This window comes from Protopterus annectens, chromosome 3.part1, assembly GCF_019279795.1.
Source record: "Protopterus annectens isolate FY-2018-M chromosome 3.part1, PAN1.0, whole genome shotgun sequence".
Taxonomy (NCBI): Eukaryota; Metazoa; Chordata; order Ceratodontiformes; family Protopteridae; genus Protopterus; species Protopterus annectens.
In genome coordinates, this window is record NC_056732.1 from 956,735,292 (window position 1) to 956,807,380 (window position 72,089).

Genomic DNA, 72,089 nt, shown 5'->3' on the forward strand with positions numbered 1-72,089 from the left:
GTAATTTTCACATCATTTTGAACTAATTCTGAGCATATCTGGGAGTTTCCTCCTAGGTTTCTAACATAGCTAAAGAAGGCCTTATGATTGTCTTTAGAGTCCTTGGCGATTTTTCTCTCAAAATTTGCCTTGGATGATTTTATGAGAGCTCTTAGTTTTTTTACTTATAATGATCAAAGGTGTCTTACCTTTCAAGGATTTTGCTCTATCTTGTAGTAGCTTCCTCCTTTTGTTGTAGAGCTTGTTTATGGCTGGGGTCCACCAGACTGGACACTTGCCTTTGGTACAGAGAGTCTTAGTTTTGTTTGGGATTGCCTGATCCATGCAGTCCTGTAGGTGCTGGTAGAAGGCATTTGTAAGTGATTCAGCGGTTTGAGTAATGTTTACCACTGGCTCAGGGGCCTTAAAGGAGACCACACTAGTTTTTAGAAGTGTGAAATCGGCTTTTCACTGTGGTCTTTTTTGTTTCAGGTGGGGGCGGGATGAGGACCTCCAGCGAGATTAGTTTATGATCTGATCTCACCAGTGAGGGGTATACTTCTGGTGTTGAACATTTTGATCCCATGTTCGTGATGATGAGATCAAGTATGTTTTCTCCTCTTGTGGGGATGGTGACTAGTTGTTCCATGGCATTTGAGTTTATGAACTCCAGGAATCTTTGGGTTAGAGTGTTTGGGCTTGAGTAGTGTTCCCAGTCTATATTAGGGTAGTTGAAGTCACCTAGTATGATGGTGTTTGGAGATACATTTATCCTCCAATGTTTTCAGGAAGGCCATGTGAGGTTCCTGAGTTTGAGAGGGTGGCCTGTAACATGCTACAAATTGCAGAGCAGTCTTGCCTATGGTTAATTGCACCTGGATAGTCTCCGATGCATCGCGGCGTTGCCACCAACCTTGAGGTGTGGGTGTCCTTTATGAATATGGACACCCCTCCTTTCTTGGTGTTGTCCGGATTTTGGGGCCGGAACGCATGATATGAGGTGAAACCTGTTAGTGCTGGGGTGCTCTCAGGAGCCTTGAACCAGGTTTCTGTCACAGCACAGACATCGATGTTCTCCATATTGAGAAGGGCCTTGAGCGTGCATCTTGAGAGTGAGACTTCTAGCACTGAGCAGCATTACCCTTAGTTTTTTCCTTTTGGTGTTCTAGGGTGGTAGGTTTAGAATTTGAGCCTTGCCTAAAAAGGCACTATGGGGGTGGCAAGAGCCTTTGCCAATATCCGGAAGCCCAGGGTGACAGGTGCAAGCCGTCCCTTGCGAAGCAGCGTGGCTTGTCCAGCATGTCATCCCAGGCAGACAGACATTGGATCCCTTTGAATGACACCATAATTTAAGCCAATTATTAAAGCTGATCATCTTATCACTGTATTGTGGCATCATTCTAGGTGAAGGTAGGATACTGCTCAAGGTCAGGGTCATACCTGCCTGGGCTACATAATCAGAGAGCTCCTCCATGTCCCTTTTCATGTAGTCCAAGGAGGTACGTCTCAGGTCATTGACACCAGCATGGACAATGACTGAGTCGTGCTTGTACCTGCTGTTGAGAGACCTGAGTGCTTGCGTTATGTGGCGGATTCTAGCGCCCGACAGGCAGCTTACTGTGACCTTCTCCTTACTCAGTCTGGTGAGCGGGACGTCAGTGTGTCTGACTATGGAATCACCAATGACAAGTGTGTCTGGCATTTTGTTTGGCCTTAAGGGCTGTGACTGTTTGACACTCTGACTGTGTGGTCTATGTGTTGCATGTGTTGGGTCATGAGGTGGTAGTTGTTTGGGTGTCTGCTTTGGTGGCCTCTGCTGTTTTGGTAAATTTTTGATCAGAGCCTCCGAGTATGTCTTTGTGTGAGTATGTGTATGATTTGAAGTTGTGATGGTACCATTTGTGACTGGGTATGTATTGTGTGTGGTTACCTTCTCCTCCTGTCTGGTCTTGCCAGTCCTATGTTGAGAGAGCTCAGCCTCCAGTTTGGCCGTATAGTTGCATCTCGCATGTATTTGTGTTTTGTGGGAGAAGGAGAGGATTGTCTGTGTACATGAGGCAATTGTAACATTGCCTCAATATTCCCAGGTTCACCAGTTGAGCTGGAGAGGACACTAGCAACTGATCCTCGACATACTAGAAGTAGTAGATAAAGAGACTTTCAAAGGACTCCGGGAAGTGGGTTTTAGGCTGGTGGGGTACTATCTATAATAAGAGTGCTTTATCAAGGTGCAAGTACTGTAGGAGTAAGTGCTAGGCTTTACAGATAGAGAATAGTCTACTTGGGAATCAAGTAGAGATGAACTTTTCAGTTATAGGATATGCTGGTTAGATCAGCAGTACAGCTCGAGGAAGGTAGTTCTAAGGGAAAATTTGAAGAGTGGAATTTAGATGGCCCGAATAGTTTAACCTTGTTTAACCTCCGCTGCTCTTGTGTGCAACAGTGGCAACTCCGCGCTAAATCTCGCTAACGCGCGTTTAGCGTGTTTTATAGCAGGGGGCTGAAGGGAGCTAGGAATTGGCACAAAACGACCAATAGACTACTAGTTTCTGGCTGAAACTTTACCAAATCGGACAAAAAGGCCGCTCAGTGCTTCCCACTCCCACTGGTAAGCAAAGAAACTTCCCTCCTTCCTAATAAGGCAATGGATCAGTAACAGGAACTAAAAACAAAGCCCAGGGATCAGCAACTCTGAAACTGGACTACTCTAGTTCAGTAAGGCGGGAAAACAAGAGATTTTTTTGTTTTATTACAGAGATAAGGAAAAAAAAACAGACAACTTTTTTTTTTTTTTTTTTTACAAAGCAGTTTGAGTGTTTTTTTTTTTCTTTGCATTCTGTAAACTCTAACAGCTTCAAGATTTGGTTTCACACTGAAATACTTTTTTCCTCACTAAAGACAACCTCTGCTATGCATGAGCCAATTTAGATACTTTTTAACAAGTTTATGAAGCTGAAGCTTGAGGAAACAACAGTGATGACATCATTTGACCTTTTGAACTTGTTAAATTACTGTATTTAAAATTCTTTTCTCTTGAAATTCTGTTATCATTCACTTATATACTTTAAATTGTAAATAATTAGGTCTGATAAAAGTGTTTAACTCCTTTGAAAATACCTATGTTCTTTTATAGATGGATACATTCTGCAGATTCAATGACACTTTTAGTAACTAAATGACATCAATTGAACTAGGAGCTGCATTAGAAAACTCATTGTGCATATTAACATCGGACATATGTTATATAATTAAACCTTTAGTAACTAAACAGAGGGTTGTGAGGCTTTTTTTGTAATAAGTGTTTTTATATATATATATATATATATATATATATATATATATATATATATATATACAACAGATCCTTACATGAAACATGTTAGATGAGTCTTGGCGATATTGACAATCTTCTTAACCTTCACCCTCTAATGTTTATACATACTTTGATCTGATGTGTATTTTTGACATATCTACTTATCAGAGGTGCTATAATTATATGTGACATTTATATAGCTTTTGTTATATTGGACAGTCTCATTTTAATGTATATTTCATAGTCTCAGATTTCTTTAGTGGCTTTCATACTGCTTTTCTTTTTTGTTTTTATACTATATTCTAAGCAGAGATGGATAATTTGTATTTTTTGGTGTTGGAGAGGTGGTGGATGGATGGTTTAGTTGAGTTTTTAACTAAACCAGAAACATTATGTTTGATATATGTGTTTGTAAATAGTTTGGGGTTTTTGAAAGTAGTGCTTAATACATGTTATACATCCATGATAAGTAAGTTTTCAGTAGATTTCAAGTTAACACAGAAGAAAGGTCTTTCAGTAAGTAACAACATACACATTATAGTCAATGGCTTATAAATGTTTATCATTAAATATTAATGGTTTGAACAATAATGTCAAAAGAGCTGGTTTGCATAAATACATCAAAATGCATAAAGCCCAGATCATCTTTTTACAAGAAACCCATCTATTAAAAAAAGACCTACAAAAATACTCATGTAATGGCTATACCATTCTGACTGATTCATGTTTTAAGATTAAGAGAAGGGCACTCTTATTCTATGGAAAAATACTTATACTATGCCATGAATTATAGATATAACTTCAGATAAAGATGGGATGCTAAGCATGGTTATTTTGGAAATCAGTATGAAGTATTATACTTTGATTAATACATACTGAATACCAAGACTAAATACTAAATATGTTGACAAATATCTGGACCTGATTATTTTAAATGCAAAAGGGGAAATTATAGCAACAGGTGATTTTAACTGCCTATTATCAGGCAATGATACTTCAAAAAATGGCAAAATAAAACTAACATCTCAAGCCAAGAAGTTAAATGACTTTACAAACCAGATGAACCTTAAAGATATGCATGGTCTAAGAGAACACTATTCCTTATTCTATACTCACTATTCATATCGATTTGGTACACAAATAAACATTGATAAGGTTTTGATATCAAATAATATATAGTCAAAAATAAGTGATGTATCTATAATGACTTGTCCACTTTCAGACCATAATGCTATAAACTTTCCATTAACTACACATACAGATGATTTAAGATTTCTACAGAAAATTTCTGCTTGCATAATTAAGTTAAAAAACTTTAGGGAATGGATAATGAAATAAATAAACATGTTTATGGAAACAAATGATAATGGTGAGGTGACTGACACTATACTAAGGGACACCATTAATGTTTATATATATGGTAGAATAAAATCTTGGTACTTTAAAAAAAGGAGACAGTGGGACAAAGAACTTTTAGACTTACAAGAAAATATAGAAAAGATAAAAATGGACACAAAAACCAAATAACAAAGTAGCACATAACGAAATTACTAAGTTAATTCAAAAATACATAGAGGTTCTGAATCATAAGGTAGCCATATACCTGGAAAACTGAAATTAAAATCTTATGCTGTAAATCCTAAATGTCTACATAAAATAGCGGTAAGATCCAAAAAATAAACAATCAAAATCTTATTGATGAGATTAAATCTAAAAATGATGGTTCAGTTAAGAGTACATCTAACTTAATGGGCATATTAGAAGTGTTCAAAAACTACTATAAAGGTATAAATAATAACACACCAATTTTGGAGACATATAATGTAATAAATACTTTTATTCAAGAAAATATAACTACTAAGATGTCAATGCAACAAAATAACATATTAAATAAACAAATAACACAACAGAAGTGAAAGAGCAAATAAAAAATGTAAAAGATAATAAAGCTCCAGGACTGGATGGAATAATTTCTGAACTATATAAGATTTTTCCTGAATATATAATAAAGAAAATGATGATTGCCTTTACTATGGTTAAGCAAAAATGTATAACACCCCATTGTGGAAATATTCAATTATCTCCCCCATTTTAAAACAAGGTAAGGATCCCAAATCTTGTGAATCATATAGGCCATTTTTGCTACTAAACACTGATTATAACATTTTCATGACAATATTAGCTAATAGGATAAAGACAATATCACCTACTCTAATACATAATGATAAGACAGGGTTCATTCTTCATAGAAAAGTGCAAGATAACATTATAAAATTACTATCATTAATAGACATAGCAAGCAAATACAAAAAAACAACTAACTATTATCAGCCTAGACATAGAAAAGGCTTTTGATTCTATTAGTTGGTCTTATCTATAACGAATTCTGATTGGTTTTGAATTCTCCTCAGAGTTTGTCAACGTATTAATGAAAATTTATAAATGGGCACAAGCTTATGTGAAAATCAGATCATGTCTACCCTCAGCACTAGAAATCCTCAAGGGAACTAGACAAGGTTGTCCTTTGTCACCATTATTGTTTGCTTTTTCAATGGAACCTTTTGCTACATATATCAGAAACAAGCAAAATATAAAAGATTTTCAAGTTAATAAGGACTATTGTCCTAAGATACAATTATTTGCTGAAGATATGTTGTTAACATTGAGTGATATTGATGGTTCTTTGCATAATGTTATGAATACCTTAAGCAAGTTTGAAAGAATATTAGGACTTAAATTTAATCATAATAAATCTAAAACATTACTAATTAACAAAAAATCAACAAAAACCTAAAAGAGAATATCTTGTTTAATTGGGAGAATGCTATATTAGAATATTTGGGTGTCAGTATAAAGAGTGCATGGAAAGAGTCTGTTAAACTAAACTACAATAATTTAATAACCATCATTAGTGAACTAATCAAAAGATGGAATAAAATGTTCTTCACAGTGCAGGATAGGCTCTCTTTAATTAAAATGATAATTTAACCTAAAATTTTGTCTTATATACAATCATTGATACTACCCCCTCCCAAAAGCTTATTAAAAAATAGATTCCATGCTACTTTAATTGTTATGACTTCCTTTAAAACCTAGGATTGCATATAAATGGCTCATTAGAGCTTGGAACAGTGATGGGATAGCATTCCATAGCTTAGATCTTTATTCCAAATCAGTTATAATTAATGTAATATTATACTGGATCTCACCTACCTATATATCTTGCTAGAAAATAATACATGATAGTCATATAACTGATGTCAGAAGTCTAGAAAATCAATTTAAGGAACAATACGGAATAAGTAGATTTCATTGGCTATTTACGTGAATTTTGTTAATTTAATAAGAAGTTTGATAATTTTTCTTATGGCATTAATCAAATATTTAATAACTTTAAAAATATAATTGACTGTAATTACAACATTAAACAATTCCTCTTTCTTATATTTCCTATAACATACTCCCCTGATTGCCTAGATTCTTTCAACATCAATGCGATTCAAAAATTAAAGGAAAATAACTTTATATTCTGGCATCAGTTTATTAAAAATAAGAGTGTTAAACCACTAAACTCTCTTCTATGTAGTTTTGATAATAGTCAAGACAGCTGGTTGTTTATACACACATTATGACAGTTTATAGAAAACAAAATGAGAGTATCAATCAACCTAGAGACTAAATCTTTACCTAGTTTGATCCAACTTTTTATTAGGTGTCTTGAAAAGACAGGTTATCAAAAATTAAGTGTCTCACCTATGTATGAGATACTAAGAGAAGACACTCTAAAGTTTGACTCAGATTTTTAGAATTACTATGTAAAGATTAATGTAGAACAAATATCTGATGAATCCAAAAAACTGTTATTAAAATCTACGTATGGTACTTCTTCTTCATTATATTGGAGATTGTATGCATGGACATTTATGAATTTGAGTTTCTATACTCCACATAAAATAAATCTTATACTCAAAAACAGTGAAAGTAAATGTTGGAAATGTGATGAATTACTAGATGCCAACTGGGTTCACATGTTCATTGAAGGTAGAAATGTTGTTCAATACTGGAAAGACTTCAAATATTTTGTAAATGCTTTATGGTCTGATAACTGCCATATTTCTAACTCACTAATCCTATTCATTGTTCCTATACCTAATGTAATACCTAAATCTCAGATTCAGTTACTCTGGCCAATTCTTGCAATTGTCAGAAAAGTAATTACTTTGAAATGGAAAAGTAAACAAGATTTGATGTTTAAAGAATTCATTAATTTAGCAAAATTTGTTTGCAAAAAAGAACAGCAAACCATTTGTTTTAGAACTCATAACATTACTCATAAAAAATAGTGTGGCCAAAATTGGAAAAACCTTTTGAACAAATACTGATAACTTCTCATGGATAAAATGATTGTTTATCATGGATAAATGTAAATATTGTAAATAGTTTTGTAATTGTTTTATTGTATTTGTTATATGTACATTTGTGTATGTTTATAATGAAAACAAAATAAAAATGTTTTGGGGAAAAAATACATTCATAAGCAGCTTATCAACCGATAGATAACCACCTTCTGTCTTTAGCCCAACAAGGCATGCATTCTCCTGACAACATTATCACTAGAACCATATCATCCAATAATGCAGGTGACTCTCTATATTAAAAGAGTATAGCTAAACAATGGATCCATATCTCACTACCACTTTAATCCATTCAGAATGTAAACAAATTAAAAAAACCCTCTAAAACTTCATTTGTCAAATAGAAAGATCTACTCAAGTACATCGCCTGGACAAATGCCAGTGTAGTCTTCAGCTTGCCATATCATCAATTTCTCTTCATTCAGAATTCTATACTCTTCAACCAGTCTTCCCAAATACCTGAACAGGTTTACTGGAATTTTTCATCTATATACATTATTTTGTGGTACTGCTCTGTCTCCAACATCTGTATTTCTAATATAAATCTTATGATAACCATAAATATATATATATATATATATATTATATATGTGTGTGTGTGTGTGTGTGTGTGTGTGTGTGTGTGTGTGTGTGTGTGTGTGTGTAAATGTCCCTGAACCTACTATACCCTCTACCTCTTACCTACCATATTAATATTTTCAGCACTACCTAGTTCCTTCCCTCACCTCCATTTATTTGAATTTCTAAGCATCAATCACATGATCTGTTGTCTATCTGACACACCTGCAAGTACACCTCTTCAAATGTTCAGTGTTCAAAATCTACAAATGCATATGAATATTTCATAATACAGGAGTTGCCTATATTTTCAAATGAATGTTACCTAATTAGTAAATGTATGTGCAATTGTTAATGTATATTAGTTGATGTCTGCTCATGTATATTAATGAATGTCTGTTTAAAAATGTTTGAAATATGTTGGAGATTTTCTCTCCAGGCTTCTGCAGAAACTAGTTGTTTGCCTAAACCAAGACAGACAAACATGGTTAAAAAGCAAATAAATAAATAAAAACAAAATAAACAAATATCAGGGAGTTTAATGCAAGACATTTCATAGCACTTTGATATTGGAAAAGGTCCTCCTTATCATGGCCACCTTATCTATAGAAATATATGGTTTCCTTACATTAAAAAGATGGAAATTTCTGTGAAATGTAAGACTGTTTGGCATACCTAGACTCCTATCTTCCACAATATATAGCAGGACAGTTAAAAGCGGAATCAAATCTGACTGGACAGGTAAGTTGTATTCTTCTATGAAATTTTCATTTTTCTTATAATATATAGCAGATATTGTAAAGTGTCTGTTTCTGACAACCGGTTTGGCATTTGAAGTGGCTGTATTTGTGAGCTTTGTCTCCAGAAGCAGTGCGTAACTACAACTCTCATACGCTGTATTGTTTGAGAATTAGGCAGCTGTCAGGCAGCATGAAGCTATTTCTATATTGTCTCAGCATGCTCGTTTCTAAAAAGTTGGCTGCAGAGGCAGTAGGAAAATGCTTCCAGGTAAATATATAGTGAGTTACAGTGGGACTGGTACCAAGGGATTCTATGCTTCTCTTTGTGTAACCACTGAGGGGGGAACAGATTTGGTGGCGTGACAGCTGGGTAAGAAGTACAATCTTAGTCTACTGTCACAATGCACCTCCAATCTGTTTCTCATCAGGAGAAAAGAAATAGCATAAATCCCAAGTTGGCTCCCTAAGAAGCAAATGTAAGGCTTTTGAGTGACATGTAATAGCTAAGGAGGTCAAGATATGTCCCTCTGCTCTTTCTCTTACCAAGAACAAAACAAAAGCACTAATCCAAAGGTGATTCCTAAAAAGCAGCAGTTCCCAGCCTCTCCAGTGATTGGTCATCTAGTCTCGGTTGTTACAGAGTTTAAAAGTTAGCTGAAAAGAAAGGTTTAACTAACTGACTGGGGTGATATGAAACAGAGACTTGCACAAGTTTTTAGAGTCTAAGGGAAGGACCTTCCCAGTTTGATCTTTTAATGCCCAATAGAATGAGTAGATAAGAGGGGAGGAGTTTCTAAAGTATAATTTACATTAGGGGAGGGCAGCAGAAAAAATCACCAATTTCAAAAAGCTCAACTGGAAGTGAATGGGTGGATGGGAAAATCTTCAGACCTACAGATATCTTCAGGCCAACAGATTTTTCAAAACAGGAAAAAAAAAAGCAGTAAATAAAATGTATAAACAGAACAGGCAATTCAGAAGCTTGTGAAACAGCAATATATACTAACCTAGCACAGAGTTTTGTAGTAGCCTTTATGTGAGGCAAACTGCCCATCCCTTTAAATGACATACTAAAGAATAAAATAATAGAGAGTAAACAGAACACACAGCCAAACCAATTAACACCTCTTGTAAAAGAGGATAATGAGATATATGCAAATGATCCTTTAAGGACATCAGGTGTTTCAGCTATATAGCAGTTATGAATACCCATGACTTTTTTTGCCTTTTAAGTCTGTTAAAGGACAAATTCATACCAATAAAGCCAAACCTCACTAGCTGTGGACATGCACATTTCAGTCTTCTTATGATCTTGTCAACACAGCTAAGTGGACTGTTTGGCTAACCTTCAGAAACACAGGATTGTTGTACCCAGATGATATCCATAACCATTAAGGTGTTTGTAAAATATCCCATCCAACAACTAGATAAAAGAGTAAACAGGACACACAGCCAGTCTTGTAGTTTTTTATTTTTTTATCTCCACTGAAAATGGACATGTATCCAGTTGGACAACCCCCAGTCAACAAATGTAAAATTTTTTTACTAATTGGATGCATATATCCCATTATTCTCTTTTACAAGAGGTTTAAGGAATCACACAGTGAAAACTCTAGCTTGGCCAGGTTTTTCTTGTAGTTCTTTTTTTAATTGGATTAGCTGCATTGATGTGTGTGTGTGTGTGTGTGTGTGTGTGTGTGTGTGTGTGTGTGTGTGTGTGTGTGTGTGTGTGTGTGTGTGTGTGTGTGTATGTGTATATATATATATATATATATATATATATATTTATATATATTTATATATATGGATCTGCTTCGATTTATCAAAATCCCTCTTAGTCGAATAACAAAATGATGAGATGACCTTGCCAAAAATTTACAAATAAAAAACAAAGTGTGCTGCCAAAGGGTAAAGAAACCTAAACTGCAACAACAAATCCACAGGTGATGTGACCAATAAGGCTCAGAGTTCTAATATAAAACACATTTATTCAATGAATATAAAAAGATGGCTAAGCGCTTTTGTCAAAACTGACTTCATAAGAACCACGAATTAAAAAGACCAAACTCTTAAATATCTAAAATGCAAGGTCACATGATAACATAACAATTAATTTTTAAAGGGGTATTACCCCATTTTATACACACATGGCTTTTCTGTTAAGCACAGGCATAATAGAGGTGCTGTCATGTATCCCTGGCTCAGATGTTGTATTTAGTCTCAATTACCATTTGAGCTCACTCTCCTCAGTTTTATTTTCCCATTAACCTCCCTTCACTTCCTTCATAATTCTTTCTAAAATACTAAATTTAAAATTACATTTTTTCCTTGACAATGTCCATTACTATGTCTAAATAGTGCAATATTATTGTCATCATTCTTAACCACATATAAATGCTCATAGATGCATTTACGTAAATGTCTAGTTATTTTCACCAAATATTATTTTTAGTTTTGTTGTTACCAAAGGTTATAAGTTTGGATTAATTTGGATTGAGTATTAGCTGGTGGTTTGATGGATGTTTTTTGATGTCTTGGGGGCTTTCTGCATTTTTACTTCTAGATCTAGGGGTGTGGTGGCAGAACAGATAAGGGAGGTGTCACCAGCATATTTTACTATGGATGCAAGCTGAGCTGAGCTAGTGAAGTGACTGGTAAATATGATAAATAGTGGGGTTCCATGGATGGACCCTTGGGGTACTCCAACAGAGACTGGTAATGGGGGGAGAGATTGATTTCCCATTTGGTAGACTGTAGGTTGTTTGATAGGTAGCTGTGAAACCAAGTTAGGGATGCCATGCTGCAGTTGTATGTGGCTAGCTTGTTAAGAAGAATTTGATGGGATACTGTGTTGAAAGATTTAGACATATTGAGAAAGACAGATGTGACTAGTTGGCCTTTGTGTTTAGGAGGTTTACAGGGATGGTGAAAGCTAAGAGGGAAGTATTGGTGCTGTGCTTGGGCTGAAAACCATGTTGTGAGTTAGAATGAAGGTTGTTTTATGGGAAGTAGTCAAGAAGCTAGTGGTGAATGGTATTTTCTAAGATTTTGGCAAGGTGGAAAAGGATGGCTATTAGACAGTAGTTTGATAAGTCAGTTGTGGGGCCACCTTTATGAAGGGGAACAATATGTTTGACTTTCCAGAAATGGGGACATATTGTGCAGTGATGGAATGGCTAATTAATATGGATACAGTTAGCTGCAAGTTTTAGAAATTCATTGGGGAGGTGATCAGCCACAAGTTAACTGGGTTTTAGTTTGTTAAGGAGCCTTTTGATATAGCTGGCTTGAATTAATTTAATATGGAATGAGTTGGGGTTAGAGACTGTAGGAATGGGTACTGTTAGGGCAGTGTTGGAATTGTTACTTATGAGGAAGGTTATAGAGTTAGTAAAGTGTGTGTTAAATTGTGTTGCTATACAGTCTGAGGAATTGTTTGTAGTGGGTGCTGGTGCTGTTTGTTTCTCAGGGTTTAGGTGAGAGTTAATACATTGCCAAAATTTTGGGGATTGCTGTGATGTTTTTGTTGGCAAGTTAGAAAGTATGATCTTTTGTCCTACTTTACTTGTTTCTTACCCTGATTTCCTAAATGATGATGGTATTTTGGTAGCATGACTAGGCCCTGTCTCTTAGTTTGAGTAGTGATTTGGTTTTGTTTGTTTGCCAGGGTAGCTGTTTAGGTGAGGTACAACTTTTTTATGGGAGCTAGGTTGTTTGATATGTCAAGGAATGTGTCGTTAAAGTACTGTACAGCAAGGTCTAACTGGAGGTGCTTTAAAGGTGACCAATCAGATTGTTGGAGTAAAGTGTTGAACATAGGGGCGGAGAAATTTTTTTGTTGTGAATGTAATGGAAAGTGGTGTTGTTAGGTGTGTGAGGATGTTTCCTAAAAAGAAAGGTTAGCTAGTGGTCACTGAGTGAGCCTGGAAGGCAGCCTACATGGTAACGTAGGTTGGGTTTATTAGTAAGTATCCAGTCTAGTAGAGATTGTTTTTTGGTATGTTTATCTATGCAGGTAGGAGAGTTTACGATTAGAGAGAAGTTATAGATGTTAATAAACTTAGATGGGCTGTCAGAGGAGCATGTAAGCATGTCAAGATAAGTCACCTAATATTTTTGTCACCTGAGTGGTTAGTGGATGCCCAGCAGAGAAGGTTTTTGATGATGGGTAGGTTTTGACTGTGAGGTAGGTAAATGGCTAAGATTATGATTGTTTTATGAGGGTTAATGTCTAGGCATGTAGTTCGTAGTTCTGAGTTGGGGAGGTCAGGGGGGTGAACAGTTAAGTGGGTCAGTTTGAGGGATTCTTTAAACATGATTGCAATACTTCCACCGCATCTGTTTGGGTCTATCACATCTAATGTTGCCATAGCTCTTTGTTACAATTTCATTTTCTTTTATATGGGGCTTTAGCTATGACTCAGTTATGATAGCTATATCAGGAGAGTAGAGGGCAAGTGTTGCATGGAATTCACTTATTTTGTTGTTAATACTTCTGAGGTTGAAGTCGGTGAGGAGGAGGTCAGAGTTGTTTTTAATTGGTAAGGTGGTATTAAGCAAGGGTTAGAGATGAAATGTTTAGCGAAGTCCAGAGAAGTGAAGGGGGTAGATCTTATACCAGAATGGCATGTGCAGTTGAGACCTGGATAAGTGTGGATGTCAACCTGGAGTTTGATGTGGGTTAGAGAAAGAAGTATTATGAATAAGAATTTAGTTAACTGTTTGTGGTATTTATAGGGAGAGAGCACTGGGGATGGGTGATGGATATATTTTATAGAGTAGAGTAGCATGCCAAGGTCTGCTCCTGTATATCTCCAGGATAAATGCTAATGCTATCTTCTACTTGCTATATCATCAAGCCATTTCTGTTCAGTCATAATCCTATGCCCCACAACTTGTATTCACCATTACCTGAATAGTTTTACTAGTATCACCAGGCTATATACATCGGTTGTGATATTGATCACCCTTCACCTCTATACTTCTAATATAAACCCATTGTTACTCATATATATATATATATATATATATATATATATATATATATATATATATATATATATATATATATATATATATATATATATATATAAAATACATACATATATATATATATATATAGCTATATATATAAATTGCCAATGAAAATGCTCATACTCCACCTCTTAACTACAGTATCAATATTTTCTAATTTCCTACCCCTCCAAGCTACTTCCCTTACCTGCATTTCTTTGAATTCCTAACCACTAATCACATGATCTATTATTTATTTGACAAACCCACTAATACACCTCTTCAAATGCTCAGTGTTCAATATATACTAATGCATAAGTATAATTTATTCTGTAATAGCTTGCATTTATTTCACATGAATGCAATATCATTAACACATGTATGTGTAATGTTAATGCAAATTACTTAATGTGTATTCATGTATATTACTGCATGTCTGCTTAAATATGTTTGTGATGTTTTGGACTTTTTCTCCCTGGGCCTCTGAAGAAAAGTTTTTTTTGACTAAACTCAGTCAAACAAACTTGGGAAACAAAAGGAAAGTAAAAATAAAAATAAATAAGTAATGATTTTATGTGGGTGGCATTAGGTAAACTCTATGGATGTCTAAATATGTCTGTCGCACACATCATCAGCAGCAGCATGGTATATGGGCAAGGGGGACTACAGTGTTGTAAGTTGTTTTATGGGGCACTCATGACTAACATCATAATACCACTGTTTTCTATACATACACAGCAATGCCCTTCAAATTCTAGTAAGTAGAAAAACAATGCAGTGTCTGCTGAAAAAAATACCAGGAAAGCAAAGTTCTCTGACAGACAGAATGAGGTGCTACTCCAGGCTGTCTGTCTCCATAGTTGTTGGCCCCTTGGATAGGATGTTTCCAGCCAGACCTAGCTGAACAATTCCTAGAAAGATCTGTTGTTGGACTTTTATTCTGTCATCTGCCACAACCATATGGATAGATCACCAATAATTCTAGTGCTGCAGTAAAATAAATATATTTCCACATGGCACAGAAAGGTTGATCGACTGGAGGTGGGCTAGTGGTTCGGCCACCTCTCACAGAAATGGAGGAGATTCTTTCTGATCTCTGTCAGAGGCAATGACACCCCCATGTGACCCTATAATGCAGTGCTGGATATTGGTGCAGTACTTCACCATGCACCAACAGTATCTAGCAGAGATGACAAAGAAACATAGAGCTCTTCCTTTGTAACAGAAGTTCTAAGTCTTCTTGACCCATTACTTACTGGCCAAGTTATTAGAGTCATCTGTTTTGGGTTATGCAAGAACAACAAGGATTCTACCTGCATGACCATCTGTACAAGGTGCTATAGTTAAATGTTTGCTTTCCGAACTCCAGTATTTCTGCACTTAATTTTCATGTATAATCATGGTGCTGGATTATAGTTATGCAGGCTATTGTGCTTTGCTGTGTTCACAGGTGATTCTCTATCTGGCAACATCACTATGGAATTGCCACTACCTGATGTTGAAGGAACTGCAGCTTCTGATTATTATGGTGGGGATGAGCTGACACAGTCAGGGAGTACAGTGTGTATTGATCACAGGGAAGGTGACCACTGCATCACTTTCACAGACCCTGGACATAGCCTCTATATCGGTGGACACGCACTCCTTAGGAAGGACAAGTTACTAGGGAAACTAGAATTCAGGAAAGTGTGGTACCCTGTACCAGACAAATATCATGGTCTGTCCCTAGCCCCTTTGGATGGGAAATACACACAGGGAAGAAATGGGGGATTCTGTAGCTCAGTGGAGAAATGGTTAACACCCTCCCCTGAAGATTATGTGGTCAATACCTGTACAAACCTGGTTGAGTTAGTAAGGCTGATGCAAGGTGTGTGACATGACCTACTTAAGTGCATGTCTCATTGGAATGATTGTTTTGATACACAAATCATATACTTGAACATGCCACTTCCCCTCAAGCTCACCTGCTATTTTTGTGGCACCCACTACAAAGCCATTCCATTGATACCTCCACAGATGATTGCCATTATGGCTGTGGACAACCTACATCATTCTCATATAGTGCTATCCTTCCTCAGCCACTTCTGCTGTGAGGGATTGTACAGCCAGGAGAGGACATCACTGGGGTCATGGCAGCACTGCATTGGCACATGTGGTAACTGACATCATTCTCTGTTATGTAGCATGCCAACATTTAGACAGGGCCATAGTAGAGCCAGATCTTATGGGCTGCAATTTGCACAAGATGCTTAACCCTCCACCATGTATGCCCTGGACCTGTTCAATAGCTTGATACACAGTGCTACAACTACTGTTGAGGCTATGTCTGAGCCGACACACACTCACACCATCACAGCCCCCAAGTACATCACACACACACAGACACACACACACACACACACACACACACACACACACACACACACACACACACACACACACACACACACACACACACACACACAGACACTCTTCCAGTTACACTGACCCTTCACAAAGCCTTATACATTAATGTCCCCCATGCACTCACAGACTATACTATACACACAATTGCAGTCTTATTTTTAATTGTCATCAGCGCTCACACACCTCCCAGTGAAAGACATCCATACATTTGCTCCATCCTCACTTGTGCAATTGACGATAACTTTGTTCTGCCATTTGTATATTCTTGGGTTTACTCATGACTGATGCACATTGTGGCCAGCCTATGCATGAGTAAGAACAGTTTGGTGCTGGCTTTGCATATATCACTTTTACTGTAGATTACCTGCTTTATTCTGCCTTACTATAGGCTGAAGGTACATGCAAGCTGTTGTCTTCTAATTGCTATTGCCATGGAATGCTGCACCCACCTTGGACTAGCATTTTCAATCCCTGCTGATGGCTCCTCCACTGACTCCTCATAAGGCTCATCTTCCACTGCCTGTTGTGTTGAGGACTACTCATCTTGTAAACTGCCTTCAAAGTATCATATTGTGTAATATGGAAGTTACTGAAAGTATTGTTGCATACATGCCAGGATCATAATGCAAGGCACCACTCGTTAAATCCAGAAAGTGAAAGCATGCCTTCAGCAACCCAAACACATGCTCAGTCATGCCCATTGTCTCTGATTGAACATAGTTGTTCCCCTGGTCTTCTTTATTCTGTGGATTTCTGATGGGTGTCATCAACCAGGATTCCATATCCAAAATTGCCAGTACGATTCACCTGGGATAAGTCACTCCTCACAAAATGTTTTTAGAAGTCTCATATGTGTCATATGTAGAAGTCACGAGAACTGCCTGGGTGGTCTGCAGACTCATTGCAGATGATGATACTTTATGCATTTCAAGCCACCTAACTGTTGATGGCGTAATACTTTTTATGGTTTATGTGTGTCCTTTCCAGTTCACTATGTGGGGTCTTTATTATAATGTGTGTGCAGTTTATGGCCCCCAGTACTTCAGGAACATGGCTATATCTTATAAGTCCCACGTGGTATTGGCTGTCTCCACTATGGTATGTAGAAAGTGCATATGATCCCTCCTCATGCTGAAGCATGGCTTCAAGAAACTAATGGAGCATTTTCATGGCAGACACTCAAAGTATGCCTAGTAGGTCACTAGTAGGACCCTGTAACTAGTATATGTAAAGCCACACATACCTTGCTATCCACTGGGATAGGTACTCCATGACTCCCATGGGGCTACAGACACAGCTGATGCATGGCCACAGTGACTTGCATGGTCTTGCTAGCCACATGCAGTACCGGTCCACAATGTTGATGTCACAGAGACCATAAAATATTAAGTGTAGTTAGACAACACAGTGCATCCAGGGACATGATTCACATCATCATGGCTCATAGCAGCAATAAGAATTTGTTGCAGATAGGCACTTACTAATGCAGCGACAACCCCATACAATTTTTCACAATTCCATTAGCATGCACATGGAGATTTGTCAGTGATCATTTACCTGAGTTGTGTAGCTCTGCAGCACGGTATTCATATATTTATGAATGCATCCACCATATTGTTTTTCCTAGTTAGCCTTCACCAAGCCACTCAGTTTAATATTATTGCTCATTGCTAGCTCATATGACCATCAGCATATACCACTGCTAGAACTTTTGTTCAGCATTTTGTGCTAGTTGTAAGTGTTCCTTGAATTGCATATACTCTGCACATAGATGGTCATTATGAAAATTCTCTCACCACAATGACGCAAAGATTTGTGAATCCCAGCTTTGATGTATAAAGCATGTTTACCAGAAGGAAGTGACAAGGGATTTGCATACTGTAGAACTAAGTTAAAAACCAAGCTATATTCCTTTTTATTCACAGTATTTGATTTGAAATGGATTGTGGGACAAAAATGTCTGGATTTTGAGACCATGAGGCCATTTGGGCAATTTTGAGGAAATATAGTCATTATTAAGATTGAGAAGGTCATTAAATGTTACATAAGAGTATGTACTTATTTCCACATTCTTAAAAAAGAAAAGGAGAAGTTAATTAAGGACCACGGTTGTATGAGCTCATTTTTTATTATTGGACAGAAGGGTGGAAGACATATGAGAAAAAATATAAACATTATAGGTAATTTAACAGAGAATGGAACAAAATAAGAAAATAGCTGTATAATGAAAAGGGAAGAGAATATGAGAAGGCTGTGGAAAAGAATATTGTAAGTATGAGAGAAAATGAACTCTGCAAAATTAAATAAGGGTTAAAGATTTGTTGCAAATGTTGCAGTATGCTGTAAAGCATGATAAGTGTTTTTTGTTCTTAGTAATAGGTTTAACTTGGATCATAGTCTTTTAAGGAAGTAAAAGAAGACAGAGGTGATAGTGAGTTTGTAAGAGATAAAGGAGCCATATTGCAAAGTGTTTTGACATATGCAAAGATATGTGTATGGAAACATAAATGGAGTACACTATCTGATTCAGTTATAACAAAGGTTAAGAGAAGAAGACATGAAATTGTTATAAGAAAAAGTTACTATGGAAGATTTAGAGAAATTAATAAAGGAAAGAAGGAAGGATAAGGGCTGTTTTTAGTGCTTGACTGGTCAGGGTGTGCATTTTATAAGATATGGAAAAAGTGAAATAATATTTTTGAAAGTGTCTAATAAATGGATGATTAATGGTTTGACTAATATGGACATTTGCCAAGGTAAAATGAAATTATTGTGGAAAAATAAAAAGAAAGTTAAGCTTGGAGACAAGTGACTTTGTAGAATGTAAATTATAAGATATTTAAAAAGATTTTTTACAACATGTTTAATCAAGTTTGGTATAAAACTGCAAGGGAGGATTTGTGGTATTCAGAGTAGGAGTGGGAATATTTTTTGACATTTATCAAGGTGGTAATAATATAAGTAGAATGGAAATATATGGGAATGTAATAAATATGATGTTAAGAATGTTTTTGATTATGGACACCAATGATATTTGTTGCATTATTTTATAATACTATGATATACTTTAAAAGTCATGAGTTTATATTGACAAGTGTATGTGAAGTTATGGGCGAAGGATTTGGTGAAGAGCTGAGTATGGATTGTGAAAATAGCATTTTTCACAATGTAGGGAATAAGGACATAATATAAAAAAACAGTCTAGGTTCTCATAAATGCAAAATCAGTGCAGATTTCTTTAGCTTATTAATGGTTTTAGTAATTGCACATATTCAAAATGAGGTTAAGAAAGTAAGGCAAGTTCTTTGATAGCAAGGAAAGTTAATTTTACTGTTAAGTTATGCTGATGAGTTGATATTTATGGTTAATAGAATATGGTTAAAAAGTTATAAAGATACTGAAGAGATGTTTAGGTGTGTAAAGGTTATGGTGATGTTATTTATTTATTTATTAACATTTGTTGATCGGGAAAGTCCACTGGGTCTGAGACCTATTTTCAGTGAAGTCCTGGGGAGAAAAGAGCCACAAAGCATTACAGTGACAGCAAAGTTTAACATAAGCTTAAAAACTATTACATGTTAAAGACGCAGAAGAATACATATGTCAAAAATACATTTTACAGGATTTACATTATTCTACACAAGACGCAAGAGAAAAACATATTTCAAAATACAATTCACAGGGATTTACTTTATTCTACACTAGAAAAGCACGGACTTTGAAACAGTACTTTCTATGTTAAGCGTGTAGTACACAGTATAGTAGGTTTCCAGTAGTTGTTGTGAAGACTGGGGTTTATAAAGATTTGCCAACCCAGTATTTGGTCAAATGTGCTTTTTAAGGAGGTTTGCTTCTGAGGCAGGTGCAGGATGGGTTGTTTAGATAATGTGTTTTTAGAGCTACTTTAAAGGTTTTTGGGTGGCCAGTTTGGGTTATTTCAGATGGTAGGTTATTCCATAGTTTGGCAGTAGAGTGGTAGAGCAGACATTGTCCACCTCTTTTGTTGGGTTTTGTTACCATAAGCAAGAGTTTACAGGAAGATCTTAGAGTTATTGTAGGGGTGTAAGCTTGTAGGATTGAGTCAAGGGCTGGGCATTCATTAGGTTTACTGATTAGTTTGTGGACTTGGGTTAGTTGGGTGTATTTTAGGTGGTGGAAAATTCTAGCCATTTTAGTTCAGTGATTGCTTGGCAGTGATGAAAATGGTGTGTTTTTTTGGAGGTGAATTTGGCTATTTTATTATAGCAGGATTGTAGTTTATTAATATAAGGGTTGTGTGAAGATTGGTAAAAATGGCACTACCATATAGAAGGGAAGGGATGACTAGGGTATTAGCTAGTTTTATTTTGGTATATTTATCCATGTAGAGCTTTTGGCAATATAGTTTGCCTAGTTTGAAATGAGTTTTCCTTACTGCATTTAGGATGTGTGGTTCATAAGTGAGTTTGTTATCTATTGTTATGCCTAGTAGTTTGGCTGTGTTTAATAGTTCTATTTCTGTGCCATCTTTAGCAAGGATTTTGAAGTCAGTGTCAGGTGATTTTGCAGAGAAAATTAAAGGTTTAGTTTTTTGGGGGTTTAGCATAAGTTGTGCATTAATAAGCCATGATTCGATAGAAGTAAAGGCCTGTTACGTAACTGTGAGGAGATCTGAGAAGTTTTTGGAGGTGAATGTCAGAGTTGAATCATTGACATATTGGATGAGATTCTGGATTAAGGGGCATTTTGTGCAGGTCATTGATGAAAATATTGAACATTAGTGGATGTAAAATGGATCCTTGCAGTACTCCTATATTGTTGTGTTGGTAGTCAAATTGCACATTTAGCCACCTTACTGATTGTTCCCTGTTCTGTAAGTAAGATGAAAACCAGTTTAGGGATCTTGGGAAGCAGCCTAGCCTTGATAGTTGAATTACTATCTTAGCATGTAAGACAGTGTTGAAAGCTTTAGATAGGTCTAGTAGGATTACAGAGGTAGGATGCCCTGCATCTAAGGCTTTGTTGATGGTGCCCGTGAAAGAGAGAAGGGCAGTGATAGTGCTATGCCCTGCATGGAAACTGTGTTGGGTGGGGGATAGAAGAGCATTACATGAAAGCTACATATCTAATGTATTTAGGAAGGAACATTTTTCAAATGCTTACCTCCATTTTTGTAGTGACCATCCATATCAATTAAAGAAAAATGTTTTCAAGGGACAAATGATTAGGATGGCGAGAATGATATCAGAGGAAGACGATTTTTTGAAAGAAATGGAACATGTTGAGGCAATGTTTATTGAAAGAGGATACCCAAGGGAACTTATAACACCAATAAAACAATATGTAATACAGGAGAGGCAATTTAGATACAAACCACTGTTATATAAGATTAATAATACTACAGATGATAATGGGTTAAATAATAACAATACTAACATTGATAATAGTAATGTATGTGATGTTATTGATAATAATTTCACACCATATCTCACTATTACCTATTATAAGGATATTGGATGGTTGAAGAAGAGTATCTATGAAGTATGGAACATGTTCAAAAACATGGCAGTTAAAACTGATGTTTTCAAAAGTGAACTTAAACTCAGTTTTAGAAGAAATAAGAACATTAAAAACACTTTGGAGAAAAAGAAAATAGAGAAGGAAGGGACTAGTAAAAAGCATGGGACTTTCAAATGTGGCAGATGTGCTCAATGCCCATATATTGCAGAAACAAAGGAATGAACAATACCCAATTTATCCCTGACTTTAAGGGCAAAGAAATATTGTACTTGTTATTCTAAAGGCGTCATTTATTTAGTCATGTGTAAAGCATGTCAAAGATATTATATTGGAAAAACTGAAAGACACCTTAGAAATAGAATATATGAGCACATAAGAGACATAAATAGGCACAATGAGAATAATGCCCTATATCGACATGCAATAGAGTGTAAAAATGCTGATTACAAATTTTGGGTACTGGAAATGGTAGAACATATGGAACGAGGGGGTGATTGGGAAACCAAAGTCGAATATAGGGAGATGATATGGCAACTCAGGCTAGATGCCTGTGGTAACTGGGGTCTGAATGACCATATATCTATCACCCCTGCATTAAAAATTTTAGCCAGTGACCCAAAAGTGAAAAAAGTATGAGGGATGTATTATAATGTTCTTATAATGTTTTTTATAGTGATTTTCATAATGTTTTTATAGTGATTTTTATAATGTTTTTATAATACATTTTATAATGTTTTCCATAATGTTTTTTAGAAAAGTTTCTGAAAAGGTTTTTTGGAATGTCTTCTAGAATGTCTTTTGAACACGCTCCAAAGTAAAATAATGGTTATAACAAGTTTTGGAACATGTTCACTATATGGTTATGAAAATCAAGTAATGAGAAATATGTAATGTTCAATACTTAATATTCAATATTCAATACTATGACATGTATAATTATTAATTCATCTATTTGATCAATAGTTTATTTATTTATTTATTAAGCAGTACTAAGCATATTTATTTATATATATATATTTTCACATACAGAGGTTTTAAATATTTATAAAGTACATTTTTAAGTAGATTATTAGTATTTATTATTATATTATTAATTACACATTCAATATATATTTATATCTTATTTATTATTGTATGGAAGTATGTGGTTATCTGCTCAACATATTCAATTATTTATTTATTTATTTATTAATTGTTTACTATTCATTACTTTAGATACAATACACTTTAGAGCAGCCTTATAAGTATTTAATGTGGAATAATATGAACATCTATATGAATGGCCCTTTTAAATTTTACATTGTATTAATCAATTATTCAATTAATGTAACTACTATTGGGAATTATGTATGTATAAAAGACTGTTGAGACATACTACAAGTTGATTCTGATGAAGTCTCCGCTTAGGAGATGAAAGCGCTAAATCTAAGTTCTGTTTCTGTTTTTGGTATGTTTATTTTGTTGTTTTGAATTAAAGTGTTTAACATTTTCCGCCTGGTCGTGGTTCATGCTGGCATTTAGTATCGAGGTGCAGTAAAAAGGAAGCGGAACAGAAGGGGCAGCCTTTATAGTGCCGGAACGTAACTGTGTATTCGTGGATTTTTCCTTTTGGTTACTAGTTGGTTTAGTTTTATTTTGGTATATTTATCCATGTAGAGCTTTTGGCAATATAGTTTGCCTAGTTTGAAATGAGTTTTCCTTACTGCATTTAGGATGTGTGGTTCATAAGTGAGTTTGTTATCTATTGTTATGCCTAGTAGTTTGGCTGTGTTTAATAGTTCTATTTCTGTGCCATCTTTAGCAAGGATTTTGAAGTCAGAGTCAGGTGATTTTGCAGAGAAAATTAAAGGTTTAGTTTTTTGGGGGTTTAGCATAAGTTGTGCATTAATAAGCCATGATTCGATAGAAGTAAAGGCCTGTTACGTAACTGTGAGGAGATCTGAGAAGTTTTTGGAGGTGAATGTCAGAGTTGAATCATTGACATATTGGATGAGATTCTGGATTAAGGGGCATTTTGTGCAGGTCATTGATGAAAATATTGTACATTAGTGGACGTAAAATGGATCCTTGCAGTACTCCTATATTGTTGTGTTGGTAGTCAAATTGCACATTTAGCCACCTTACTGATTGTTCCCTGTTCTGTAAGTAAGATGAAAACCAGTTTAGGGATCTTGGGAAGCAGCCTAGCCTTGATAGTTGAATTACTATCTTAGCATGTAAGACAGTGTTGAAAGCTTTAGATAGGTCTAGTAGGATTACAGAGGTAGGATGCCCTGCATCTAAGGCTTTGTTGATGGTGCCCGTGAAAGAGAGAAGGGCAGTGATAGTGCTATGCCCTGCATGGAAACTGTGTTGGGTGGGGGATAGAAGAGCATTACATGAAAGGTGGTTAAGTAGTTGTGAGTGAACACATTTTTCCAAACTTTTTGATAGGGGGGAGAGTATAGAGATAGGACAGTAGTTAGAAAGATCGGGGTCATTTCCCCCATTATGTAGTGGGGTAATGATAGATTTTTTTCCATAGAAGATGAACATAGGATTCAGAGAGAGAGAGAGAGAGAGAGAGAGAGCAATTTATGAGGATTTTAACTGGGTATGCTACTGCGGTAGCTGCTAGTTGCAGATATTCTGGGGGAAGATTATCTGCAGATAGTGAGCAAGGTTTGAGTTGTTTTGAGTTTCAGGATTAGGGAAGTGGGTACAGGTTGGATAGTGAAGGAGTTGGCTGGTTGAGTATTAGCATAATCTGCATGGGAAGGGGTGTAGGTACTATGGTTATGGTAGGGAAGATTTATTTTACAATGAATGTAATTCCAGTATTAAGTACAGAGTACAAAAAAAGAGATCACATCTATGAAATAGTGGGACAAGAGAGTGAAAGTATTAGAAAAGCAGGAAAACTTTGGAGGACATTTAAATTTGAGTTCAGGAAAAATAATATATTTAATTCAAAGTGTTATGTTAGGAAAATTGACTTTTGTCGAGGGACATTTATGTTTACTATTGTCAAACAGAAATCATTGCTACAAATAGCATTTCATATTACATGGGCTTGAGATTTAACACCATAAAATGCAAGATTTATAGACAAGTAGAAAAAAGGAGGTTAGGTTTGGTTAACCCTATCATTTATCTGGCTTCTTTGCATATGTTTTGGATCAGGGAGGCATTAAATTAAGAGAAAGAAAGTATACTGGAAAATGTATTGCCAGTAGGTATGATGATTTACAGAAAGTATTAAGGCAGCAAAAAAGAAGCTAGGATGTGATGGGGATATACAAAATACTAGGAAAATTTGTTTTATGGAGATTATGTTTAACAACAATGATGAAAAGATGAAAACTTCTTCTAGGTTAGAGACTTTTTCTTGCATTGTAGTCCGCGTCTGGGACAATGCAACTTCTGTGGAGCTTTCTTTATTCAGAAGTTGCTGGAAATTCTCCTTCTGTATGCCTTTAATGTCCTGTGGAATAGTGGGTAGGTTGCTGCCATCCTCACTTTCGAATGGAGTCCAAGGTCTGCTTTCTTTATCTTTGTCTTGCTACCTGATAAAGTTTCTTTTTGTCATCTGCTGAGCCACTTTCCAGAAGTTGGTAAAGTGCCTCTGATGCCTTGTGCTTTGCTGTTGCAACAGATCTCTTAGTATCTTTGTTAGCCAACCAGCATTCCTTCTTAGGTTGGTCCATTTTTTTTATCTCCCACTTTTTCCTGCGTTTCTTTTTTCTTTGAATGAATTCTAGTACTTCTGAAGTCCAGCAGCAGCTTTCCTTATGTACCATATTTCCATATCTGGCATAGTCACATATCTGTACTATAGACCTCACACGTGCTGCTTTGAGGCACTGCCATTCTTCTTCAACTCCACCTATTTTTACTTTTTTCAGAGGTGCTAGAACCTTGAGAATTTCTTTGAACTTTTCTGCTTTTTCTCCAGTCAACATCCCAGTCTTCACCCTAGTCTCTCTTGAACACTGCTTGCAATGGATTATGGCAACTAGTAGTTTATGCTGTGTGTCCACAGTTTCACTATGGATGTCTTTTCAAATGGTGATTAGACCCAATGCCCTTTTTTACTAGGATGAAGTCTACCTAGGTTGATGCTGGCCACTTCTGCATGTGATCTTGTGACTGTCAATCTTGCTGAACTATGTGTTAGCCACCATCAAGCATCTGCCAGACAGAAGTCTAGAATTACCTCTCCTTTATTCCTGTTGCCTCACCTATATGGACCCAGGCAATCCTCATATCCTGTTTCATCTGTCTTAATGTGTACATTCAGGTCTCCAATTATCAATGACAACTCATGTTGTCCTGTTTTATCTAGAAGGTTCTACAACTGTTTCTAGAATGGACTCTTTTCCTTGCTATCACAACTCTGTTGTGGGCCATAAGTGGAGATTATGAATATTGCCATATCCTTATATTGGAGACTCATTGCCATGAATTTACCAGCAACTCAGATGATATCCTTCACAAGCTTTTAAAGCATCTTCCACACCATTTCTAGTCAGTGCATCCCCTTGAGTAGCTGCACTGCCTTTCCATCTTGTCCAGCCTCCTCTTTACCATCATGCTATCCACTTGCAAGCTGCATCCTGTCAGTGAACCTATATTGTGTATAGCTGTCCTTAGTACATGTTTGACAGATTGATTTGTTTTGCATCTAACTTTCACTATCCAAGGCAAGTCTTCCTATGCAATGGAGCGCCAGTTGGCCAGAAGGTTATTGACACAGGGTGCTGTGTTTCATGGAGGGCAACAGAAGCACATAGACTACATCAACAGTTTGCATGGATCCCTGGAAAAGGTCAGAGTAGGCCTGGTCCTCAACTCACTTATCACTGACAAATACCCATGCCCATTTTTGATGATATTAGTCAGGGTGACCAAATCACCTAGATCCAATTTTTACACCATCAAGTGGCTAGCCCTGACATGACAAAAGCCAAACATGCAAGTGAGGCCAAGTGCATGGACTAAACCAATATTCAAGAGGATTCCAAAAAAGTCCAGCACAAATGAAGTGGATAAAGTTGCATATATTTAATGTAAAAGGTGGCTAACCCCATAGAAACAAACTGGTTTCGGCTTAGAATAGCCTTCCTCAGTGTTACTGCTTAACAAAAAACACCATGATTAAATATTATGTACTAAATTGCTGTCGTCCCCCTATTGGTGCATACCTAATCAATTATGTTCATTCAGGCCAGGTTTGAAGAGAGCTCCTAACCTTACTATCCAGCCTGACTCTTTTTCATTAAGTTTACTATGCCAACCTGACTTGCACATTCTATTTCCCTGGATTTTATCTATAATAGTAAAATGGAATTTAGCAGTATGATGGGTTAGAGTATGTTTATAAAGGGCATTTGTAAGCCTTTTGTTCCTTATATCACTTAGATGCTCACTGATCCTGAACCTACGTGGATGCAAAGTTTGTCCAAAATAGAAAGCAGAACAAGAGCATCTAGCTAAGTAAATAGCCCACTCACTACTGCAATTGCCCATAATGTTGATGCTATATATTTTTGAAGTGTTGCTGCTAGTGAACTCCTTAGTTTTATACATGTGTGCACAAGCACTACAATATCTACAAGGACAGCTACCTGTCAATCTATCCCCAAATAAAGTAGTTTGAGGAGAATCAGTAGTGAAACTCTTTTTATAGTGAATAAGGTATGAGTTAACCATCCTTCCTCTACGATATGATATAAACACTTGGGTGGGAGAATGTTAGCCAAACGTTCATTAGCTAGTAAAATGTTCCAATGATTATTAATAATGTCCCGAAACCCGTTTGTGTTAAGGCCATAAGTTGTAACCAAACTGATATCCTGAGGTGTATTTTTGTTCAATGTATCAAGCTTTGGTCGATATTGTAATAATTCCTCCACGTCTGAATTTGCAGCATGCACACTAGCACTGTGTATGGTGCCAGTTTCATACCCCCTGCTGAGAAATCTATTGTACAAATCCTTTCTCCTTGAGATGTATGCCTCATTACTGGAGTAAATACGTTTAATTCACAAAAATTGTGATTTTGGTATATTGCGAATAATATGAGGTGGATGGTTACTGGTAGCATGGAGCAATATATTGAATTGTGGAAATTTCCTGAATGTTTCTGTTTTCAAAGTGTTGTCTAAAGCCCTACTTAACAACACATCCAAGAACGTGATCCTTTTCCTATCCCACTTCAAAGTGAAATGGATACCCCATTTATTTTCGTTCAAATAATCCACAAACTCCTGTAAATAGGAGGTGTCTCCTTTCCATACCAACCAGCAATCGTCTAAATAGTGATGCCAGATGTCCATGTTGTCCAAAAATAGATTGTGAGACTCATGATAAATTAACTGCTCCTCTATGTAACCCATGAACAGGTCTGCATATATGGGAGCAAAGGATGCACCCATCGCAGTGCCTCTGACTTGCCAATAACATTCATTCTGGAAATAAAAAACATTTTTAGTTAGAACATGTTCTGTAAGGCAGGTTAATAATGTATTGAAACCTGGTGTATAGAGGTTCACTTTATCTAATCAATATTGTATGGCTTCTAAACCTGGCCAATGGGGTATATTCATATAAAGGGCTGTCACATCCAGGGTGCAGAGTAGCCAATTAGGTTCAAGTTGGGTATCCCGAAAAATTTGCAAAAATTGGGTGGTATCCTTAAGTCTGACCCTAACCTATGATAATAAAGGCTGTAAATACTTGGTAAGGAATGCGGAAAATGGTTCCGTTAAGGATCCTTTGCCTGAAACTATCGGTCTACCTGGTGGTTCCTTAGGATCTTTATGTATTTTTGGTAATAGATATAGGTATTGTGATATAGGATCAGGCACCGTAAGATGATATTTAATTTCCTGTGTAATAATGCTTTCCTCAAATGCTAGTTGTAAAAACTGCTCTATTTCCTTCTTGAACTTAAAAAAGTTGGATCCAAATGCATACACATGTAGAAAAGGACATTGGATAACTGTTTTTCGGCCTCCCTAAGGTATTACCCCATATCCATCAGAACAACAGTCCCTCCCTTGTCAACCAGTAAAATAACTAAATTATAGTTCTTACTAAGTTTAGTTAAAGCTGCCTGTTCCTCCTTGGTTAGATTCTGTTTAGTATTAGAGTAAATCCTACCATGAAAATGTAAATCTTTGAGAACACATTCTTTGAACACAGAGACATGCCTGTCCATGGGTGGCATAAACTGAGACTTATGAAACCGAAAGTCAGTAGTTCTTTGAGTTTGATCATTCTCTGAAAAGAACAATTTCAAGTTTAAAATTCTGCAGAAGTCATTTATATCATTGACCAAAATATGTTAATTAACAAAAAAAGCAGGAACAAAATTTAGTCCCTTATTGAGTAACTTTATTTCATCGTCCATAAGATTATAAGTTGAAATATTGTGTATATTGTTGTTATTTATGATAATATCTGTTTCAAAAGTTGCTCTATGTTGTTTATTGGCCCTATGCTTTCTACTCCCCCTATGTCTTTTGACCCTAAAGGGTCAGTAACTGGTTTCCTTTTAGCTACTGGGGACTCCTGAGTGGGTAGAGAATCTATATCAGTGATGGATGATGAATCATCACCAGAGATTGTCTCTGAAAGCTCAGTTCTATTTCTAAGAATAGATATGGGTCTTTTTCTTTTCTTAATATATCTTTGTGTAGTATCTTGGGAGTGAACATTTCTTTGTGTGTTGAAAGGTTTGCTTTTTTGATAGTCACTAACATCTCTATTAAATTTGTCAATCTTTTTCTTTTTTAAATGTTGTTCCAGTTGTTGCAACCCTTTAGCTAGGGTATTTAAATGTGTGTTAAAAATAGTTTGCCCCTCAAAAACCTTTGCTTCCTCACATAATTGTTTAACCTCCAAAATGTATTTGTCTATGGCACGTTCATGGTACATGCTAAGGGCTTCCACAAATAACATGGATGCCTGATGTTGGGCTTGAGCCCAATCTTGAGTAAGTTGTTCATCAATCTGACTAACTAAAGGTTGCATTTTTACTCTAAGCCCCTGTGGGGTGATATATTTAACCTTATAAGCTTTGAATAGACTTAAATGCCAAATACGCGATCTGAGCATTTTCATGCTTTTAGTTAGTTTAGAAAATATTAAACTGCATGGTTCCCCTATGGGTTTGTTATTATCCCCCATATCTCCTTGGCCAGATGGTGTTAGGCCAAAAATTCCTACATCATGCCGGTCTGCTGACAGACCTTCTAATAATGTCATAAGATCCATGTTGGAGCCCTTTTTGCTAAAAAGGACAACATGTCAATGTAAATAAATAAATAAATGTTCAGTCTGTTTCAGAAAGCAATGTCAAACGCAATATGGTAAAAGATACCTCGAAAAGATATCTCCAAAAAAATTTCCTTCCTTTTATTAGATAGTACTGTATCTAAACACTTCTGTACCATATGTTCTGACTGGAGTTGGCCTGTATAGTGTTCAGCAAGACAAGTTCATAAATGACAAAAATAATGTCAATATAAATCCTATCAGGCCACTGGATGACCCAAACAAAATGGCTCCCAAAGGACAGGGAAGTATTTAGTTATGATTTTCCAAGCCGACCTTCATCTCAGGCTTTATATATATATATATATATATATATATATATATATATATATATATATATATATATATATATATATATATATATATATATATATATACACACACACACATATATATATATATATATATATATATATATATATATATACACACACACACACACACACACACACACACACACACACACACACACACACACACACACACACACACACACACACCAAAAAAGGGGATTATCAATATATTAGAACCAAAGAAAAAAAGAAAAAAAAAAAAAACATTGGTGCAGAAGACTTGCCTGCATAAGTAAGGTTACGTCCTAAATGATAATAATCATGTCAACATAAGTTCAAATGAGCCAATAGATGATCCAAATAATGGCCCCCAACAAATGCAAAAACATTTTCAATTATAGTTATGTTCCAAGCCGACCTTCATCTCAGACTGTGGATATGTGTTTAGAGAAAAACGGTTATCAAAGTATTGAAACCAATGTGTTTCAAAAAGTAAACACTAATACATAGGATATACTCCTATGACCAAAAATATATCCTGAGCCATCCATTCAACTGATAGATCAGAGTGGCTGACATTCATCTCCACCTAACTCAGGGCAATACTAGCAAGTCCCAATGGTATATATCAGTCCCTTATAGGTGCCAATCACCTGGGAAACCCAGTGTATAAATAATCAGCTAAAACTTTGTCTGGCCTCAACTCACTCATCACTGACAAATACCCATGCCCATTTTTGGTGATATTAGGGTGACAAAATCACCTAGATCAATTTTTTTACACCATCAAGTGGCTAGCCTTGACATGACACACAATCTGAGATCCATGTTCTCTATATAGAGGATACTGAACACCATAGCTGGTGCTATCTGTCTGGGAGGAGTGGATGAGGAGAGGGTAAGTCTGAATGACTAAGGCCAAAGCTAGAACTAGAGGAGCTGTAGCCAACTGGCACAGATTGTCAGGGGTAGTGTGTGACAGAAGAATGCCAAAGCAGCTGAAAAGTAAGGTGCACAAAACAGTTGTCTGATCAATGCTACTGTATTGTACAGAAACATAAGCAATGAAGGCAAAGCACTTGAGGAAACTAGAGGTGATGGAGATGAAGTGCAAGAGATGGGTGGTGTGAAGCACACTTTGCATCAGACAAGGAAATGGGGATATCAGAGCAGAAGCGCAAGTAACTTCAGTTGCAGATAATATCAAACAGAACACATTACAGTGGTTCAGGCACATGTGCAGGAAAGCACAATACAATATGGTGAAGAAGATTTGAGAGTGACAGGAAGAATGGAAGAGGAAACCAGGGCATCCAGCAAAGAGATTAATGGATTGTTTGCGGGAAGACCTGTGACAGTCAGGCATTACTGTCAAAAAGGTAAGAGACTGGCATTGAGTAGAGGGAGACAACAACAACAGTTAACATGACACCCCGATGTCTTGAATAAAATGGGAAAAGGGGGTTGATGATGAAGTTGATTAGGTGAAAATCATGAATAATTTCTATCTGATTGATGAAACAAGCTATATAAAAAATGAGAAGAACATTTGGGATTGTTGTTGAGTAGCAAAGCTGTTTAGTACTGAAAAAAACATGCCTCTAAAGGCACCCATTCTGTATAGGCAACAAGAACAAAGGATATGTTTTGTACTCAGTAAATAATAAACAATGGAACATTTCTTATTTCTTTTTTGAATGTGGAAGGTCATAGACATTTCGAAGTTGCTCAAATTAATTGTAGGAAATAATTGTAGGAAATTAATGTGGGAAATAATACAGAAAGCAGGCTATGATTATTTATAGAATTATAACATATTGAATAGAATAACGGTGGGTAGGGTGAATAGGATAGTTTTTTTCACGTGCATTGCTCATGTGGAGTGCATTATGTGAGGAATTACTACGTAATTAAAAAGTAAAATCTGAAGCATGTAATCATGAATAAAATGTTGGATATAAAAGGAAAGGTGGAGAGAATAAATCATTACATTGATATGGGCATTATATGAGTTAATTTATATAATTATTCATTTGTAAAATAATGCAGTGCTTGTTTAAGTAAAGTTCTCTTATTTTTATTCATAAGTTTCATTAGAACATTTACTACCTGAGAAATACACAACTTGAACATAGGGGGCATTGGTTTAACATCTCATCAAAAGAACAGCACACTTAGGAATATAACACCCCTCTTATGTTGTACTGCAGTGTCAGTATTCGAAAAAGAGTTGAAGGGTTCATGGCAAGCCATCTAAGTTAGTGTTAGTGAATGGAAAAAAATAACTTACGCCAAAACCAACTTTGATAAACACCTCAACAAGTTTGTTTTTGCAGGGGGAGGCAATCCTCTGCACACTTTGTATGGGGGGACACCCCTCATCCCTGGACTTATATATACCAACTCTAAGGTCACACAACAGTGGAGAAAAAAGCAAACTCTGCTGTTGGGGAAAGTAATTTCGGCAACAGAGCACTTAGTGTAGGAAAATAACCCGCAGACTTCTGATATTCTGGTGTCAAAGATAAATTCAATAACCTCAGCCTCTATTTGCCTATTGTGTGACTCTAAGGAAGTGACTTAAACAGACAGTGCTTTTGGGCAACTGGTAAATTGGGCATGCCCCCTCCTGGGTAAGGCCAATCTCTAACAAGGGTTAATTTGAGCATAAAAAGTAAAATTGGCTAGGTTTAAAATGGCCTGCAATGGCAGCCAACCTAGTACTTACCTATGACCCTATGAATGTAATAGCACCCATTCAACATGTCCCTTTAGAATGAGGCCCCATGGCCCCTCCTTAAAATATAGAAATCCTTAGTGTAAGCAGTCAGGTAGGAAGCACGTAAAAAGGAAAAGGAGAAATATTGCTACAGTATTATCCTGACAGCTTTACAGGATTATTTTGGATGTACCCCAGTGATTTCCCGGGCAACAGACCTAACGCCTACATGTGAATCTATGAGCCTATGAGAGTGTTTCCTTTTGAGCCATTGAGACTGTCTTTGGACAGAGGCCTACCCACTGTCCCAACCAATTGCCCATGTGCATTATGTATGCATACATCTCTGGATTAATGCCAATGGTATCCACAAATTACACTTAGACCTTTGGCTGAACCACCATCCCCTCTCTACAATATAAGAGAATTGGCAAAAATTATGTTTCTCCCATCCTTTTGGTTGACTCTTTAGGGAACAGGCTTAGTAATAGAACTTGAGTTGCTTGGCTTGCAGTCAGGGCTATATTCCTCTACACCTGGCAGCTAACCATAAAACAAATGCAAAATAGCTTTAGCAAGAAAGAAATACAATGCAAAACAGTGAACCAATGATCACAGTTAAAGATACTTCACAGTACCATTTAAAATACAAAGCAGTGCATGCCAACCAACTCATGTACCATGAAATGATGTGAAAGAATAAATAATTTCCTGTAACAAATTTTGTGGCACACAATAACTTGTGCATCCACAAACACCCTTGCACAAATAAAAGCTCCCTCAAAAGAAACTTTACAGAGTTAGAATTGTTAAGGCAATGTAGTAAACCTGCAATCTCTTGACATCTTCTGGATGCATATGAGCCTTGTATTTTTTTAAAGACAACGACTTATCTTTGCAGCAGTAGCATAATGGAAATTTGATCCTGCAATAGGTTGGTTCTCTAGTTAACCCACAATCTAACAGGACTTAACCCACAATCTATCTGGACTCCTTACACAACCATGTTCATAAACTATATTCAGTATGTGTTAGATGTTGATTCTACTCTAAATTCTCCCATAAGTCCTAACTCACAAACACAATAATTAAGTATTAACATTCCATCCATCATAGCTTCCTTCTTATATTCTTAGGGTACAGCCTTATGCAAGTCTTACAGCAACACAGATATACCATTTTCTCTGACCCTGACACAGCTCTCAACCTTCCATCTCCAAAATGAGGAACACTAGCCCTAGCAATATGGAACAAATGGGCAAAATGTGGAACACATATTAATGGCTTACAAACAACATTGACTAGACATGTCATAGGATGGTTAAAATATGCTGGTTTTGCTTATAAAACAGATCTTTTAATAAATTAATATGATTAATTTCTATTTACTAGGGATATCAGTTAAAATGTCCTAACACTGAAAGTGTAACAGACCTTTTCAATGTGGATCTTCAAGGAGCATGAACTTTTAAAGGCCGCAAATGAGGAACATTCCTCATTATGAGGTACACTTGAGAGGTATGCCCTGACTATGTAAAGTACACCTTACAGCATATAACAGAACTTATCATTCTTAGCCTTCCACTTATGTGTGTTTATTTTGATGACTTTTCCCAATTATTAAGGCCATTATTAAGGCCATTATTTGTAAAACTAATCCACAGTTCCCACTCTGTTGGACACCGTTACTTGTGGTCACTGTAACTTGACAGCTCCAATAGATAACTGTCATTCTTCTCACTAGGGATTGTTGCATTGCCCCCCCACCCCCTGTTACCTATCTAAGCCACTAGGCAGATGCCCTCCCAATCTCCTTTGTTCCTAGTTATTTCTCTAGCATGCCTCAGTCAAACTTTTAATGTAGCCCCCCCCATCGTTACTACTTCAGTTGGCCATGCCTTGACTTCCCTGACCAAATACTTTATGATGCTATAGCCATTACACATAAAACACTAAAATCAATCCAGCACAGTCACACCAGAATCTTCTCACATCAGGACGTTTCCACTACATATGTAATTCTCCTGCCTCTTTCTGACTATATCTTCATTAATCTGCCATATCTCTCCACCCATCGTCCCTCAGTTTTACTTGAGTAAGAGAGTCAATCCAGACATATATGTAAGTGCTGATCTAGTTTAAAAATGCCTTTAAGTTCACAAAGTACATCACAATCTTCCTGCTACCCTTCGTCACTTCTCCAAATATTTCACTCCTTTATTCACCCTTCCCTTATTTTAAAAAGGCATGGTCTGCCTCTTTGTTCTTGCAGATCCCAATATATCTTACCTGATACACCATCTGAGTCATTTACAATGCCATCCACTTGCTCAAGCATTTTGAAAAGCACTGTAGTGTTGCCCCTCTCCCTCATCTGCCCCCACATATTTACCTCTGATACTACTTCTGCACAGGCAAGGATAACATGAAGGCTAATACATTTCAAAGCAACAGAAAACAAGATAGTAAAGTGACACAGTGAAGTATCTTTATGTCTGAAGAAGTTAGAAATCTTCGTCATCTTGAGGATCAGACAAAAAGGCTAGTCTAGCTTGAGTACATCAGGATCACAAGAGTTTTACTTATGTGCTTGTCTTCAGATCTTAGGTTTATACTAGTGAAGAGTCATGTAGAAGAATATGATGAAAGGACCTGCTAGCATGTTTTCCTGTGTACTTAACCGTAGTAGTCTTTGCATTCTGTGCATGCAGGATAAATAGGATAAATGCAGTCTGTAATCAAATTAGAAATGTTAATTTAGAACTAGAATAGTCTGAGCCAAGCCATGAATACGGTATCATGCTTGCAGTTTTAAAATATGCTGGCATTAATTATCTTTGCTTGTGAACTCCTTTTTCTGTTACTCATATTAAAACATAAAAGAAGACAAAATTAAAGTATTGTTTTTGCACAAACATTTTCTACAGCAAATACCATCACTGTCACAACTATGGTACTTAGAAAAAATATATATTATTCGATATGTAATTTGCAGTTTCAATGCACTACAATTGTGGACTATTTATGAACATTATCAAATGTTACTGCAATTGAGCCATGAAAAGTAATAGACACTGCAAGGTACAGAAAAAGGGTAATATAATTATTAAAAAGTTTCTAGAAAGAATAATAAAACAAAGCATGTTCTGGAAGTTGAAAGATTGAGGCACTTCCTGCTGGCACAGAAATTAATCTCTTTGACAATTGCTGGGAGAAAATTAATTAGCAGAATATATATTTTCCTTGAATTTCTTACAGATCTGAGGTAGACGGCAAGTTGTTTCAGATTGTCAGGACTGTCGGTCTCAGTTCTAAAATAATTATATATAATATATGTTATATATGCATGTGTGTGTGTGTGTGTGTGTGTGTGTGTGTGTGTGTGTGTGTGTGTGTGTGTGTGTGTGTGTGTGTGTGCGCGTGTGTGTGCATAGTGTGATTTAGCCACCGCTTTTAACAGTTTTCCACTGTGTTTGACCCCTAACCTTTCCTATTTTGCTCTTTCTTGGGATGCAGTTGGTTTCATGCTGGATTTCACATCATTACTTCTAAGTTCATGCTGTCATTCTCACAGAATGAAGCCTTTTCACATAGCCTGGGATAAAGAATTTCTTGTAATATTATGTCTTATAACTTTCAGGGATCTGAAGTGACTGGACACTAAAATGAAGTCTGGCCTGACAAATGAGGTGTTCCATTTTATTTCATCTGAGAGCAGAATATTGAACTGTAACTTGTTACCAGTTGTGCTTTCCAGTAAATTTATAGCTGCATGTTATAATGCCGACTACAGAATTTCACCCCAGGGACCTTTGGAGATGAAATAGGAAAAAGCACCTTGGGATTCTGTCCTTATGCAAGTGCACTCTATGCGGAACTTTAATGGTTCTGTGACTTACCTGCTGGCAGAAAAAGTGCAATCAATAAAGTGTAATCATAAGGTGTGCCATTAGGGTATTAACCTTGTTATGGTTTCTTGCGAGGGATAACAGTCTGTAATCTCAAACACTTTTGCAACACTACTGAATTTGCGCAAGTTTATAAATGACACTAGTACACAGTGAATAAGATGTTTAGTAAGGTGAGCAGGACATTACAAATGAACCCACATACTGCATTTCATCTTCTAACTTTTCTGCATTTGCAATTCACCTTATTTTTTATGTTGTGAATAACATTCTAGCAGAATATTTTAGCTTTTCTGCTTTGGTTATGTGGAAGTCAGGAATGTATGCATAAATCCCTTCATTATGCATAAATCCCTTGATTAGATATACAGATAGCTCCAGAGAACATGTTTTAAATACATAGCAATACTTTAAATAAAATGAGAGAGGAAAAAATAATAATTATATGGAAATGCAGGTGCACTTTTTTAATACTAAGGGATAGTTTTGTCGACATGCATGGTCTTGCATATTCTTCAGAGCCTTATCTCTTATTTGTCATTTCTATTCAGAATCTTCTGTTCTAAAATTACTGCCTTTGTTAGGGGAGCAAATAATTAGTGTTGCATCAGGTATGACCAGAAATAGCATAAAATCAAAATGAAAATATTTTACCATTTATTAATCAGATAAGCCCACCAAACAAAGTACCTCTTTCCATGGTTGAGCCAAGATTACTGTCTCTTTAAATGGCTTACACCAAATCACAGCCGGTACCCTCTGGTTACAGCCAGTTTCACAAAGCTTTATTCCTATGTGCTAACTGCCAGGCATAGCATTTCCTCAGAAGTAAAGTTATAATTTGTTTCATGTTTTTAATAACCAAGTAAGTGGGTGACACCTCCACAACTGCCCATTAAACTCTCTCACTGGATGTTTGTCCAAGGCCATGCACAAATAAAAGCACATGCATGAATAACCTCAAGAAACCACATGACTACCAGGATGATGGCTAGACCATGCTCATGGTCTCAACTCTATAACCCCATAAAAGATAAGGCAAAGAATATGTAAAGTAAACATGTTAGGAGTGGTAGTGGCTCGATAGCAGGCCTTCCCTAATACAAAATATATACATATATCATATTGTTGTTGTTCCTTCGGCTTTTCCCGGTTAGAGGTTGCCACAGCGGAACTCTGGTTGGCTAATGATTGGCAGTAGATTTTCAAGGTGCCAAGGTGCCAGCTTGACACCCAACCTTCAACGAAGGCACACCCATTCATGCATGTCTTTCAAATACCACTCGACCATGGGGAGGGCATTCAAACTCCACACAGAAGGCTCTCCAGCCAAGAATCGAATGGGAGAAATTCTTGCTGTGAGGCAACAACACTACCGCTGCACCACCGCAGCTCTTCTAGTCTGTTATATTATATTATACTATATTATGTATAATACAACCTTGTATCTATATATATATATAAATATATATATATATATATATATATATATATATATATATATATATAGATATATATATATATATATATGTATATATATGGATCTCATACTATTGCACAAAATCCTACTTAACCAAAACCAAAGCAACTGAACACACTTTAGCGAAAGTGCTTTTCACCAAAAAAGCACTTTCGCTAAACTGTGCAAAAAAAAAATATATATATATAACAAAAAAAAAAAAAAAAAAAAAAAAACATATTACTCATGTTTACGCAGGGGGCAAGCCCCCTTGGACCCCCCACACCACCCGTACATTTATATTCTCACTCTGAAATCGCACTACAGTGGGGAAAAGGAAATATTCTCTTATACCCACTACTATGATCTCAGCAATGGCTATTCCCCCACATCTTTTTTTTTTTAGCACATTTTCACAAAAGTGCTTTTTCAATGAAAAGCACTTTCATGAAAGTGTGCTTGGCCATTTCACATTCAGTGAAATGGCCATTCGATGATGGGTCTACTTTCATTCACTGAAAACTCATTTCACTTTCATTCACTTAAAACTCATTTCACTGAATTTCAATTCACCCTCAAAAAATCGCACTGAAATCTTATTTCACTGAATCACATTTCACTGAATGTAAGTACTGTTGGACAAAAAAAATGTATATCCCTTTTCCCCACTGTTGTGCGATCCTGGAGTTAGTATATATAGTTAGGGGAGTTGTGGTGGGCACAGCCCCCACATTGGGTTTGTGGAGGGCGTAGCCCCCACATATTTAGATTTTATATTTATGAATCTCATTTCATTGAAAGCTAACAATATAAAACCAAAAGTAGGTGGGGAGGCTACACCCCCCCACACCCCCAACCCTCCCTAACTATTTATACTAACTCCAGGATGGCACTACTGTGGGAATAAGAGCATATATGTTTTATTTGTTTTCAGTCATTTCAGCTTTCAGCGATTTGCTGTGATTGTTTTGAAATTCAGTGAAATGAGTTTTCTGTAAATCAAAGTAGACCTATATATATATATATATATATATATATATATATATATATTTTATATATATATATATATATATATATATATATATATATATATATATATATATATATATACATATATATGTTTCTGTATGTATGTTACAATGCTGAACTGTACTTTTTTTTTTTTTTTTTTTTTTTTTGAAAACACTGATTTTTAACTTAAAATTACAGAGGGCTGTAGAATTTTGAATGGCCCTTTAAATTACAATTACATGAGCTTGGTTTTCTCCATTTGTCAGATGTTGGCAGCATGAATACATCACTGGAGTTGTTACTGCGGCTATATGTGAGTATGGATTGAGAAAGCAAGTCTGTAACTTTCTTTGCTGCTTGACAAATACAGTTTTGAGTAACAACCAAGAGCTGGAATACACAGATAACTGTGTGCATCATTGTGTGGCTGCATTTGGGAAATAATTTTTTTGTTATTGTTATTAATATGATTATTGTTATTAATATGACTATTATTACTTTAGTATAGCTACACAGTGGCTGGCCATGACAATGATATATCTAAGACTCCTTGAGTTTCCAACATAATAAAGACCCAGACAAGCAAGTAGACTGCAGTCAGAGTACAGACAGCATAATGCCATGGCCTGAAGCAGCAGCATTACAGGCAGTGAAGCATACTTCTCAACTGTTCATGATTTTGCTTTATATTTTGTCTGCTCATCATAAAATACGTGGTTTTCTAGTAAATTGTTAAAGATTCCAGTCATTAAATAATGGGACATTCTAAGTTTCAGACTTCACTTCTTTCAGAAAATACATGCTAATGCAAAATCTACTATTTTAGCAACCTTCATTTCATTCAGAAAATACATGCTAATGCAAAATCTGCTATTTTAGCAACTTTTTAATTAAAATCTGTCCCAGATTTTGGACTTTTTGCTCTCCTTCCATTACTTATGACATCCGTCTTGATTCGTGTTCTAAGATGAACGCTCTGTAACAGGTCTGTATTACATTAACAGTGATTCATAGTTTTGCACTTAAGAATAAGTGGCTATGTCATATGCATATGGTCTTGTCTTGTCTGAAAAAAGAAGAGAGAATGTTGATGTCTACAAAAAGCCTTGTTATATTTGCCGATGGCAATACAGACTGTTGGCACCTACATATAGGAATACAAATGTTACATATGTTCATGTATAAAACAGCTGTATGTTATTGTTTAATGAGCGTATTATATATTTGCCAGGGACAGTCTTGGGGAAGTGGTGCCCTAGTTGAAAGGGTGTCCTCCCCAGTGTGCCTACTGATCCCCCCATGCAAACACTCCATCAAGTATCTACACTTTCAGGTCTATCCTCACAGCCTCCCCACACCATCCAGATTACATTTTTTTATGTTTCTCAATTTTTGTCTTTGCCTTCAGCTTTTTTTTCCCCGCATTCTTTCAACATACACTAACTGAGCCAGATAGCCCTATATTAACTGTTGAAAAAATGATTTAAACTGGAGTTCTGGGATAAAGTAACTCATCACAAGCCATGGCGTTCTACATGTTCAGAGGTACATTTTAGAGGTTTTTGCAACCTTTTTGTCCAATGACTACCTGAATAAAAAGCATGACTAAGGAAAGAAATTCAGTCTTTTTTTTCAAAAGTAAAGTTTATTCAAACAATGAGTGAAACAAACTTCAGCAACATAAAGTCCATATAGAATATGATGGATAACCTAGTATCCATTCAAAATCAAACCTCAACATTATCCATAAGAAACAGCAACAATGACCAAGATTCATTTCACCATACTATATCAAGATCTCTACACGTGTACATCTTCAGTTTAAAAGCTAGTCTATGAAAAGAAACTGTCCAGTCTTTAGGGATTTCATTCAGATGTCTGAAAAATGAAGCATCCATAGTAAGTACCACATTATGAATCCAAACAAAAAAAAAAAAAGAAAGAAAAAAAAAAGAAAACAATGTACTAGGCAAGTTGAGGTTGTGCATCCATATGCCCAACAACCAAAATGCTACATTGCTCATTCCAGGTAAGTTGCAATAAACAACTTGTTTGATGCCTTGCACTGCCACAAAGGCTGAGTAACTGTACAAGCCCGAATTATATTAAAATAGTGTGTAGCCATAACAGACCATCTCTAATACTGGTAAGTTCTAAGATCTCCAAACAAAAGAAACTCGGTCTTACTCTTCAACTTTGCTTTTTCCTGCTTCCATTCAGTGCAACCTAAATGGCCAAGAGTACACTATAGTAACTGTGGAATAAATAATCAAATTAATCCTGGGGTCTGGGGATTGCTAGCCACAGAAGGCATTGGGTTATAGATGTTTTGAGGTACATGTTAGATCTATTTTCCAACTTTTTGATCAAATGACAGCTGGAAAAAATGAATGAAAAAAGAAATTCAGTCCTTTTTTCTTTCTTTCAAGGAAAACATTCAAATTGTCCATTGTGTCTGATGAAATAGCAGTTCACAATAAATTTAGGAGACAAAGTATTTTGACAATGCATAAAACATGTCTGGGAGTAATGCCTATCTCCCTACTGCCTCTAAAGAATAGATTGCCACCTTCTGTGTCACCCTTTGGTGTTATATTCAGATGAATCCATAAATGACCACAGTTGCATCATTTAAGTGGCTGCTGTTGAACAAATACACAGCATGCCTCCTCACCCCCTAGCCCCAAAGAGCAGCCACGTTCTGTGTGCCATTATGATGTCAAAATGGGATGAATTTGAAAGGCCAAACAGAACATTGTAGCAAATTTTAAGCTGTTGCTGTTGGATGTGTATATGAGCATGCCTCATTAACTTACCCCCAAAACAAAAAATCACTACCTGTGTATACATCTGAAGTTCGACTGAGAGGGACATGAAAACGATCAAAGTAATATATACTAAAATTATTGCTTTTAAACTGTACACTGCCATTTGATATGCTGTAATGCCCTCAGCACATCGAGTTTTGTGAAAAAGTTAATGAAATAATGACTGCATTATCTAAAGCCCTCATACAAGCTATGGTGACATTTCTTTACATACCTCAGTGGGTTGAATGAAAGAAAAATGTTAATAGTAATGACCAACCATATCCAGCCTAGAAACCAGAAACGCAATAAGTGACCCTCTGTGCACAAATCTGAGCAGGGACAGTTTTAGACTAGATGAGTTTAGAGGCTGAGGCCACTACCAAGCCTCTCTCAAAATACACATATTGATTCTGGGGTGTGGAGTAACTAGGCCCTCAGAAGCTCTTGGGGTCTGGATGTTCTTTGATGCATTTTATTAATTATTGTTGAATGATAATTGCTTGCTATATGTTTTTAATGCTACTTAGAACTGTTATGTACTGTATATGCCCAGCAATATTGTGTGTGCCTACAGATAAACCAATGATTTTTTTAAACACACACAGATGCACGCACTGACACTGTCCCTGAAAGTCAGGTGTGTCATACATATTGACATTGACTCCGACAATTCAGTTTAATCACAAGATATACTTATTTTTCACATAAGTACGCACATACTGACACTACCTCTGATAAAAGCCAGTTCTTTCAAAAGATGCATGGATTTTTCACACAAGCATGCACATAGTCACATTGGACCCGACAAGTCAATTCTATCACAAGATGAACTGATTCTTAACACAAACGCAGATATACTGACACTGTATTGGCAAACCAAGTATATCACAAGATATACACACACACACACTGCACGCTTACCTACATGCAAATAGTAAAAATGCAAATTCACCTACATCATATGGGTAAACCCTCATAGACACAGGGAGTGCAAGCAAATTCCACATAGAAAAAAGACCACAACCAAGATCTATACTGGTTTGACACTGATTTTAGTAATTACATTGTTTAACATTACTCCTACATTGAGAGATCAATGACTACTCTTTAATAATTATCAAACAATGGGAATAAGTCAATTGTATTCACAGATGTCCTTCATCCCTATCAGTTACATCAGATTTTCTGCGTATGCCTGAGGCAACACATTGTTATAACAGAATAAATGAGAGGCACAATAATAAAGTATCCCTCTTGGCTTCACACATGTACAATCTATTCTTATGAAGCCATATGAGTGACTGCTTAAACTGACCAAATAACAGAGTCAGTTTCTTTCATTCACCTGCAGCTCATATCACACCCACCAGTTATAATGGCTTTTCAGTGCTCTTCAGATGTCTGTTTGTGATAATAAAGAATGATGGCCATGTAATGAATTTCAACTTTGTTCAACACAATTGCCACATATTAAATTATTTCAAATTGTTTAATACAAATCATATTCATTCTGCAAAGGAGAATAATATGCAGATGACAGTAATTTTCCTTCACAGATAGCCCCAGCAATTATACTTCATTTGTCTGGATGCATCTTAGATGTATGACTCATAACAGAAAAAAAGAAAGAAAGAAAAAGTTAAAGAATAAAAATATTACTCTCTCAATTTTTTAGAGAAAAAAAATCAGTAACCATGCCAAAAATATTCGGAAAACAAAGGTTGAAATCAGGGACAGATTTTTAATCTTGCTCTTACTTACTTAGGGAGTTGACAGAATCACAGATTTGCATAGCATTAATTTTCCAAAGCATATGAAGCCAGAAACTCAAATTTCTGTCATTATTTCTGGACTGCAACCCTCTACCATTAACCAGAAGAGAAAAACTTATGATGCATAAAAAAAGTAAGACAAGCTCAAGAACATTCATGTGAGTCAGCTTATTTGTTTAAGAATCAGTGAAACATATAAAAGTAAGGACACGCAGCTAAAAATCAGGAGCAATTTTATATTTCCCTAATGTATGTAAGCAGATGATAAAACAACATTAAACAAGAAGTAGTATGAGACTGTAATGTGTAACATTACTGACTGACTGCAAGCCTCGGCAATTTACCAGAAAAAAAAAAAAAAAAAAAAAAACAACCAGAAATTTTATGAGGAATTGGACAAAATTAATGAAGCAGTATCAAGGATCTTCCATAAAATCAGAAATTTGATAAGAATCAGAACATTTCTTGATAGCAGGTATCATCAGCAGGTTCTCTGTTTGCCCTGCAAAGGTATCTTCCACCCTGCCACTGACAATATATCTGGTTGATTGAAGGGATTAAAATAAAACTCACTGCATGCACTCACTGGGTCCTTTTATCAGCCACAATGACTACTCACTTCACATAACTGCTGAATATTCATGGTCTTTATACTTCTTGTCATGTGATGGCATGGGGTAGAATGCTGTACAAAAATTGACTGGTCATGTGCATTTCACCTGGCAAATCAAATTTTCAGAGCCTTCAATTCTTAGTCATTGAGGAAATTACCACCAGCACCTTTCACTTATGATCTAATTTATTAGGAGCTATTTTCTGCCCTTTATTTATTTGTAAATAAAGGAATACACAAATTTCTTTACTTGGGAAAATGTTAACACTACTGCTCCACGTAAGGAGATTCCCTGAGCCTCAGCATCCTGAGATTCAAACCCCTAACAATGCCAGCATTTCCAATGGGGCACATTGTTGTGGAATGCTGTAGGCACTAAGTCCCATTTCCAAGTGTTTGCACCTCTCTGTCCTTGTAGTATGAGCATGGAGCTGATTATATCAACTGGAAGAGTATAGCACCCATATTAGGGGGGGTAGAGATGGACTTGCACCAATCAAAACACAAAAAACAGTGTTTTTGGAAAATAATTAGCAGCAGATTGTCTTTTAGGGAGTACAGGCTCGAGGGATTATGATTCATCCACTCATAGTAGAAGCTTATGAAAGCTGTAACATGCACTTAATGCTGCCTCACAGGCAGTGCCCAGAAGTGAAATCTGTCTTTGATCCTGAAACAGCTTCAAAAGCAGCAGTGCACTTCAAGCTGCCAGACACAAAAAGAAGTGTATCAATGGCCAGAATATTACAACCTTTAATGTTGCTATAGCTCCCCAAAGCCATACTATAGTAGCTACGGTTTATTCCTGTGTATAACAGTTCTGAAAGATGTGTAAACTATATTACTATTAGTCATTTTCTGAACAAAGTGTACATAAGAAAATCTTAATGCATAACCTTAATACCACATACTGATAATGAGCCTAGGATCCTATAAAAGCTGGTTTTGAGTGGTACTTTTAGACTTCTGGTTTGTAATTATGTCTTGAATTTTCTTGCTAGGATGTCTTAATATGACACTACCATAGTAATGATTAAGCATATGTGATGAAATTCCTGTGCTATTGTTAGCTGTGAAGCTAGAACTCCATCAACTGTGCTTTCCTACTTGATCTTCTATCTGTGGAAGCGGGATTATTAATTAATGGCTGGGGTCTATACAGCTAAAATTCTATCAGACACATCTGTATTGAGTATCTGACGTACAAGATGACACCAGTTTTCAATAACCCAAGCAAACATTTCTTCAGATTTTTTTTTTTTTTTTTTGTGGAAATGATAGGATAATCACAGCATCAGTGGCACAACAGGTAACACACTCATCTTTGCACAGAAGGCTGTGGGTTCTATTCCCACACCAAGTAGATTACTGACACAGCAGTGCAGCATAAAGGAAGTGTTGTACTCTTGAGTGTGTCACCCTTTAGATGAGATGCTAAACCGAGGCCTCATCTGCTTGAGTTTGTGGTGGTACAGGTGAATCTGAAAGATCCCAAGGCACCTGTCAAAAAGAGTAGTGGTCCTTAACTTAACACAGCATAAAGTATAATTTATATATTTACAGCATGTATGTTTTTACAGGCACATATAAACACAGTTATATTTTTTTTTACTATTTATCATTTTTCTTATAACATCATCATTGTTATTCTTCCATACTTCATCATTCATGGAAGATAAAGGTTTTGACAGGCTTTTCATCTATACCAGCTTTTCAAGCCATCTCAGCTCTCACCAACTGTAAGTCACTTATAATCAAAATAGAAAGGTTGCTGTCTAGCTTTAAAACCTAGACTATGACAATTTTTGCCTAACAAGCTGTATACAAAACAACATAGTTCCTCAGGATCTGAGGTGCTTCAGACTTCCTAATAGAACAACCAAGGACTCCCAAGTCTACAAAGACTTGTTCAAAATTTACAATGACTCAGGCTTGTTAGTTCTAAGGACACTGATAAAGAACAACTCCCAAAGGATGGAAGGGCTGAAAACAGAATTACAGCTTCTGGAATGAATGATTTTACAACACCCACTTTTTAATAATTTCAAACACCTGTGGTAGGGCATCCATCCCTGATCGTTGCCACAATCGTTCAACACAAGGGACCAAAACTCTTGCAGGATCTACAACAATATAGAGATCAAGAAGCCTATCCACTCAAAGAAGGAATGCAACCTCAAATGAAGCAACAGGTTAACAGCCGATTTCCAATAATTGACCAGCTAGACCACAGGAACAATAGAACTAACACCAGTGTAAGCAGACAAACAACAGGATTCAGAGTAGGTTCCCAACCAACACAACCACAGAGAGGAAATGGTAAGTCCCAGGAAGACCCAGCTGATAGATACCAAACTGATCCACCCAACATGTATACTAGCCTTCCCAGTGAAGATAATGAAGATTTTTTCTCCCCAAACAGAAAACACCAGAGCCAGGACTTACTACAGAAACTACAATCCCAGGGGAAGAGGAAGAGGGGAAAACAGAGGCAGGAACAGAGGCAGGGACAGTTGTAATTAATGCCTCTTTTTTCCCTCCCCACAGATGGATCTATATTACGTGATCAAATGATCATAATAGCAAATGCTCTAAAGAGCGAAAATGCAGTACATCAAAACCATTATTGCTCCCACCACACCCCACGCTAAATATATATACCAACTCTGAGATCACACTACAGTGCGGAAAGGGCAAATATTCCATTCTTCACTGTACCGCGATCCCACAAAAAGCACTTTGCTCTGCTGCATTTTCGCTCTTTACAGCATTCGCTGCTGTGATCATTCGATCACATAATATAGACCCCCACAGCCCCACCAGTATCAACATGAAAATTTTCAACCTAACGGGGACACTGCTTTCTGAAGCACACCTTAGTGAACTCACTAACAGCTTCATATTTAAACCTGCCCAAAGGGCAGGTTTGACAAATGTTTTGCTAGATCTTAGACTTTATCTAAGGAAGCATAAACTGAAATATCTTCTTGATGATGTTTCAGATGAGGAGACTACTTTAGAAATGTCCGAAAGTAAGAGCCTCTATAACCCGGCCTTACATAGCAAATTCCTAACATTTTCAGGGATGTGCGAATATGATGTCTGTAATTTACTCACAAGTCGGTACACTAGTAAATGGTTCAACCTCTCTAAGGCCGAATTGACAGCTCTGACTGAACTCAGTAATGCCAAAACTTTAAGAATTATGAAAGCCGATAATGGCACAGGGACAGTAGTTATGGATCAAACTACTGCCATTTTGGAAGCTTCTTTGAACAATAATGATTTTTACAGGAAAGTTAATTTATGCGATGTTAATAGAAGTTTTGTCAAAACTGATGAATTATTGTTTTACCTGTTACTGCAAAACAAGATTTCCCAGGAAGAATACCACTTCATATCAGCCCCCAACCCCAGCTTAGGCAAGATTTTTGGTATTCCCAAAATCCATAAGGACCCACACAGTCCTCTGTTCAGACACATTGTCTCAAACAAGAGGAAAAAGACAGAAAAAATCTCTCAATTCGTTGACTCTATCCTTAAAGTTAACCCAGAACAGCCACCTGTTAGTCACCCTGGATATGGAAGTATTATATACTAACATCCCACACCTAGAAGCCCTTTTTTTCACCAAAGATTTCTTCCTTAGGTCCACTGCACTCCACCCGAGTCGCATTGACATCATTGGTGACCTCATCTCAGCTGTCCTGCGTAATAACTACTTTGAGTTTAATCAGCAGATCTATCAACAAGAGAAAGGAGTAATGATGGGCACTAAGATGACTCCGGCATATGCAAACCTGGTTTTAAGTGCATGGAAGATCCAAGTTCTCTCCCTTCTCCCAGGCTTCCAAAACACTGTCTTATATCGTTGTTACATAGACAATAGATTTTTCATTTGGAAAGGGTCCAGGAAGGCTCTTGATATCTTCCTAGCAGACCTCTCTGCCAGCATTTTTTTCCTTACCTTTACAGTGTCCAGCATGGGCTTGTCTTAAAATTTCCTTAATGTGTGCATCTCACTGGACCCATCAATCACTCAGTTCCATTCTACTCTCTTTCGTAAAGACACCTATTGAAATAACTTCCTTGAGTTCTCGAGCCAGCACCCTTTATATATGAAAGTCAACATGGTGAAAGGTCAGTTCATCTGCCTTTCCAGATTAATTAGTGAAGACGTAGCTTTTCATTCAGAATGTGCTACTCTTAGTTCCATGCTTACATACAGGACCTATACATTGAATCTTATACAGCAGCTCTACACTGAAATTAGTCTGGCTAGGAGCACAACATTCCTCCCATTCTTAAACACAGCTTTAAGAGCACTACCAGAGGAGAAAAAAACAAATACTTCTCCCTCAGCTTCCCTCTGCCCATTTCCAGGGACATGGTCCCAATCAGAGAGATCCTCACCAAAAATTGGGACATTATCCTCAGTAATTAAGATTTGGCTAACGCTTAAGGTAGATGGACAAATTTCTGTTTCAAAAGAACCAAAACCCTCAGAACTGCATTTGAGAAGCACAATAATCCCTCCTCCCCCCAGTCCACACAGAATCAACAGCACGACCTGTCTCCCTGTGGCAAATGTGTTGTTTGTGATTACATTTACACCAATGTTTCTTACACTTTCTCGCATTGCAAATTGAAGGTCTTCTGCAAAAATACCTTCAACTGTAATAGCAGCTAGGTTATGTCAGGTTCTGCACTCAATGTTCTGATTTTTATATAGGAAAAACTTTGAGGAAATTGTCAGATAGGGTTAAGCAACACCTCGCCACCATCAGGAACCAGAATTTTAAAAATGCATTAGCAAAACACAGTATGTCATGTAAAAACTTTGCAGCTTTACACTTCTTTATCCTGGAACAAGGACAGGACTTTTATGGGGACAGAGACACACTGCTTGAGTTTAAAGAATTAAATTGGAAGTTATGATTAAATGCAGACACCCCACCAGGTCTGAATGAAAGTCTTAATATAAGGTGTGCTTTAAGCTGGCTCAGATGACCTCCATTCATCTTTGCCTAATCAAGAGACACCATCCAGTGCTTTACTTTATGATTTTTCATGGTGTGCTTTTTTTTCCTGATACAGGGCTGATTTTTGTGTGATATTAGCCTCATCGTTTCTTCACCATGGAAATAGTTTGTTTTTCTCAGGAAAGAGATTGGATCGTTTCACATTTTTGATGACATTTGATAAGTCATTTGCAGTACATCTAATATTGCTGGCAAATGCCTAAATAAAGTTTTTATTGGTTCACCTTTCCAAGGCAGGAATTGAATGTTTGGGTGTATATCATAACATCGAATTCGCATAACATCGAACGGCCATAACCTCGAATGTGCCATTCATCGAATCTGTACTTGTGGGATCGCGGTGCAGTGAGGATCAGTAAAGATGCCCTTTCCTCACTGTAGTGTGACCTCGGAGTTGGTATATATAATTAGCGGGGGATGTGGGGGGCACAGCCCCCCACATGAACAGATTCGATGAACGGCACATTTGAGGTTATGGCCGTTCAATGTTATGCAAATTCAATGTTATGATATAAACCCAAATATTTTACTCTTCCTTACTCAAACTGATTGGTCAGCATAGATCTCTACACACACAAACTTGTGTAGTTTTTTTTTAAAGAAAGTAATTGGTCAGGTCACACTGAGAACATACTTAAGTCATTTTTGTCACTATCAGTATTGGCTATTACTGTTCAATAAAAACTTTCCATTGGTTTGTCTTTCCTAGGCAGTGATTGACTATTATATACTTCCTTAGTCAGCCTGATAGGGTATTTTAGTTGCAACTTTCATTGGCTTTTCAAACTTCAGAAACACTGTTTATTGGTCACTCAGTACATTTGTATCCTGTACTATTATTTATTGCCTTTTTTTCTTAAACTTATTTATTCCTGATGAAGTTCTTCAGACAATAAAGAATGAAAGGACTTAAACATTATTGAGTCAGAGGTCTTTTCTGTTCGAGTTTTGGATTCATGCTTAATAGAGTTTTTAGTTTTCCAAATACCATGGTTTTGTCTTTCTATTCTTCCATACTTTACCACCACTTCTTCTTCCACAACCATAATCTAATTTTTTGCAGTACATTTGTAAAAATCCATTTTCCATTAAACAAAATTTAATTCAGTTATTCATTCCAAATAACCCATATTAAGTAAAATACATTCTTATTTACTATTCTCACATATTCTTTCTTCTTGTTGTTACAACATCCACACATACTCATATTCATACCTATATTGTTTATGTTGTTAATATTCTCAAAGCAGTTTCTTCACATAATGTTTTTCAAAGTTTCACCACTCTTTTACATTTCAATAAACATGCTGTGTTGTCTATTGCTCCCCACAAAATAAACACTTTCAACTTTCTTTTATTTGGAATATTCCCCTTTACTGGTAACTCAATGATTACCAGTCTCCAAATAAAATCCTGACCCCCTACAATCTTAGTACATCACTTTTTCATTACTTTAAGAGCTTTAATTACTTCTTCTGGTGACTTTTTACATGACAGTATTATTTCATCACATTGCTATTCCACATCCTTCTTTCTTTCTTTCTTTCTTTCTTTCTTTCTCAATAACATCATTTTATTTTCCATATTAGTATTTGTTCTTGATAATTTTTAATTTCTTCATTTACATGTTCCTTAATATATTTCTTATTCTCATCATCTCTCAGAAATGTTTATACTTACATTTAAACATTCTCATTATTAATTTCTCAGTCTCTTCATTTGCCATATTTAATACTCTATACAAGATTAAAACAGAATAATCAGACGGATTTAGTGATCCCAATCCCCCTTCATATTCACTGATGTATAACATACCTCTTTTTAATGGGTTTAATCTTGAACACCATATAAAGTAAAATACCAGTTGGACAATTTCCTTTTCATATTTGTCTGGGATCATATAAACATTTGACATATATGCTATTTTTCCTGTTAATACAGAATTCACTAGATAAACCTTTTTCATGAATGCTAATTGATACATCCTCCAAGGAAGACACATTTCTTTCATTTCTTTTATTAAACCCTTGCATTGCATCATAACTACATCATTATCCCAAATTTTAGCCCTAGCAAAGACACTTCATTCTTTAAAAAATACACATCCTCAGTTTTCACAACATCACCCCAAACCCTTATATTTATCTTTATTCAAGGTCATTGCCATTTCCTTTAAACATCAATTTAAACAAACCAACACTTTCCTCATCCATATTTCTTAGCAAGTACAGCTATATTATCTGCATGTGTCAAAACTACTGGAATAACCACATAAGTTTGAATTTGGCATAATGGTTAAGGTCTTCACCTCCTAGATACAATATACAGGGCTTGATTCTGACCTCTGTTTATTAGCTAGGCTTAAAATGGCTTTTCAGGGCAGTTATCCTAGTATTCACCTGTGATCCTACATATTTAGCATCTTTCGTTTTATAAGATACTTCACTCACTATCACGTGCATTACCCATGCGGATAATATTCCACTCATGGGACATCCTTGTCTTATACAACACTTCATGCACATTTCTTTCATGGTCAATAAAAATATGCATGGTGTGGTATAGGACTCAGCCACCCATTCACCGACACCCTCACTCTATTATTATGATGTACTGACTTGCACACTTCTAATTCTATTACCTATTCCATTCTTCTCCATAACATCCCACAAAGTATCATGTCCTACTGTATCAAATGCCTTACTAATATCATTTATTAGTTTTCATTCTCCCTTTTACTTATAATATCTATAATTTCTCTCATAGCCAAAAACAATTGTTAGCACCCCTTGCTTTTTATATCATATATACTCTCTTCCATAAAATTTCTCATCCTTCCTTCCATTTTCCACCATATTATTCTCAGTAAATGTTTATAATCTGTGTTATTTAGCATGGTGGGTCTCTAGTTTTTTTTCATAATTCTCATCTTTCTTCCATATAAATGTTAATATCCCACTGCATAGATTTATGAAATACTTTCTTTGCCAGTCCATTACTTTCTTGTACAATTGATACATATACAATCTTATCCCATGTGCCTCTGTTACAGGAGGTTTGGGAGGTCACTCATTGGAAGTTCTAGCTTGGCTGGAGTTTTCATTTAGTTTTTTTCTGATTGCTTTTTCAATGTGACCTTCTAACTCTTTGTTTTAATTTGCTAGTTGGGATATTTTGCAGTCACCCTAATGATAATGGACATCAGCTGGGTATAACAACCCTGTGTTTCTTATGCTTAGTCAAACACTCTGCTTATGCTGTGTTGATGAGGTCATAACAAGGCTGAAATATGCATATCCATAGCTAGTAGGGTTTGGCTTTATTGGCCTGAAATTGTCCATTAAAACGACTTCAAATGTAAAAGTCATGGGCAATCAGAATCACCATATAGCTGAAACACCTGATGTTCATAGGAATCATTTGCATATATCCCATGTGCCTCTGTTACAGGAGGTTTGGGAGGTCACTCATTGGAAGTTCTAGCTTGGCTGGAGTTTTCATTTAGTTTTTTAATATCTACAACACAGGAATCTTTGTTTATATTCTGAAGCCCCATATCAAACACATTTTTCACCAAATTCTCACTTTCCCCTCCAAACACTCCATAGGTTTTCTCTCCACGCTGCTACTTCCCTTAGGCACCTTCCTTGCTCCTGGCACCTAGCAGCTCCAAATAGTAGGGGGGATTCCCCAATGCCCTGGCCAAATTTCCCACAGTGGTATAAATGCCACCTCTGGTCTTCCCAAATAATAACTAACTTTTGCTGCACTATCTAGGTTAAAAAAAAAAAATGTTACTGTTTGAAGTGTTTGTGGACTTTAGCTTTCAACCTTTCATTTGTAGAATATGGAACACTTACTAACTGCTTATTAACAACTTCAACAAGGAAACTCATGGGATGATTAAAATGCATTACTTTAAGCCTACAAAGTGTTCTTTTGAGGAATTAATATGATTCAGTATTATTTATCATGGCTATCACACCAAAAAATGACACTAAATGTGCGACAAACCCTTTCAATGTGGAACAGCAAGCGAACATGGACTTTTTTAAGAGTCAGAATGAGGAACATTATTCATAATGAGGTACACTGGTGATATATATTTGCAAACTTTTTAATGTATATGGATGGCGAGTTTGGCTGTAGGCTTTTCTTATGCAGTGACATGTCATCTCACAATAATATATTGCATATTTTGTTTCATTTTGTCACTTTAATTTTTAAAACTTGTAATTCCAAATGATAAAGTATCTGACAATATTAGGTGTCCAGATTGTTTTTTTTTCTTTGTGTGTGTGTGTGTGTTAGGGGAACATATGTTCACATGTTTCAACAGCCCTTATCCAGATTTGATATCTGCAGCTTAAGAGATGTGATCTATGTGTATAGACACACACACACACACACACACACACACACACACACACACACACACACACATGTATATTTTTTATATGCTTTTTATTTTATACCATCACATTTATCCTGGGAGTAAAACTTACCATTATGCATCACATTCTGCCCCTTACATGATATTACTTGATATTCTTCCCTACATCCATGAACATATTCACTGAAAACAAACATCCATGTACCTAAAAATGAAGTTCTATAAGTATCTAGAAGCAAATAGTACAGTAGAATTCTTACACCAAAATAAAACAATCTGTGGTTAACCAGCTTGATCCTTGCATTTCATCTTCATCTGCCTAGCCATGCTATTTATCCCTTTTGTCTTTCCACCTTACATTGTGCCAGTACCCAGCACGGTCTAACAAGCTATGTGCCTTTAGCCAGGCTAATAGCAGACCTGCTGTTATGTTCTTCCTTCTTTCCCCAGTTATTCTCCCCTGTATCTTGTTCTGAAACATCTTCTCTGTTCCTCCCCATTGTTCTCTTATTCCCAATCACCCCTTAGATTTGGTGCTACCTGAATCCTTTTTAATGTTCTATATTAACCCAAAGTTGCAATTACCCTTCCTCTTGGGCTTTCAGTTGTACAGGGGGAGTTGGGACACTCACTACTTTCCCTACACATTAACAATATTTACATAGTCTACAGTTACACTCCCTCATCTACCTCTGATACCCCTACACCTCTGACCTCCCTGATCTTTAAATGCAGAACTTATAAACCCTTTCATTGCTGCCAGCTGTTACCTTTATTGTTTCTTCTTCCACTCCCCATAATAATCCCGTCATCCATTTCCTAAAATGTTCATGACTTCTGTCCTGTATCCTGTTTTCTCCATTCCATCAGTATGCCTTTAAACTCCTTCCTGCCAGCAGCAGCCATTCCAGTTTTTATCCACATTCTATATAACATTTTCCCAGCTGATCCAAGGCAAGCACAATTCCAACATTTTTATATGTGCTTTCCATAATTTCAAAATCCCCTCCCATATCTGTTTCAACTGGTTATATTCTCATAAAATAAGCAATTTAACCACCTCCTCTTTCCCATTAGCTAAAACTACCTACTCTGTCCTTATCCTCCATTGTTTTTATTTGTACTGGGTAATATTACATCTGTTCAATAACTTAATATATAAATCATAGAACAACTCAAAACACTTCAGTCACTGACCCATCTTTCAAGCAACAGTCCTAAATTCATCCTCACAGTATGTCCTAGTTCCTGACTTCCATCCGCCTTGAGGTATTCCAGTGCCTTCCCCACTTTTTTCTCTCCTAAATCTCTCTATATATCTTATGTCCCCTTCAACTGTGTTTCCCTTTCAACGTGCTCCATCTCCCATTCATATCTATCTTTGTTTAATCTATTCTTCACTGATATATTAATAGCCTTCTTGAACAATGAATAAACCTTTCCATTCCATTCTACTTTATTAACTACTGAAAACTGTAACTTGTTTTTGCATTCTGTTACATATCTCCTGCAATCTGAACCCCATCTCTTTGCAATTTCTCCACTAAGTCCACATATAGCTCTGTAACATCTCCTTTCACCAATTCCTCTAACACCTCCTCCTACTCCAACTACATATACTTAACTTCTTATTATTCTCAGTAGTTTCTTACCAAGTATTCTTTTTAAACTTAAACAATAGACTGCCATTAGTTACTACCCTTTGGCTATCATGGTGTACCTACATTTCCTACTTTCTAATCTAGCTTTTTTTTAGCTCTTTCTCATGCAGACAGTTTCTTTCTCTGTCTCATGCTACTAAGAGATCTAATCATTTTACTTCTTGTCTCCTGAATATAAAAGAGGTATGCCCATAAATACATTATTTTAATAGCTTAGATTTCAGAAAAAGTACGCTTTAAAAATAATTTGGTTTCTTTTCATCCTTTGACAGCAGTGTAATTTTTTTCTCTTCTAAAAATATTTTTAATTAATTAACACAGTTTACAGTAACCTCTAGTATCTATATTAGCAAGAAAATGATGCATGTTCTAGTTATAAGATAAGGTGAGAAAAATACATAATGTTAAATACTACGTGTTATTTTGCCATGAGATACTTGCAAACCAGCAGCAGGAGGGACTTCCTGTCTTTTACTTCAAATTAATATAAAAACATGCTAAGGAATACTATGTTAATTTATAGTAGCATGCCATCACATGGATGACACTGGGGTGCAGTAGCTGACATTGCTGTCTCTCAGGCCCTTGTTCAATTCTTCATTGAGTGTTCTCTTTATGAAGTATGTACAGTCTCATTTTGCTCGGCAGGTTTGATGGGGATATCAGTTTCCTTCCATATCCCAGTGATGTCCTGTAGTTGAACTGACATTCCTTCATACACACACATGCAAATCCTGTGTACATGCATGTGACTTTCAGCAGGTTTGTACCACATTTAAGATTTGTTACTGTGTCTTGCAATCAGTGAGTCTAAGACAGACTCTAGCTTTCCTACAAACTTGTCTGGATTAAGCTGGTAAACAGTGAATAAATGAAGGATCATGTGCAACTCAAAGCCCAGACAAAATGTTACTAGCAAAATGAGATGTATTATTCCACATAGTCATTAAGTAAGCACCAGTAGCAATATGTTCATTTCTGAAAACCACAGTTTAATCAACATTTACCACATAGTGACAGTGCAGAGATGAATACCTAAAAGCATACAGACTATGCTGTAAAATGTATATAAATATGCATTAAAAATGTAACTGTATTTCATAAAGAAGCAGAGGAGGAAAGAGGTAGAGGATCATGAACTTTTAAAGTATAATTTTGCAGGAAGAGAGACATGTAAGAATAATCACCCACAGCTGCAAAGGAAGAATGACTCACATACATTGGAGATTAAAGAAGGGAAGAAAATAAGAAAACGGTGAACAGTAGACTTGTTTTAGCAAAAAAGTTTAGGTTCAAAATTAACAGAATTTTAGAATCTGTTGCTCTGATTTATTAATGTGTAAATGGAGCTCTCCATCTTCATCTTCTTTCGGCTGTCCCCATTAGGGGTCGCCACAGTGGATCATCTGTTTCCATTTCTTCCTGTCCTCTGCATCTTGTTCTATCACACCAACTGCCTGCATGTCCTCTCTCACCACATCCATAAACCTTATCTTAGGCCTTCCTCTTTTCCTCTTACCTGGCAGCTCCATCCTTAGCAGCCTTTTCCCAATATACCCAGCATCCCTCCTCAGCACATGTCCAAACCAATGCAATCTCGCCTGTCTTGCTTTGTCTCCAAACTGTCCAACCTGAGCTAACCATCTAATATACTGATTCCTAATCCTGTCCATCCTAGTCACACCAAGTGCAAATCTTAACATCTTTAACTCTGCCACATCCAGCTCTGACTCCTGCCATTTTGTCAATGCTACCATCTCCAACCCATATAACATAGCTGGTCTCACTACCCTCTTGTAGACCTTCCCTTCCACTCTTACTGGTACCCATCTGTCACAAATCACTCCTGACACTCTTCTCCACCCATTCCACTCTGCCTGTACTCTCTTATTCACCTCTCTTCCACACTGACCATTATTCTGAACTGTTGATCCCAAGTACTTAAACTCATCCACCTTTACCAACTCTACTCCCTGCATCCTCACCATTCCTCTACCCTCCCTCTCATTTACACACATATATATTCTGTCTTAGCCCTGCTGACCTTCATTCCTCTCTTCTCTAGAGCATATCTCCACCTCTCCAGGGTCTCCTCAACCTGGTCCCTACTCTCACTACAGATCACAAGGTCATCTGCAAACATCATAGTCCATGGGGCCTCCTGTCTGATCTCATCTGTCAACCTGTCCATCACCACTGCAAATAAGAAAGGGCTCAAAGATGATCCTTGATGTAATCCCACCTCTACCTTAAACGTATCTGTCACTCCCACCGCAGTCCTCACCACTGTCACACTACCCTCGTACATATCCTGTACCACTCTTACATACTTCTCTGCCACTTCCGACTTCCTCATACAACACCACAACTCCTCTCTAGGCACCTGTCATATGCTTTCTCTAAGTCCACAAAGACACAATGCAACTCCATCTCACCTTCTCTGTATTTCTCCAACAACACTCTCAGAGCAAACATTGCATCTGTAGTGCTCTTTCCTGGCATGAAACCATACTGCTGATCACTAATCATCACCTCCCTTCTTAACCTAGCTTCCACTACTCTTTCCCATAACTTCAAGCTGTGACTGATCAATTTTATCCCTCTGTAGTTACTGCAGCTCTGCACATCACCCTTATTCTTAAAGATAGGTACAAAAACACTTTTTCTCCTCCCCTCAGGCATCCTCTGACTTTCCAAAATTTCATTAAACAATCTGGTTAAAAATTCCACTACCATTTCTCCTAAACACCTCCATGCTTCCACTGGTATGTCATCTGGGCTAACAGCCTTTCCATTCTTCATCTTTTTCATAGCTGTCCTTACTTCCTCCTTGCTAATCTGTTTCACTTCCTGATTCACTATCCCCACATCATCCAACCTTCTCTCTCTCTCATTCTCTTCATTCATCAGCGCCTCAAAGTACTCTTTCCATCTACTCAACACACTCTCCTCACTTGTGAGTACGTTTCCCTCACTGTCCTTTATCACCCTTACCTGCTGCACATCTTTCCCAGCTCTGTCCCTCTGTCTAGCCAATCGGTACAGGTCCTTTTCTCCCTCTTTAGTGTCCAATCTCTCATACAACTCTCCATATGCCATATCCTTAGCCTTCGCCACCTCTCTCTTTGCTGTGCGCCTCATCTCCTTATACTTATGTCTACTTTCTTCATCTCTTTGACACTCCCACTTCTTCTTCACCAGCCTCTTCCTCTGTATACTCTCCTGTACTTCCTCATTCCACATACAGGTCTCCTTGTCCTCTTTCCTCTGTCCAGATGTCACACCAAGCACCTTTCTAGCAGTCTCCCTTACTAGCTCTGCTGTAGTTACCCAGCTATTCGGTAACTCTTCACTGCCTCCCAGTGCCTCTCTTAACTCTTCCCTGAACTCCACCTCACAAGCACCCTTTTTTAACTTCCACCATTTAATCCTTGGCATTGCTTTCACACTCCTCCTCCTCCTCTTCTTGATCAACAATGTCATCCTACAGACCACCATGCTATGCTGCTTAACTACACTTTCCCCTGTCACCACTTTACAGTCTCCAATCTCCTTCAGACTGGCCCTCCTACATAGGATATAATCCACCTGTGTGCATCTTCCTCCACTCTTGTATGTCACCCTATGCTCCTCCCTCTTCTTAAAATACGTATTCACCACAGCTATGTCCATCTTCTTCGCAAAAACCACAATCATCTGAACTTCTGCATTCCTCTCCTTAACACCATACCTACCCATCACTTCCTCATCCCCTCTGTTCATTTCACCAACATGCCTATTGAAGTCTGCTACAATCACTAGTCTCTCACCCTTGTGTACACTCACCACCACTTCATCCAACTCACCCCAAAAGTTTTCTTTCTCATCCATCGCACATCCAGCTTGTGGAGCATATGCACTAACAACATTCATCATTACACCATCAATTTCAAGCTTCATAAACATCACTCTAACAGACACCCTCTTCACCTCCAAAACACTCTTGGCATACTGTTCCTTTAAGATAACACCTACCCCATTTCTCCTGCCATCCACACCATGATAGAACAATTTGAACCCACCGCCTATACACCTGGCCTTACTTCCCTTCCATCTGGTCTCTTGCATGCACAATATATCAGCCTTCCTTCTCTCCATCACATCAGCTAGCTCTCTCCCTATACCAGTCATACTGCCAACATTCAAAGTTCCTACCCTCACTACTACACTCCTAACCTTCCTCCTCTCTTCCTGCCTTCGGGCATGCCTTCCCCCTCCTCTTCTCCTTTGGCCAACAGTAGCCCAATTTCTGCCAGCACTGTAAATGAAGCTCTATAACCTAGAAATATTTTTTTCCCACAACACAAGGCAGTGGGAGTATACCTGGAATGACCAAGTTACTTCAATTAAGCATGTTTCTCCTGTCACTAGCCCTGATTACTCACCAGAAAAGGTGATAAACAATGACCAATCCCTTAATTTGTTACTCATAGCTTCATAGGTAGGTTCATAGGTAGGTACTAGGCTATTGACCCTAGTGGCTATATAAGCCTAGCCAAAAAGGTACCCTGGCTTTCACCACCCAAGAAAATTATTTTCCTGTGCTCCTGTTGAGCAGAGCCACAGAGGTGATCCCCGGGGTGAATTTCCTATTTCTCATTCAATCATCACGATTTTTCTTGAAGGGTGCTAATGAGGAGCTTTGTTTGATATAGATAGGTAGTTTGTTCCAGAGTATGGGAAGTCTCTGAGACAAGAATCTATCCCTCCAGCATGTTCTGTTTATTGTAGTGACAAGGTTTAGGTCCCTAGAGCGTGTAGCTTGGAGGGATTGGGATTCCTTAATTAAGTGAAGCATGTCCAACAGCTCTGGGTTTGACATAGCTTTGTATGTTAGGCAGAGATTGCCTCTGAGTAGGCAATATGCGATGGAGAAAAGCTGAAGTTTTTTGAGATAGTCTGCATAGGGCATCTGTTTGATGCCATAATCCTCTTATGAGGTATTTCTGCGGCCTTTCCAGTTGTTGTAGATGTCTTGTGAGGTACATACCAAAAGGGGTGTTTTACTCTATAATGGGTCTAATGAGTGATGAGTAGAGGGGAACAATGACCTCTTTTTTCCTGAATGAGAAACCTTTTGTGATGAGATGTACCATGTAGAAGGATTTCGTGACTACTGTGGTAATGTGATTATCACAGGAGATACTACTGTCCACCTGTGTCCCAAGGTCTCTTATCACACTTTCAGTGTTAAGTAGACTACCACCTATGTGGTAGCTTATGGGTACAGAGCTTTTACCAAAGGGGATGACAATGCACTTTTTGGCATTGAGCTTGAGGCCATGGCTTTGACACCAGACATCTGTCTCCGTGTGGCTCTTTTATAGGATGTCCACATCATTAGGAGTTTTGATTATGCCTCCTAGTTTGCAGTCATCTGCGAACTTTGTCAGCCAAAGGCTTTCTTTGTTAGCCTGTACTTCAGAAAAGTAGATACCAAACAGGAGAGGTCCTAGGACTGAACCCTGTGGTACTCCACTTGTCACTGGTCTGAAGTCGGATTTGGAGTCTGCTACTTTCACATTGTGGATTCTTTCAGTGAGCCATTGGCAATCCATCTTGTGACATAGGGATTTATACCTAGTTTAGTGAGTTTATCTATAATTCCAGAGTGGGGGATGGTGTCAAAAGCGAGATCTAGATAGGCTGTGCGAACCACCTTACCCTCGTCTATGGCTTTGGTGACTGCTTCAAAGAAGTCTATCAGGTTTAAGAGACATGATCTACCTTTTACAAACCTGAACTGGCTGGGCTCCAGAGTTTGGAGATTACCAATGTCTTTGTGTATAAGATCCATGATGATACGTTCCATGGCCTTGCAGACCAGGCTCATTAGGCTAATGGGGTGGTAGTTCCTGGGGTCCATGGTGGCTCCCCCTTTGTGGAGTGGGATAACCATTGCTGTGTGCCATTCAGTGGGCATAAAGCCTGAGGTGAGGCTATGATTGAACATGGTGCATAGGTGGGGTGCCAGTTCATTCTGCAGTTCATGTAGAACGCAGCCTGAGATGTTGTCAGTTGCCATGGATGCTGTGTTCCTGGCTTTGGAGAGTGTGGTTTTTACCTGTGCAGTCGTGATTACAGGAACTTTGCATTCTGCAGGTATAGAGATGGGCCCTTTAGGGGATGAGAGGGAGATAACGTTAGCACTGAGCCTATCTGCCAGGTTTTTGGCAATATCAGTTGGTTCTGTATATTTAGTGTCATTGTGCTGTAACTCAGAGCAGATCTGAGTGTTGCCATTGAGATTTTTGACATAACTATAGAATGCTTTGTGGTTATCTTTAGAATCAGTGGCAATTTTGTTTTCGTAACTAGCTTTGGAGGATTTTATGAGGGGTCTCAGCTTCTTACTGATGCTGACCAGGCACTTCCTCCAATCATGGGATTTTACTCTTTTTTTGCAACAGTTTCTTTCTTCTGTTGTAGAGTTTGTTTATGGCAGGGGACCACCAGATTGGCTTCCTTTTTTTGAGGATTGCATCTTGGTTCTGTTAGGGATAGCACGATCCATGCACTCGTGTAAGTGCTTATAAAGTGCATTTGTGTAGGATTCAGCAGTCATACCTCTGTTATCCATTTACATGGGTGTCGTGAAGTTTGCCACATCTGTCTTAAGAAGCATGAAGTTGGCTTTGGAGAATTTTTTTAAGGTGGTTTCCCTAATGGGGGATGGGGCAGGATGTGGATGTTTAGGGTGATAAGCTTGTGGTCAGATCTGACCAACTAGGAATTGACCTCTTGTGTGGAACACCGGTCACCCATGTTGGTAATGACCAGGTCTAGGATATTGCTGCCCCTGTTGGTGGTGTGGATAAGTTGATCCAAGGCATTGGAATTTATGAATTCCAGAAAACATTGAGCAAAAGAGTTTTTCCAGTTAATGGTGGGGTAGTTGAAATCACCCATTATTAGGGTGTTGGGTTGTACCCTAATATTTTCCAGTGTATCAAGAAATGAGGAGTGGGAATCCTGGGGCATGGTGCAGCATCTGTAGCAAGTTACAATTTGGATTGCGGTCTTGCCCAGAGTTAGTTGCACTTGGATAATCTCGGAGCATTATGCTGAGCAACTAGCCTGGAGATGTGGATATCCTTAATGAATATGGACACATCTCCGCCTTTAGTGTTTTGTTAGGTGGCTGAAAGGTGTGGTATAATTATATCCTGTTAATGCAGGGGGTGCTCTCTGGAGCCTTGAACCAGGTCTCTGTCACTGCACAAATGTAGACGTTCTTCATTTTAAGGAGTGCCTCGAGTGAATGCATTATGAGGTTTAGACTTCTAGCATTGAGTAGCAATACCTCAGATTTTGCTTGCTTGTACCTGTTAAGGTGGTGAATTTGTCATTTGAACCTTTCCTAAAAAAGACACTATAGGGGTGGCCTTAGCCAGTATCCGGAATCCCAAGGGCGACAGCTGCAGGCCATCTCTGGCAAAGCATCGTGGTCTGTCAATCATATCATCCCAGGCAGACAGATACTGGATCCCTTTAAAATGACAACAGAAGCTTAGCCAATTGTTGAAGTCAATCATTTTGTCCTTGTACTGTGGTATCATTCTGGTTGATAGCAGGATGCTACTCAGGGCTAGGTTCATACCTGCCTGGGCTACAAGACTGGAGAGCTCCTTCATGTCTCCTTTCATGTAGTCCAGGGAAGTACGTCTCAGGTCATTCACACCAACATGGACAATGACATAGTCATATTTGTACTTGCTGTGGAGTGACCTGAGTGTGTGCATTATATGGCAGATCCTGACACCCAACAGGCAGCTGACAGTAACTTTCTCCTTGTTTAGCCTGGTGAGTGGAACATCAGTGTGCCTGACTATAGAGTCACCTATGACTAGAGTGTTGGGTACATTGTTATGCCTTATGGGCTGTGGTTGACTGGCACTCTGAGTTTTTGGGCTATGTGTCATTTGGGTTGTGTTGGGGGGTGGAGGTTGCTTGCATTTCAGCTTTGGAGGTCTCTGTTGCTTGAGCAGATTTTTATTGGGAGCCTCTATGAATGTAGATAGGTGTTTCATGTTTCTATGTGCATGTTTTGGTGGTATAGGTCTTAAGGGACTATGTGATGAGTGTGGTGTGGTGCAAGTGTTTACCTTCTCCTCTTGACTGTCTAGCCCAGTCTTGGGTGAAGAGAGCTTTGCTTCCAATTTGGCTATATAAGTGCATCTCTCACAGGTTGTAGTGTTGGGTGGTAGGAGGAGAGGGTTGTCTGTGTACATGAGGCAATTGTTGCATTGCCCCAAGATGCCCAGATTCATCAGGTAGACAGGAGAAAACACTGGGAGCTGAGCCTTAGACATGCCTGGATAGGTGCTTATTTATTAACTACTAAAAACTGTTTTCTAGGCTAGTGAGGAAAGTTGAGTGCTGTAGTGATTTTTAGCTTATTTAGTGCTTACAAGTTCTGAACAAGTGCTGAGCTCAAAGAAATAGATTTTAGTGCTAAAACTAAAAAAATTGTCTTGTTCTAAGGGAAATTTTTAAGAGCAGAATTTATGGCACTGGGAATAGTTTAACCCTAGCTAAGTGGTGATGCATAAATTGTATATATTTTTTTAATATAACAGTAGCAAATGAGCAAACTGATTTAAACAAATGAAATAATTAACCAATAAAAAGCTAAAATCTGAGCCCCATTCCAGCAGTCTTTGATCAGACAAGTTCTAACTGCACACTCCTGCCACTAGTGTGCAGGGCAACCTTCTCCAAAAAAAGATGGTCTGGATTAGTGCTCAAGTTGTACAAACAAAGCTAGATTCAGCAGGTCTGAATTTAGTCTATGCTACAGCAAGCAATGCATACTAATTTCAGAAAGAAACAGTTCAAATAAGCAGGCACAATAAGCCTTTAACCAGAAACTCCCACCTCAGAAGGGCAGAATCTACCCTCTCCTCCCACAAGAGTGCAGACCACACCTTCTTAATGTAAAATAACTGGCCCAAACCTCAAGTGCTTAAACCAGAACTAATACACTTTGAAAATAACAGACACTAAGCCTTCAATCAGCAACTCCCAACTTAGAAGGATGTAAGCTACCTGTCCTGCCACAACAGTGCAGACCACAAACCTTCTTAATGTAAAACAACTGGCCTGAAGCACAAGTGCTTCAACCAAAGGCTTAGAATAACAGTTACAATTTAATCAGGCTACTAACAAGCAGTAATAAATGCAGCAGAATAAATGCAATTAAGTACTTTTAAGAACAAGCAGCAAAAGCAAAACAAAGTAATAAAGTAAGAAGAAACAGAAATACAGTAAAAGCTGATGAATAGAGTGCATTTATATATATATATATATATATATATATATATATATAACAATAGAAAACGAGAAAACTGATTTAAACAAATTACCCAATTAACCAGTAAAAAAGCTCAAAACTGAGCCCTGTTCCAGCAGTCTTCAATCAGACAAGTTCTAACTGCACACTCCTGCCACTAGGGTGCAGGGGAATCTTCTCCAAAAGAGATGGCCTGGATTAGTGCTCAAGTTATACAAACAAAACTAGATTCAGGATACCTGAATCTAGTCTATGCTACAGCAACCAAGGTGCACCAATTTCAGAAAGAAATAGTTCAAATAAGCAGGCACAATAAGCCTTTAACCAGAAATTCCCAGCTCAGAAGGGCAGAATCTAGCCTCTCCTCCCACAAGAGTGCAGACCACAAAGCTTTGTTATTAAAAATAACTGGCCTGAAGTGCAAGTACTTTAAACAGAACTAAAACACTTTTAGAATAACAGACACTGAGCCTTCAATCAGCAATTCCCAACTTAGAAGGATGTAAGCTACCTGTCCTGTCACAACAGAATTATATTCTCAGTTTCCTACCTCATTAAGAGGAACACTAAATGTAATCTTCTGTTCCTGTTAGATACAATAGACCACTGCTCAAATTAAGCAAGACAGAGTCCAAATTCACCAGGAGGCAAAAATACCAAAAAAAAAAAAATGTCAGTAATGATTGGTGATAAGTATGTGGAATCTAAATTGTGTTTAGGGTTAAATGAAATAAATGAGAAAATAAAAGGTCCACCAGTAATACACTTAAAAAAATATCATGGTAGCAACCACATGGTTTATTAGGTACAATTTTGGAACATATTCCTAGTATACGGTACAATATTAATGTAATGAAAAAAAAACTCCTATATAAGGAAACTCATTTTATATTAAAATGTAGCACTTTAGCCCCTAGGGACATTAATATAGAATGTTATTGTAAAGTTTTTATATGAATTTTGAATTTGAAGTGTTTTAATTGTATAATTGTTGAACTGCTTGTGTGATTGATTTATTGATTGACTAATTGATTTATATTATTGTATAAATATGTGCTGCATTTTCTCTGTATGTATTCTCCTTGGCGCTAGAGGTTGGATTAAATTTTTATTGTGGAAGATCCTGGTCTTTGTTGCTCATTTATATTTTGGATTTTATTCTATATTTTTTATTTTATATTTGTCGTGAAGTTTATTTATGTCCAGTGATCCTTCCACTACAGTGCTTAAGATTTTTAGGCTGGATTCTATGGATTGTAGTCAAACTGCCATAGAACAATATACTATGTCTCTGGGTGAAAGAACAGATGTACGACCAACCCAGGATGAACAGACTAATTTCTGGAAGAAGTTCCTACAAAAAGAACAACAAAGAAAAACCAATAATCCTTTTACCTGTATTGGACAATGATCAGGCAATTCTTTATCAGCAGAAACAAAAGAGGTATTTGATAAATTGGACAGATTAATGTCAAAAGAACTGGCAGTTCATTTGAATTATCTTAGCTTACAGAGATACTTGGAATTAGATATTACACCTCGTGGCTTAAGAGCCTTTAAAAATCCCAGTACCCCTTTTGACATGCAAGATGAAAATTATAAAAAATTTCAGTCTAGGTGGGTAGCCACTGCCCACAGATGTTCTATTGAGTGGATTAATATACTGGTTGAGAGAGACAGATTAAAACATGTTAAACTTCAAAATGACATTACTTCTACTTGTGAATCCCTATCCAGTATATTACAGGTTAAACATATGGAACAGTGTTTACAGGACATATGAAACAAGTTAATAGACTTTGAGAAGGAATTGCTGAATACTAAAAAATACAAGCTGAACTGTGACATTAAAGATTACGGTAATGGCTCTGCTTTTTCCCGGTTAACCAATAAGAAGTGACGACAGAGGAATGTTCGGTTTGCTGATCAGGAAGAAGTCCAGAGACATAATGGCGACTCGAGCGTTTGCTCGGATGTCTCTACTGAGTGGGAGAGTGAATCTGGGGATTATCCTGGCCTTCCAGCAGCCCAGGATGCACGTTGTTTACAATGAATATTTTAGAAGAATTTTCAGAGAGAGAAACGGCCAGAAGTGGCAATACAACTTCAGAACTGGGGAATAAGCAACAGTTTGATGGACAGCCAGCAGTACAACAAAGGTACAAAAGAGGTAGATGGAATTAATTCCAAAATGGCTTGTTTAGAGACTGTAATGTGCAATAATAGTCAAATGAGTAATGTTGATGTATATGTTGTGAATTTATCGGGTTGTACATTAAGTGAAGCTGCATTTTCTGCACTAAATCATGGTTTAAAATTCATTCCAACTGTTATGCCTAGACTGCATATAATTAAGAAAGCTATGTATTGTTTGATACGTAAATTGCATCTAGCATGTTTCTTTAGGGACAAACAAAATGTTAACAGTTTGGTGAATAATTTAAATAGTAATACATCTCATTCTGAAGATTCAGAAGAAAGTTTTTATTCCTGTCCCTCAAATGATGAAAGTCCTGAAAGTTTAGGAGCTGCTCATGCTTATTGTAAGTTGGATACATCTAAGATTTTGGATAAAAGTCAATTTATACCACCATTCACACATGAAGGCATAGAGAATTTTGCAGCTATGGTGGATTTTGAAGTAGAATCTGTATAGTTAGACTTCATTAATAAAAAACAGTGTATTAAATATAATTTAACCAAATTAGAGTGGAAAGCATTGCAACAACTTAGTAAAAATGAAGACCTTGTCATAAAAACGGCAGACAAAGGGAATAAGGTTGTATTAATGCATTTTTCACAATATATACAGATGTATCTTGACCATTTAAATGATGCTGAAACTTACAAAAGGTGTTCTGTTAGAGAATATGAAAGAGCCATGCATAAATTTAAAGATCTATTACAGAAAGGAGAATGCTTGGAATATTTTACTAAGGATAATGTAGACAAAAGGTTTGATATTGATAATTGGAGATGGCAAAATTTTACTGTTTGCCCAAGATACATAAGGACATTTTGCATCCACCCGGTCGAACTATTGTGTCAGCATGTAATTATTTTCTTAATAATATGGGTATATTTTTGCATGGATTTCTTTTGCCATATGTTATTAAACAAAGTTCTTATATCAAAGATAATGCTGATTTCTTAGATCAAGTATTACCCCTAAAATGGACTAAGGATATGTGGGTCTATATCAGAACATCGAAGTTTTAAAACTTCGAATGTTCTAATATTGACCCATTTTGAATGAATGCTTAAAATAGCGATGCTACAGAACACCAAATTCTTTCCTAGGGAAAGAATTTGATTGGCCGGTTCTGTGGCTTTGCTATTTTCAGGGCTGTGGTGGAAATTTACAGGTCGGGTTCAGGTAAGTGTGCGACTGTGTGGTTGTTAGGATTAAGGCACGGGTTAGGTGAGTTAGGGTTAGGGTATGGGTTAGGTGAATTAGGGTTAGGGGCGGGTTAAGTGAGTTAGGGTTAGAGCACGGGTTAGGTGAGTGTGCGATAGTTAGGGTCTGGGTTAAGGTAAGTGGATAGATAGTAGTGTATGTATAGTTAGTGTAGGGTTAGTTGTAGGATTATAAGTGTATGGGTGTGTATTGATGTTTTTTAGGTGTGCTTGTGTTGTGTGTATGTGTTTCGAATAGCAAATTTTTTCCCAAGGAAAAAATATGCTATTCTAAATGTTCAATATTATGTGGTTTAGATATTTTAGGTTCGATGAAACAGCGTTCGCTATTTTCATCTTTTGATAACGTGATATAAACGCAGATATGTATTGGTTAACAGCAGATGTGAAAAGTTTGTATATAAGTATTAGTCGTCAGTATGGATTAGAAGCTTTGCATAATACCTTGAGAGACAGTCCCCTTGCATATTATGAAATAGAACTAATATAATTCTGCCTGAAGAATAATTATTTTGAATTTGACAATAAAATCTTTCATCAACTGAAGGGCACGGCCATGGGGGTGGCATTTGTCCCTATGTATGCCAGTATCATGATGGGATTCTTTGAGCTTGAATTTCTTTATTAGAGTTTTTTTTAAAAAGTATGTGGTCAAATATTGTAGATATATTGACAATTTGATTTTTATATGTAAGGGTGGTAAAAATGAAGTTGCACACTTTCTGGATGATCTCCAAAAAATAGGTTTATGTTAAAATTTGATGGTTTTCAGTTGGGAAATAAAGTGATCTTCTTGGACATTAGTCTAGAAGGAGGTAAGAGTGGTAAAATTGTCACCAAAGTATACTGGAAATTTGAGGATGATTTGCCTTTTTGGACACTACCAGCTGTCACTCTCCACATTTTTTAAAATCTCTTCCCGATGGAGAATTGAATAGTGTAAGGAGGTTGTGTAATAACACTGATGAAGTGAATAGTGAATTACAGAAAGCATTACAACTGTTCATTAGAAGGGGATATAATACAGATGAAGTGCTATTGTCTTTGGACAAGGTTAATAAGGGCATCATTTGTAAGTCTAATAGTGGTTATAATACCAGACAGGAAAGATCAAAAGAAAAATCAGACAATTTAAGGAAAATATATGCAGTTATGACTTATGATTTGTTGGCAGAAGTTAAACAAACTATCAAGTTCTATTGGACTTTGTTGTTTAAATACAGGGATTTGGTAGATATACTTGATAAGAATTTAAATTTCTCATTTAGAAGGGGTAAAAACATAAAGGACATGCTAGTTCATGCTAAATTTATAAGACCTAGTATAGGTTTGAGTTACAGTCTGGATTCATTGGGAACATACTCATGTGGTAGATGTATAACTTATCAGTATATAAGTAAAAGGTTTCAGTGTATAAATGGAGTACATTTTCAACCTAATGCAAAGTTGTCATGCAATACAGAAAGTATTTTGTATGCATTAAAATGCCAATGTGGAATGTTCTATGTGGGTGAAAGTAAAAGAGCATTTAAAATTAGGATGCAGGAACATGTTACGGACATTAGAAATTATAAAATAGAAAATCCACTTGCAATGCACTTTAAAAAATATCATGGTAGCAACCCACAAGATTTATTAGGTACAATTTTGGAACATATTCCTAGTATATGATATAATATTAATGTAAAGAAAAAACTCCTATATAAGGAAACTCTTTTTATATTGAAATATAGCACTTTAGCCCCTAGGGGCATTAACATAGAATGTAATCAGAAAGTTTTTATATGAATTTTGAATTTGAAGTGTTTTAATTGTATAATTGTTGAACTGATTGAGTGATTGATTTATTGATTGACTAATTGATTTATATTATTGTATAAATATGTGCTGCATTTTCTCTGTATGTATTCTCCTTGGAAGGCTACTGCTGAGGCGCAAGAGGTTGGATTAAATTTTTATTGTGGAAGATCCTGGTCTTTGTTGGTCATTTATATTTTGGATTTTATTCTATATTTTTTATTTTATATTTGTTGTTAAATTCATTCTTTGTTGCTCAGTGTGTAGCTGCAAAAAAAAAAAAAAAAAAAGTAAAAAGCCAAGCAGAGTTTTCTCTTATATATGAAGCAGTGTATTTCTGAATCAGAAAAGTTATACTGTCTGTATTATAGGAAAGTAATGTAAAACCACACCTTACATGACAAAATAAGATCAAGTAACAGTCAGATAAGGGCATGAGCCAATCATAAAAAGGGATATCATAACTTCCTTGATTTGTACTAACCTAACTGCCATTGTGGGACATTTTAAGCCAAGCCAATTTTCCTTGAAGAGAATGAAACCCTGTATCTCCTCTCTGTGAGGTAACACCTTAACCATTATGCCAGCTCATGGCCAACCATTTTGCTAAAGCCACCCCATACTGCAGTACTATGTGTTGCAACTTCAGAAGCAGATTCGGCTGTGTTTCACACCTGTTTACTTGGGGCTGCTGGAAAAAAGTCCTAGGCTATCATTCAGTGGTTAATGTTCTATGGCCATATGTTCAAGATGATGGCACAGAGTCCCTCGGATTTACTATTCCTCCATGCAAGCCTAGCTTAGTCCTGCACAGAGCCGGCCATTTAGGAGCAGGACAGCAGTGCACCATGTATAGTAATGAGGCACGCTGCCTGAGCTCCTAATCTTACACGCAGTGTGTAAGAGTGCAGGGGCATGTCTGAGAGCAGAGCTCTCAGAATATACATGCCCACGCAGGGAAGAACATCAGAAATGGTTAAGAAATGAGTGAGATGGCTCATAGGTATCTGCATATCCCCACCAACAGTCCCCCTCATTTACAACAGCAAAAGTATACAGAAATAAAATGAACAAACCTGTGCATTTTTTTTTTAAATCCGATGAAAACTAACCATAGGTGCGTGGGTGTGCCCATTGCTTAGCTAATGTTAATGCATCTTAAATGGCTGAAGAGGATAACAAGGAAGACATATGCAAATGAAACAGCATAGCAATAGTGTAGTAGGCAGGGCATTCGCCTTATGAGCAAGCATTTCCGGTTCGAGTCCCACTGCAACACATTCCATTTTCCATGACAAAGCATATTATGACAAATATTTATGTTGCATAACCCACTAAATAACATACATTTATGAACTGGAGTACTACAGTAAATGTGCATGTGACGTGTCAGTATTACAATGAATAAAGCACTAGTAAGTAGGTTTAAGCACCAATAAGCAGTAGTAAGCATATTTAAGCACTAGTAAGTGGGTTTAAGCCCTTTTGCGTGGGGGTAAGTAATGCACACACAGGTTAAGCAATCCTGAAGCTAACTCTCTGTAAGAATATGTAACCGGAGGTTAGCATTGCTTACCCTCACGCACACCCATGCAAACCCAGTTACAAATGCTCAAAAGTG